This window comes from Equus asinus, chromosome 20 (genome assembly GCF_041296235.1).
Source record: "Equus asinus isolate D_3611 breed Donkey chromosome 20, EquAss-T2T_v2, whole genome shotgun sequence".
Taxonomy (NCBI): Eukaryota; Metazoa; Chordata; class Mammalia; order Perissodactyla; family Equidae; genus Equus; species Equus asinus.
In genome coordinates, this window is record NC_091809.1 from 98,947,078 (window position 1) to 99,019,166 (window position 72,089).

The window sequence follows — 72,089 nt, forward strand, 5'->3', positions numbered from 1 at the left end:
CTTGATGACACATCAGTAGTCATGTGGTTGCGAGAGGGTAAGTTCCAATACACAAGCACTTTTCGAGTTTGCACTTGTGTCACAATGGCCAAAGCAAATCATGCAACCAAATCCAGAGTAAGTACATGGGGAACTTACCAAGGGCATGGAGGCCAGGGGGTGGAGGGAGGGGAGGAAGAGGGGTGGGGGGACTATGAACCTATCAGGAGCCATCACTGCACCAATCTACCACAAGCACCAGAGAACCTGTTCTGGGCAAAGTCATTCTTAAATAGGCACCTTGTACACATGAGGCCAAAGCACCTTTCCTCTTAATGAACTCCGAGGGGAAATCATTTAGTCCAGCAGTCTGGACAAACAGAAGAGTGATGAAATTCTCCTCTTCCCAACCTGTTGAAAGGTTGGATCTTGCATGTAGATTTCCTTAATCTGTGAATGAGGGCCCTGGAATAGGAGGTTTTTAAGTCTCTGACATTCTATGAATCTATACTTTTCCGTTCCAGTTAGAGAATAGCTGAAGCTCAACCCAAGAAAGCTTTGTTTCCTCATCCAATGAGGCAGCCAGGAAATTTCAGCCCAACGCAAGAAGCAACCAGCCAACAACGAGGATTGTGTGACCGTGGATTAAAATGCCTCAAGAAGTAGTGAACTCTCTGTTATTGGAGGTGATCAAGCACAGACTGGACATTCTTTTTTTTTCTTAAATGATGTGGAGCTGTGGTTGTCGTTGTATGTGTGTAAGGGGACATAGAATTTTCATATTGCTCCCAGGAATTCTGATGCCCACCCCAGAGCAGGCCACAGAGAAAAGTCGAATTAGTCCTTGTAGCAGGTAAAAAAGTTAGATTAGATTTATTCCACAACAACACCACCAAATGAGCACTTACTATAAGCAAATCAAAATATTTCCACATCCCATGTCTTTCTTCACTCTTTAAGTACCAGTAACTGCTTTTTACAAAGGGAAGGACAAAGGCTCAGAGAGGTAAGAAAATTTGCTCAAAGTCATCCCCAGCCAGGCAGTGCCCGAGTGGCTGTTTCACTATGCTCTTGGTGACTGGCTTTCTTTGCTTCTTTCCTCCCATCATTCATCCATTTGTTCAGTCTGTTCCCTCACTTGATGTTCCTTCTTTGTGAAATTTCCATTAAGTGTTGGGAAGGCAGGCATTCCTCATCCTCAGAAGACACGTGCGCCTCAAGTTCCACACCTGAAGGTTTGGATGAGAACGAAATCAGATAACAGACGTCAAATCCGGTACCTAGAAAACACTCCAGGAAGGCTGGATAATAGAGCTTTGGAGAAAAATGACAGGAAGCTTTTGAAACTGAGCCTGAGCTCAGAGAATCTGAGATGCCCAGTCAGAAACGAACATGTGCAAAGCGTTAGAGGACAGTGACCAGAGCCCAGGAGCCTTGAGTCCAACGGCTGTTGCAGGGATGTGAGGAGAGTGAAGGACATCCTGAGCAGAGGACAGCTCAGGGGGAGCTGACGGAGCAGGAATACAGCCTGGCACAGCACCCCCAGCCAGGCCCACCTCCTCCCACCACTCAAGCCAGGACTGAGCAGTTCCTTGAAAGGGCTCCTCTTTGGAAGCGCTCCGCTGAGACCACAGTAGGGACCTCTGCTCCCTTGAGGTGGTACCCAAGGTAAGCATGAGTGGAGGAGTTAATCCTCTCTCCCTGCCATGTGCCCCCACGGCCCCTCCAGAGGGCCCACTTGGGCAAGACCTAAAACAACCCCACACAGGCTGTCTCTCACAGTGGCCAACATCTGGTCCCCAGAAAACACTCAAGTAAAAGCAATCCTTCCCTGGCAAACTCTGGGAGGGTGGGTCACACACAGCTGCTCGTCACCTACTCTTTCCCTCTGAGGACACAACAGCTAACCAGGCCTACTTTGGGCTCGTTACTGTTCTAAAGCACGTCCGACCCTGGCCGCCCCACAGCGGGGTCACAGAGCGGGCTCTCTGCATGGTCTCCTGGAAGCCGCTCTCTCTTGCCCTGGATGCAGAGCCTCACGGAATGTTGGGCTTTCTGAGCAGGAGTGAGGGGTCCAAGGGAGACAGAATGGTCTCTAAATGAAGACACTTTTCTGCAATTGTTTCAAAGTAATATGATGATAAGGCAATTCTTAATAATGTTGAAAAGAGATTAGAAGTAGCAGAATGAAATACGTAACGAAAGCATCACAGGAAAACAGGCAGACTGGTGAAACAGGTGGTCTACGTTTTAATGCACTTGCCGTCTCAGAAATTCCCAGCGTGGGCCCAGCCCTGGCCCACCTGCCCCAGATCCATGAGCACCTCCCAACGTTGAAGCCTGGCTCTTCCCAGCCCAGACCCACAGCTCCAGGCCCAGCCCCAGAGAGGAGCATCGGGTAGGGCTCCCTTTTCTCCAAAGCACTTTGCCACCTTGGAGCCATGGCTGTTACGGAAGCAGCTGCAAGGAGCCCAGATAAAACATTTGGCACAAAGGGAGAAAGCACCAGCATTCAGAGTCTGGCTTGTGCTTCCTGGGGTGACTGAGTGCTTTTCATACAGAATTCCATTTAAATAGAAAGGCAAAAAAAGATAATTCCATACCATTCTCGGTGCGCCTTGGTGTCTTAGTTTACCAGGTAATCTTTCTCTGTTCTCTCTCGGTGGTTCTCTCTACCCTGAATGCCCTTCTCCAGCATCTCTACAGCCACAAACCCCATCTGTCCTTACAGACCCCACTCAGATCCCGCCCTCGCTGTGAAGACGTCTCTGATCCCTCTGTGGCCACTGCCACCACCACCCAGTCAGAAAGCACTTCATCACACACTTATGCATTTTGTGCCGTAGTTTGCTCATCTGTACAACGGGCATAACAATAATACCTACCTGTAAAGTCGTGGGAATTAGTAAGAATACTTAGAATGAAGCTTAGCATTTAGACAAAGCTCAATAACGATAATAATAATAATTGTTGTTGTTAGCAATGGATAGCTTCTCTACTTTGCTACACTGTGAGATTTGGCAGGCAGAGCAGGGATGAGGTTTTATTCATCCCTGAGCCCTAGACGTTAGTAGATGGCCTTGATACCCACAGATACTCCGGCTCAGTAGGATGTTTGTGGGATGAGTGAGCGCGGAAGTGGCAGAGGCCAAGGACAAGAGCGATCCTTGAGCCAACAAACACACTGCTCGTTCCCTCTCCATCTGCCTGGCCACGTTTTTGGGCCACCTAATACTGTATCGCTATTGTTCAAAGCCAGCCAAACGGTCCTGATGCTGGCTGCCAGCATCCTCGCCTTCAAACAGCCGCCAGAGAGGTGCCGCTGCTGCCACGCAGGCTGACAGCATCGTGGAAGCTGCCTTTGGGGCTCTGCTTCTCGGGGGCTTGTACAGATGGAACCTGTGCTCCTGACAAGGTGGGGACATGGCGTCTGTGCAATCCCAGCCCTGTGTGGGCTGCCTTACGGCACGGAGCACGGTGCGTTTGACCTTGTACCTTGTCTCCTGTGCTTCTCGGCATGGACACCTCCTAATGGACGTCAGACTTTGAATTTCTTATCATGTTGTTGATATCTAATAAACGACTCGCCCTGTTTTTTTTAAAGTCAGCTTTTAAAAATACTGTGTTTGAACATCTGTCAAGGGCTGGGGATTAGCTGAATAGGCACTGGATGCCAGGATATTATATTCTCTCTTATCCTTTATACTGTAATTATCTTGATCCTCAAACAACTCAGCACCAGTTACAACCACTTTCTCAGACTTGTTGTTGCTGCAAATTCAAAAAATTATTTTATTTGAATCTAAATTAAACTGATATGTAACAAGGTTTTTTTTTTTCATGCTAAGTCTCAAAAAACAGTATCTGCAGATGATTAAAAAACAGTAAAACACGGACAATTTCAAAGTTTATTTCAAGAATAAACTCATGAAAATTCATCTAATTATGCAGCAGTGTACCAAAAATAATCTTTCCCAAACCTAAATTTGTTTAACAAAAAACACAGTCAGCTAAGCCAAATGAAAGCAAACGTGTGTTTATGCCACAGTCACCCCCTCCCCCTGGTGCTCGAGTGGGCACGAGGGCCTGGCAGGTTCCGAAGCCTGTTGGCGGCTTGTGTGTCCAGTGCTGCGCTTGTCGTCATTTCCAGTGAGGGACCATTGGCGTCCACTGGTCATGGAAATGGACCCTGGCGTGAGTGGTCTCTGTTCCTGGCCACGTGCAGAGCTGGGTGTGGAGAATTTAGAACATTTTGCTCTTGGGAACATAGGGGGCAGAAGACACTACCAGAATATCACACACATAAATAATGCACAGCCGGGCCGCGTCTGCCACGTGTTAATCATAAGGACCACATATTGAGCCCCCGTCTGGGTCAGGTATTTGTCTGGGGGCCTTATAGTCACTTCATCAACTGATCTATAGGACAAAACTGGGAGCTGGCTGTGTTGCCCTATTTCACAGATGCAGAAACTGAGGCACAAAGGGTAGACAGCCTTCCTAAGATCACCCGAGGAATTGCTGAGCTGAGATGGAATCTGTCTTCTAGAACCGTGTTCTTATCTGCTAGGTGGTTCAGCCCCGGGCCAGCCTCTTCGGGGAATCCGTGGGAATCCTGGCTCTCCCAGCCCAGACACGTTCCTCCTCACTCTCTGCATCTCAATGTTCTCAACTGAAATATGGAGAACACAAATGTTAGAACATAGTAAGAATTTAAAAAGTCGTAAAATATTCTTATTCCATTAGACTGTGCTCCCTCAGAGAGCAGGAATGGATCTATTTTATTCATAATTGTACCCCTGGTACCTCCCATAATAGTAACTCTTGCAGTGTTAGGAAAGTGAAAGAACAAGAGATGTGTTTTTCCTGTAAATTGTTTGCAGCTTATTTGGGAAGAGAAAACTAACCCGTGTGAGCACAGGGGAGAACAACTCCAGTGAGCGCGTCAGGAAAGGGATGTTGATTATCTGCCAGACTGGAGGCTCATCAATCACGTCATATCGGAATTGTACCTCGCCAAGCATTAGACATTGGGTTCTGGATCCAGTGCCCTAATTTCCTAGCTGTGTGGCACAGGCAAGTTTTTTAACCTCTCTGAGCTGCTGTTGGAGAGGAATCACAATGATCTTACTCTGCTTTTCTTCTTGTATGGCTGTGAGGATCCCCTGCAATACAGAAAGGACCGCCACGTGCTCTATGAAATGGCACGACCATCATCATTTTTGACAACAAGAGCAGGGAAACAAGGCTGAACTCACTGCAGGAAATGGCTAGAGGTTTCAACCATGAAGGCGTGGGCTGGATTGGGTTCCAGGAGGAGAATTAAAATCGAGGGTCTATATCAGGTTCAAATCCTATGTTTCCAGAAGCCTATAGCATCCTGGGAGGTCTCACTCATGCCATCATCTGCATCCCAGGGGCAATATTAGTCACTCACTAAATATTTTTTTTTTTAACATTTAGTTCATTTGTCTTAACTGGAATAAATGAATTAGATTGAACTGAATGGAATGAGCTCAAAACCCAATTGAAGCCCACCTCGCCTCACCCAAATCAAATAAAATCACCACATCAACTCTTTCCAAAGAGCTCCATGGTCTCTCCCGTTACGGGTCCTTTTCTCCAACTGAAGCAGAGTGTGTGTGGGGAAGAGCTGGCTGCTGGAAAGGGCAGGAGAGAAACACGTGCTCCGACACCCAGGAGGGAGGGACCTGGGACTTCCAGGGAAGCAGGACGTCCCCATATCCCTCAAATTCCCTGAATCCTGCTTTCCCAAGTTGCCTTGACAAGTGAAGGCCTTTTATCTCAGCACTCATCCATCCATTCACCGAGCACCTTTGGTCCCTGCTGGGTGCCAGGCAGCACCCTGCTCGTGTCTGGGTGCCCAGGCTTTTCTTATTTCCTATCTCTGTTACCTTGGGCAAGTCCCTGAAACTTTCTGATCCTTAGTTTATTTATCTGTAAAACTGACATCATTTTATATGCCTTCCAGTTAGGAGGATGGAATGAGGTGAAAATGCTTAGCACACCCCCCGCCGTATAGCGATTACTTTAAAAGAAATAGTAAAGACCTAAAGATAAAAAAGAAAGGAAGAAAGCTCTCTGGATCTACTTGCGGGATAAGTCACAGAAAGAAGTAATCATAGTTGGAAGTTGAGAGTAATTGTGCACGTGCAAAACAGACCCCGTGGCGCTACACCCTGCTCGGAAGCCTTCCACGCCCACCTTTCCCTTCCCAATGAGCCTTCCTGAGACCCTGGCCAGCCCGGGCCGTTCTCCAGACCCGCCTGTCACAGCCTAGACCCCTGTCCCCACTATGTGGCCTCTTCTGCCACACATCGGTTTGATTTGTTCGTTCTCCAAGAGACTGTGTTCTGACAGGCCTCCCGCCTTGGTACAGGCTGCTCCCTCTATTGGAAATGCCCCAGTAATCAGCAAGCCCCGCTGATGTCACCCTTCTGGGAGACCTGGCCTTGTCCTCTCGTCCTGGCTGAGTTTGTTCCCTCCTCTCACCCCTGCAGCACTGGGACAGACAGTTGAGGCAAGGTTCATTTTGTGACCGGTTTTCCAGCAGACCACGAGCTCCCTGAGGTAGGAGCCCACCCTTCACTGATCACGTGTCCGTGGGGTATAGCCCCACGCCTGACCCGGGGCCCTGGTGACCGAAGGGACAGAGGAGGGCGAGCAGATGGGTGGGAAGAGATGGAGAAATTCTGGACAGCGGTTCCCCAAGGTGGGGGTGGGCTCAGGGACAGCCTATAAGACTCACCTGGAGAGATTCTGAAAACAATACACAGGTTTCCACCCTCCTGAAACTCGGTCAGGTGCGGACCCAGGCCAAGACGGAGCCACCTTGAGGCTAAGGATGTTATCCTTCAGCACCCTTCATCTGCACGGCCCAGCCAGGGCCCTTGGAGGAGCTCCAAGAATTTCTTATTCATAATTTTATATTTTTTTTAAAAAGTGCTTTCATATAGAATGAGCTCAGGCCGCACAAAACCTAGACCAACCACTGGCCCCTGGATCTGGAGTTGTAAAGATAAGCTTGTCAAGTGATTCCCATCCACAGCCAGGGCTGGGATCACTTGGCACTCAGAGTGTGGTTCACAGACCAAAAGCATCAGCCCCACTGGCGAGCATATTAGAAAAGCAGATTCTCAGGTCCCTGGACCTACTGCATCGGAGTCCGCATTTTCACAAAATCTCTGGGCTGATTCACATGAAAAAAATCACATTCGAAATAAAGTTTGTAAAGTGTGGCACTAGTAGTTTCTCTGAGAGAAAAATTATTTCTAGCTGTGAGATCAAGGAAGCCTTCTTGGAGGAGGCTATCTCTGAACTGGGCCCGAAAGCAGAGGCAGTGTTTGGGTGTGTGAAGTACATTCCAGCAGAGGGAGCAGAATCAGTAGACTCATGGAGATGGGAAGTATGAGGATGTGAATGAGCAGTCCGGGGCCTCTGGGCTGGAATTAGAGGGGAGCAATGGCAGGTGAGCTGCCTGGAGCGGGAATGGTAGAGGCAGGCCGGCTGCGGAGGCGCTCACAAGCCGAGTTCAGGCCTCTGGCTTCTAATAGGTAGGAATATGGAGCCTTTGTGTTTTCATCCAAAAGATATGAGAGATCAAACTCCCCCTGGGGGAGGAAAGCGGTCACAGACATGCATTCATGCTCATGAATAGGTTAATCATGCCCAGGCCTTTCCTGAAAGAAGTAAAAGAAGGGAAGGGGGAGGAAGCCCGAAGAGGGGGCTGAGAGGAGCTCCTGGGAGGCACTCGTGTTTTCTCGCAACCTGGAGGGCTGGCGAGAGTCTCAATTCTGCTCCCACACTGGACTTCCAGGAATATGGTTGTGGCTTAAAGAGGGGAAGGAGCAGGTGTGGTCCAGGGGGAATCCTGAGTTCCCCCTCACCCCTGCTCCCGACAAAACCTCCCTGCAGAGGATAAGACAGCAAAGTACCCAGCAAAGTACCCGGAATATCCTAGAACCTGGAAAAGGGCGTGTGATCCTCTGAACCCCAGAGTCAGGGCTCACAGGGCATCCATTCTATACCCTGTACCTGGTTCAAGTTCTAATACACAGTGGAGCTTCCATGAATGCTTGATGGAAAAAAATAGTTAAAATGCCAGTTAATGGGAAACCTATTGTCATTTGGCCTTAGAGTGGGTTTTGTCAAGGGTCGTGATAGTATGCACACTTTAATAACACGCCAATAACAATTTGCTGAGCTCTTACTGTGTGTCAATCACTGTGCTAAACATTTTATACTATTTCGCTTAATCCCATCGCACAGATCAGGAAAGGGGAACTTACAGATGCTGTGCGCATTGCTCAAAGTCCTCTGCTATGCAGTGGCAGAGCTGGAGATAGAACTGAGTGCCAGGGTGAGATCAAAGGAGCACTCCACTGGAAAGCCTCTTATGGGGGTCACAGGCTAAACAGGTTCCACCAGAAATGAGCATTTGGCTTCTCCCCACCCCCACCTCACCTTCTTCTCCCCACCCGGACCCTACCTTCTTCAAATGCTAGGGAGAGTCAGCATCAGATTCTTTAGGCCGATAGAATTGTAGGACCACAGTCAGAGATGGAGAAAACATTAGGGATGATCTAGTTCAATGCTGCTGGTCTTAGAGATGCTAAATTGGAGGCCCAGAGAGGTTGCTTGACTTACTCAAGGTAGCACAGCATGAGCATGGAAGGATTGGGCTCCACGTTAGGTTTCTTGGCTCTTATAATACGGCTCTTACGTTAAGATAAAAACAAACATTACAAAGAAGCCAGGCTACCTTGCTTTGCTCTACCCCCACTTCACATCCGTCCCCTGCACCGCCTCTCCCCTCTTTTCTTTTTCTTTATTCATTTATTTATTGGTTCAGCAAATATTCCTTGAGGCACAATAGTGAAATAAGGTACATTCTGGGAAGAGACAGGAATTTAGGAATAAATAAGAGTTAGAGAGCAGGAAAGAAAAAAGAAAAAGAAAGAAACCAAAAAAGGGAAAAAAACAGAAGTAGAAAGGAAAAGAAAGGAGGAGGGGGAAGAAAGAAGGAGGAGGGAAGGGAGGAAAGAGAACAAAAAATTAACTGAGCACTTTCTATGTGATAGGCACTGTTGGAAGCCTTTTATACAGGTTGATTTATTTAAACCGCACAGAAGCCCCATGAGGTGGTCACTGCTATCATTCCCGTTTCACAGATGAGGGCCTTGTGACACAGAGCCCGTAAGTGAATGGCCTAAGGTCAGAGTGCTGGAAGGTGGCAAGCCCAGTGGACGAACCTAGCAGATGTGGCTCCAGGGACCTTGCTTGGGACCTATGGAGCTATTTGTGTTGAAATGTCCCCCGATTGCCCTGGTGGAAGTGAAGCAGATGCCAATAGCAGGGACAATCGTGTTCCTGAGAGTCTTGTGTCGTCTTTCTCCTTAGCCGTTCTCTGGAGAACTGTCCTCAGATGGTTTGTCATCAGCCCCAGGGCACGAAGGGTGGACTGCATTGCACACAGGACTGCGGAGCAGAGCAGCCTGGAAGAGGAAGCGTCATGGGATTTAGAGCCAGGAGAGCTGGGATTAGCTGTGCCCCTGCCACTCACCAGCCGTGACTTCGGAGGAGTCAATTCACCTCTTCAGCAGTATGGCTCCTCATCTGGAAAATGGGGGCAGGAGTCAGTTCTGCCCCATGTACCCCAGAGGGTCAAACCGAGGTCAAAGTCACTTATAACGTCAAAGGGCAAAACCAAGGAGAGATCAAAACAGCCATTAACCCTCCTCTGCTTATTTTGTGTAGATGTTTGCTAAAAAAGAAAGAAAGAGGGCAAGCCCTGGTGGCCTAGTGGTTAAGTTGCAGTCGCTCTGCTTTGGCAGCCCGGGTTTGGTTCCCAGGCGCAGACCTACACCACTGTCGGTGGCCATGCTGTGGTGGTGGCTCACATTCAAAAGTAGATAAATAAATAAATAAATAAAAGAGGAAGATTGGCAGCAGATGTTAGTTCAGGGTGAATCTTCCTCAGCAAAAAACAAAAAAAGAAAGAAAGAAAGAAGAAAGAAAGAGAGAGAGAAAGAAAGAAAGAAAGGAAGGAAGGAAAGAAAAAACTCTGTGGGGGGGCCTGAGTTTAGGCTGAGGATGTTGGAAAGAACCCACAGAGAAAGGAAGGTTGAGGAGATGAGCTCTCTGAGGGTGAGGGTGAGAGGGTGGATTATTTTGGAAGAACCGGAAAGGACCCTGGGCATAGTTAATTGTCACTGGAAAAATGGATGGTTATAGTCATTCATTCATTCATTCAGTAAATATTTACTGAGTGTCTCCCGCGTGCCAGTCACAGTGCTAGACACTGGGGTACTGTGGTTTACAGAACAGACATGGGGTCCTGATCCTCATGGAGCTTGTGGTCTGCAGAGAGTCAGACACGGAACAAATACATACAGAATTTAAATGCATTGTTATGAACCATGACATGTGCTATGAGGCAATGGAAAAGAATGTTCTACAAGAAAGAAAGCATTGGGTAGGTGGGGACAGGAGGACTCAATACCCCATGCTCCCCTTTCTCCCCTCCCCCACTCCACCTCCTGCCACCCGCCAACTCCTGTTCAAAAGAAGATCCTAGGCCTCTGCTCCGCGCGGGTTTGTATTATCTTGATTCGAGGAGCATCTTAGTTCGCTCAGGCTGCTATAACACAATACCATTAACCGGATGGCTTATAAACAACCAACACTTATTTCTCACGTTTCCGGAGGCTGGGAAGTCGAAGATCACGGCCTGACAGATTCCGCGTTGGTGAGGACCCGCGTCCGCTGTGATGGCCATCCGCTCCCTGTAACCTCGAAGGGAGAAGGGGCGAGGGAGCGCTCACCCCTCTTTCAGAAGGGCCGTCGTCCCGTCGATGAGGGCGCCCCTCTCCTGACCCAATCCCCTCTCACAGGCCCGCCTCTTAACACCGGCACTGCCGGGGTTAGGATTTCAACACGTGAGTCCCGAAAGACACACACGTCCCCACACAGCAATGAGAAATCTTTTGAAAGCCCGGGGAGAATAAGTGCACATCGCCTCCCACCCCCGTCCGTGTCAGGCTGCTGTCAGACTCAGTCTTGGCTGCAGCCCTCTTTGAGGGGCTTCCTGCATATATATCATGATTATTCCTACTGTTAACAGATTTTAAAAAAATATTCACAACGGTAGGATGACTTGTCTAAGATGACACAGCCAGGGAGGCCGACCCGGAGCTCAGGATGCATGCCCTAAGAGAGGGCGACATAAGGGATCCCGACAGGACAATGAAGGCCCAGGGCATGCCTGACTCAGAATGAGGTCAGACTTCCAGGACAGGCAAAGTTCTGACCCTTCGGAAGCCAGAAACAGGGACCACAGCCATTCTCCAGAAGACTCACATCTGGTCCAGTTTGAGGGGCCAGAAACAGCCCTTTCACCCAGAGGCAGGATTTCCAGACCTCTAAAGAGAGCCGTCGGCAGACAGGGGGCTGGGGGCTTGCCTAGTGCTCCTGGCTCCTGGGAAGTGGGGCCCCAGTCACCCCCTAACAGTGCAAGCCAGGGCACCAGGGCTCCAGGAGGCCTGGCTGAGCTGCTCCCGCACGACTGCGACCCGGCCCTCCGAGCAAGCCTGCCCGGGACCCGAGGCTCCAGCGAGGCTCCCTGAGCGCCGCGTGGGCGCGGGCAGAGCCGGGTCCCCGGCAGCTTCGGAGGCCGCCCCGCCGCGCCGGCCTGCAGTGCCAGCGGCCGTCGGTAGGTGGCAGTGGGCCGCGAGAAATCCCCATCCTCCGCGCCGGGCTCGGAGACCCAGCCGGGAGAAAAACGCGGCTGGGCTGCGGCCACCGGCGAGCCGCCCCGGACCCGCGGCTGCTGCCCGGCCGAGGTCAGCGGGGACCCGCGAGGCCGCGCCCGCGGGGGACAGGCCGGGCTGCCCGGGCTCCGGGACCCAGGCGGCAGTGCCGTCCTGGGGAGCCCTTGGGGCCCCTGGCATCCTGGAGGGGGCCCTGCCCACTGCCTGCTTAGCCACACTGTGTGCCGGCGTGGGAATTTACTTCCTGAGCAAATAACTCTTTTTTTTTTTATTAACTGAAGAAGAAGCTGCCGTTCAGAGAGGTTAAGGGACTTGGCTGTGGCCACAGAGCGCGTCAGGGGCTCTGCAGGATTAAAACCTGCATGGAGTCTGACCAGAGGCGTGCTTTCTTCCAGAGCGCCAGCACCCAGGGGGCTTCCCTTGCGACAAACGCCTGGTCCAGTGCGAGGTGGCCTCCTGCCTGCATTGACAGTGAGGAACTCCTGTCGCAGCCATGGTGTGGCCGCGGGCTGGTTTTGCCTCCGCTCTGAGGCAGTGTCCAGGGAGGGGAGGGGCTGCGATGGCCTCTGGGGTCTTCGGGCGCCCGCATTGCCTCCCCAAGCCCTGAGCACAGCCACCCTGCGCAGCGGCCCGGGGCGGGCGGTTCTAGGATGAGGCGGCCCCCGGTTGCTCTGCCCTCCGGACGCCCCGCCTCTGCCCACCTCCTCCAGGAAGGAACACCGGCTCTCAACCCCCTCTCACAACCTCTGACCTTTGAAAACACTTTCCCTCTCGGGAATTCGTTAGATCTTTACAAGCGCCCTGTGAGGCAGGCCGAGAAGGGGTGTTTACGTTGACAAAAGAGAAAAACAGGCTCCCGAGAGGTGATGAGCCCAAGGGTGCAACGCCAGCGCCTCGGGGCTGAGCCGGTCTTGAACCCCAGGTCTTCCCAGCGCCTCCCGCAACAAGGCAGGAGCAGGGGTGCTGGGCGAGCGCTGTGCTGCAGGGAAGGCCTCTGCGAGCCCCTCCGCTCCCCAAGGCAGGCGGGCGGGAGCAGCGGACAAATTAATTCAAGCTATCTTTACATTATGTATAATGCTGCATGATTTTATTTTGCTTCATTCCCGAAATCTTTTACAGTAATTAGTAGCCGAGTAAAATATAAAAATTAATGCAATATAACACTTTAATGGTAATAATACACCATCCTGTCTAATTAATAAAATCTGTTGTTTCCAAGCACGATTATTTATTTGACAAATTGATAGCACACATCCTGTTCATACCCTCTTTCCCGGCTCCCATCCTTTCAGTTTATTGAATAAAATTGCAGCAGGAAAATAAACAGATTGTCTTCTGACCTGACAAGCAAGTGAGAAATAAACCCCTCACTCAAACATCTCTAATTGTTCTCAACAATATTCTCGAACACATGTCCAGATTGGTTAGAAATGAATCTCGATTTCTCCCTCCTTTAAAAGAAAATAATGCTTGTTTCTCCTCGTTTTAGGGAAAAGAGACGCAGCTCCCCTTTCCCTCTGGGTAGCGTTTGTGTCGGGCCAGTTTGGGGAAATGAATTTAGTGACTGTTCAGAGACGCGGGCGGCTCACGGACGGAGTGATTGTTCCAGCTCTGCTGAGAGGGGAGGTCCGGCCGCTCTGCGTGGTGGCCACGGCCGAAAACACTGAACCCAACTCGGAGGCAGCAAGAGAGGATCAGAGAGGGAGCTGGGATAGGCGGGCGGAGCTGGGAAAACAACACCTTGGAAAGGGTTAGGGCAGCTGGGAGGCCTGGCAATATCTGTGGGGAGGGGGAGGGGCGAAGGCGGAACAGTGTCCAGTGTTAACATGTGCAAACTTGGGATGAAACACTGATCTAATTACAAACCGAGTGTCTGCTATTTTATGTAACCCGGGGACATTTTATATGCTAAGTGTGAAAATATGAAAGCGTTTTAAGCTATAAATAGGGACTCAGAAGCATAGAGAGACAGGGAGACAGATGGAGAGGACAGAGACAGACAGACACAGAGAGAAAGAGCGAGACAGAAAGAGAAAGAAAAAAAAGACGGAGACTCACCATCTGCAGGTTATTTTGCAGCATTTTTCTCTGAAAGAAAAATTGTGGTGTGATCTGCGTTTGGGGAAAAGCTATGCTATCCTCAGCTTTCAAGCTACATTTGCTGTAATAAGAAAGGAAGAATCTCCAAGTGCACACAGGTGAGGGAAGTCACCCGCTCATGGAAACTGGCCTCAATACACGCGCAGAGATGTGCACACCTAAACGCGCACACACACACGTACTTGCACAACCGTGATGGGTCTCCAGAATCCTTCCTGATAAAAAGGTCTATGATCCTATGTGCACAGGGCCCAAGACACACACACACACACTGCAGACACAATGACCCACCACAAATGATGCCCACCCTGCTGAGGCCCGGCCTTTTCACCAGGCACTCGTGCCCTGTGGCAGAGACTTCCTGGACCTCCACAGTAACATCTGCCTTCTCCCAAAGTCTCAATACTCGGATCTTATGGAACCTCCCCCGACCATTTCCTCTTGATCCACCTCCCCACCCCCACCACCATTTTGTGCTAATGCATTATTGTAATAATAATAGTAAAAAGAATGTAGATAAGATTTGCCTGAGACCACTTCCTGGCATCTCTGGAGCCCGTGAAGGAGAGAGATGCTCACTTCGAGTTTTTTGTCAACACACAGGTATACAGAAGGTGATTAATAAGCGCAGTTTGCATACTTTACCTTTTATAAAACTACTTCCATATGAATTGTTTCAGGAGGGGGGTTAGTACGCCCGTTTTATAGATGAGGAAACAGGCAGCCTCTTTCCAAGAGGAAACAGTCGGGGTAGTCATTGAAAAATAATACTTACTGAACACTTTCCAGGTGTCAGATACAATCTAGACACTTTATAGGCGTTATTTCCAGTCATGATCCTCACAATAACTCTATGAGTTGGGTCCAGTTGTTACTTCCAGCATGACAGAGGTGGGGACTGATAACTCAAATTATACAGCTAAGGTATGCTAGGGCTTGGGTTTGAAACCTCACCTGTCTGGATTTGCAGTTCCTCAAAGCCATGTTCTGGTCCCAGCTCTGACAGTCACTGCCTGTATGACTTTGAGCAAGCAACATTTCTGTTACTCAGTTTCCTCAACTATAAAACCATTAAAATTCCCCCGTTGTGGGGTTGATATGAAGGTGAAAGAAGACAATATATAGATGATGTGCCCAGCAGAGTGCCAGGCATGCATTAGGAGTTTAAGAAAGTCCACCTTTTCCTTCAAGTGTCCTTTTGTCCTTCTTACGGTAGCCGCTCCCCCCAGAAATTACCTGAAAGATAACTCTGTTGCCTGGGCTTGCCCCTAGTGGCAGCTCGGGGTTCCAAGCCTCGGTTTACCATTTGCAAAATAGGGAAATAGCAGCTTTTTTGTAAAGACAAAATGAATTAAAGCATGAGAGGTCAACACAGTGCCTGGTATACAGTTGGTGCCCAATAAATATGTGTGAAAGGAAAGAAGAGAGGGAGGAGAGAACTGGGGCGTGGTGCCCAGGTTCTCAGAAAGGATCTGTGCCCCAGGGCCTGGGGTCTGGTCCCACTCAGGCTCCACCAGGCAGGAATGTTCCAGTGGATAGTGAATGTCCTGCGGACCAGCTCAGTGCCATCGATCAATATGTTTTATGATGGATCTAATTAAGCTCTCTAACGAGGGATCACAAGATGACAATTTATCCCAGAGCCATCACTCATTAAAATGCTATTTCAGGAGATGACATCGTTCCAGCCTTAATTGGCGCAGTTCGCGTGACTGGAATCCCTTGGGAGCAGAGATGCCCCTTGTCATTTTCTCATCACCTCTGTGGGAAGGGGCTCGGAGAGGCACACGAGTTCGTCAGGGGTTGTAATAGCCCAGGCCTCACCTCCCTGCTTTGGTTGGCTACCTCCAGCAGGTGAGGCATGGACGGCTGACAGGAGGCAGGAGGCCTGGGGCTGTGCAGAGGCCCACATTCAGAACAGAAGCTGGGACCTGCAACAGCCCCACGAATGTTTAGCCACTGGGCTGGGGAAGTGACTGCCGAAGGCTCCGTTTCCTCATCTGTGAAGCAGCCGTGGTGATGCCTTCCCTGCCTGTCTCACCGAGTTATCTGGCAGACTGAAGGAGGTCACGGCAAGGCTTATAGAGTAGTGGGAACAGCACAGACTCCGAAGTGCAAGTCTGCAGGTTCAAGTCTCTGTTCTAGGACCCACTGGCTGTGTGACTCTGAACAAGATGCTTAGCATCTCTGAACCTTGGTTTCTTCTCATGCAAAATGAATCAATAATAGTGCCTACTTCAGTAGGGTTGTTGGGAGGATTTTGTGTTCAGCTTGGTTTCTGAGGATTCAGGGGACACAGAGATGAAGAGACAAGGCAGTTTTCTGAGGCATCCTGTCACACCTTAATATCCACAGAATATTATCTATGCCAAGGACAAATTGCAAACCCAAAGAGGATCTGAATGAGCCGTGCTGGCTGCATTCTAGAATACATAAGGAAAGAGGTGGCATTTGAGCTAGGCCTTCAGATAGGAGATCTTTTTCCATTGAAGAAAAGAGGAAAGGGCATTCCAGGATGAGGGAGCCATGCGTATAAGCAAAGGGCCTGGGGTTAAGAAAGTTGGGTGTGTTCAGAATATAGTGAGCAGAGAGGAGTGGTTTGTGGGTGAATGAAGGAAACGGCATAGTGAGAGAGGGAAACAAGTCCAGAGAGGCGAGCAGAAGGCAGGTTGTTCGAGTCCTTGAGTGCCATGCAAAGGCATTTGGATGTCGCAATGAAGGTCATGGAAACCTCACAAGGCGGAGTTTAATGAAATCTCACTACAGAGCTGGGGCCTCAGCGGAGGAAGGCAGCTCAGGTGCTTCTGCCAACAAAGGCGGCTTGGAGCCTGAAGAGCAAACCTCATCTGTCCACCAAGACCAGGAAGCCTGGAGCCCCCATGCACCAAGTGTCATAGCCTTCTGGGGAGCCCAGAGGAAACCAAAACAGCGATGCTGCCTTGAATTTGGGCTGCTTTTCTCCTAGAGAAGGAGACTGGGAGGAGGAAGCTAAAAATAGTCAAGCCGCCATCATGCATCAGAGAGTCTCATTCGATTCTCATAACACTCTCAGTTAGGTGTGACTGTCCCCACCTACGAAATGATGCAGTTGAGTCTCAGAAAGGGCTAGTGGCTCCCCAAGGTGAACAGCTAATGAGAGCAGAGCCAGGGTTTGCACCATAGTGAGCCAGTCCCAAAGCCGAGCTTCTCCCACTGCATGCTCTCTCACCAAACACTGTTACACCGAGGACCTCACGGGTTTGTGGCATGGGCCATTTATCTCCATGTTTCAGAGGAGGATAGTGAGACACGGAGAATCCTCCAAAAAGCATTTCGTCCACGGACACCTTACATCAGCTAACTTTCTGATGGAAAACAGAGATGCAGTTCGTTTGATCTGACAGCGTTGGTGCCGAGGAACGTGTTTTCCTGGAACTCTGGGATGGAATTGATGGCCTGATTCCAATCTGTCTTTCCAGAAGCCATTTGCCTTGCTCATTCCCGACTCCAAGGGTGGATATGGCCACTCTTGGCTCTTTGACTTTTGAGAGGGAAGAGATGAGGAGTGGGGCCATTTTCCTATTACATAATGAAAGCATTCCCTTAACAAAAAAGGGGGTTCACAGTTTCCAATTCAAGTGCTTGTTAGAAAAAATAGAGGAAAAAACATAGTTAAAAATACTTGAAGAAAGAACACACCCCTAAATGTGAAATTGTTCAGAAATAGGTATTTGTAATAGGATTCAGAGTGTTCGTGACAGCCACTACTTACACTGTTTAAAAAGTCGCAATTAGTACCAAAAGGCTCAGATGAAGAAAACATCATATCATAGGCGTATTTATAAAACAACTTTCATCAGCCAAAGGAAAAATGGACAGAACTCTATGACAAGCTTTTTATATTTGAAGAGCAATTTCTAATAATATAACTAGAAGCCATTTCTGAAATTGACTTAGTGTGCATGATCTGGGATTAATGTTTTCTGCAAAATCACATGCTCGTTTGAACGTAAACATTTTGCACTTCCGTTCCACCTCCTGGTTCAGAAGAATGCACCTTCAATGTGTAAAATGATCTATCAAAATTAATTGTGAATGCTCTAATCCAATCAAGTCCACCTCATTAGGCAAACATTTAAATTATTAAGTTAAATAGTGGGATATTTCAATATAATCTTGTTATGCTATTTTTATGGCGGTACAAATGCCGTCTACAGATGGGCTCAGCTCTCAGCCTTGTAGCTATCGTTGATGCAATTACCACCTCCGTCGCCCGGATTTCGCACCTGTATGACACTGGTCGAGTCACGCTCACTCACTCTCTCACTCTCGCCTGATTATTGATGGAGTACCTACTGTGTGCCAAAATTTCAAAGCTGGAGAAGACCTTCAGAATTATCTAGCCACCTCTTCCTGCAGATGCAGGAACTAAGATTCTGAGAGGCTGAATGATTTTTCATGGATCACACAGCCAATTTGTGGCAGAGTTGCGTGGAGAACCTGGCTTCGTGGCTCGCATCTATCCCTCTGCTCTCTTCTTTTTCACGCTGCTGAATTGGTTTCCCTGGCCATCTCCCTTCCATTTTAATTCAAATAGAAATATCATTTGGGACATAGTTTTTGAATAATTAGCATTTTGCAAAATGACTCTTTTAGCCCCCTATATGATACAAGATATATTCCTGACCTGGTTGCTCTTCACGAAGCTTTAAATAGCATGTCCTTTCCAGATTCCTCCAGCCAGCAAACAGCTATTCATCATTCGATATTTCCTTGAAGGCCAGCCCAACAGAGAAATGTTTGGAAGAAATAAGAGCTGGATGTCTCAGACTCCAGCCCCTAAATTAGTCTCTGGGTGTGTGTGTGATGCAGGGAAGAAGAACAAAGATGAAATGAGCAGGAACTGAGCAGGCCTGAGCCTGAGCTCTAGCCATCACCAGGGCTGGAGGCCCAAACTGGGATCCTCTTGGGAGGAGAGAACACAATCCTGTCCACACCAGAGCCCAGCCCCTACCCCTCAAGGGAGTTGTCTAAAGATTCAGGTTTCACCCCAACTCTGGAAGCAGCAATAAGGGACTTTCAGACCCTACTCTACTCTTGGCCATAAAGTGAGAGAAAGTTCCCCACATGCCCCTTCCAGTGTTTGGCTCAAATGTGGCCATGGTTCTCTTTTCCTTTTGCCTGGGGCATGACTGAGACAGGGATAGAACTATCAAGGCCATTCCCGAGAAGGACTCAAAACAGAGGGCCGTGAGTCTGGATAATTCACCTTTGTAGGGTGCAGCTGGTTCCCTGATCCAGGCCCCAGGGCCACATTACGACTTTTGTGAGCTCAGACACTTTCGCTTCATGGACTCCTTCTTCCATAAAAAAACCCTCTAAAATATAAAATTATATTTTATGACTGCATTGATATATAGAAGAATGTATTCACTTTATTAAATAAAACATTTTCTTTGAGCTAAAAGTTAATTTTTTTCTGATTTTAAAAGAAATTAAAATGTTTTCATGAAGCCCTCAATGTATCGTGGGCGCTGGGCACTGAGCCTACAGTGACTAACGGATAAATGGGCCCTGCCAGGCCCAGGGACATGAAGCCCAAGAAGAGGAGAGCTTCCCCCTCTGCCTCCATTTGGTGGGTGGGCTCTGATCATCAACGCGAGCAGCCTAGAAATATCTAGCTGCTTTGGATCCAGGCGAGGGGGAAGAGATTTATCTCCTGTCCTCTCACTAACAATTTCCTTTCTGGGGAGAAGTTGAAAATTGTTGGTGTGAGAAGACTTCACCTTCTTTAATTCTGGTCAAACTCCGATTTTCCGAGGTTATCATCGGAGGGGGATGACCTGTGTTCCTGTCTTCATGGTTCGATTCCTTCTGCCACCATCACACTGGTCACAAGTGGCGCCACATTCTTCACACACTAAAATGTGGCTCAGTCAGGGTAAGAGCTGTCAAAAAGACCTTCCCAAGGGGAAAGTAAACACAGACACTATGGTGAATTCATGACACAAAAGAGCCTGTAGGACAGAAGGTGTCTGTAGCTTAGACTCAGCAGAGGGCAGGGTAGCCTTAGTTTAAAAGGCTGTAGAATCTGGACTCTTACACACTACTGGTGGGAGTGTACGTTGGCACGATAATTTTAGAAAACTATCTGACAGTATCTACTAAAGTTGAACATACATGTCTTATGGCCCAACATTTCTCCTAAGTACTAGATCAAACCATATGAAATTGCCAGTATATGACTGGTTTTGATCTACAAAAAATGGCGTTTAAGTTGATTCAGCCTAATGTATAACCCACAGAAATGCATACATATACTCATCAAAAGTCATGAGTAAGAATGGTCTAGCAGCACTATTCATAATAATCCAACACTGGATGCTGCACAAAAGCCCATGAACTGTCGAATGGATAATTAAATTAAGGTTTGTTCATATAATAGAAGAGTGCACACAATGAGAATGAATACATTACAACTACATACAACAACTAGGATAGATCTCACAAACACAACGCTGATTGAAATAAGCCAAACACAAGAGAGTCTATATTGTGTGATTCCATTTCTATAAAACTCAAGTGCAAACACTCCTAATCCATAGTGTTAGAAGCCAGAATGCCGTTACCCTAGTCAAAGGGGAATAGCTATTGACCGAAAGGGCCCGTGAGGATGCTTTCTTGATCTGGGGACCAGTTTCATGTGTGTGTGCATTTCAAGAAAATTCATCAAGCTACAACTTATGAGCTGCACATTTTTCTATGTACACATTTTCCTTTCTTAAAAACTTTAGCTAAAAAAAAAAAAAAAGAAGGCTGAGAAGGACTCAGGCAGCTGTTGGGGCAGAGAAAACACCAGCTGGCTCCAGAAGGGCCAAGACTCTGCCCTCCAGTTCTTGTTTGTGCCTTGGTAGATTTTTTGACCATTACCTAATGCAGGCTCTGTGCCAACCACTTCACAGGCTTTATCTCCCTTAATCCCCAACTCAGCATTGAGGTGGATCCCACTATTAGCCCTATCAGATGGGTGGAGACACTGGAGATGATTAAAGAGTCTAAAGAACCCGCCCAAATGCACACAGCTACTGAGCAATGTCAACTTAAAAAGTAAATCGGCCAGTTGTTTCACCCACAAAAGGAGCTTACTTGGGAATAACCAGAGCAATTGCAATTCACAACACGCAAGCTATGGCCAAAGCAAGGGCAAACCCAGAGAAACAAAGCAAGGGGCTTGCTTTTATAGGGGAAAAGGGGGAGCAGGGAAGGGCTGTAATAAACAAAGAGTCCATTGGAAGAAATTGGGAATCCAAAGTATAAAGGTTTCTCATTGGTTGGGCTGCTGCAGTTTCTCATTGGCTGGGTTGTTGCCGGGTAAGGAGAGAAATCTTCCTCCCTTCTGCTGTGTAGTAAAGCAGTAAACACCTTCTCGTCAAAGAGGCAAGTGTGTGTCTCTTCCTGTTTGGAGTATAATTGACCATGTATGGATGTCTGATGGGGTGTGATAGCTCCCCCTACAGGCCTTCCTGAATCCAATTTAGTCCAGGTTTCTTTTATTAATTTCATAGTGACAGGCCAGTGTCTGACCCCAGGACCATGTTTCTTCCAAGCCCTCATTCTTCATGTCCATACTCCAGAATCAAATTAATTGGGATCAACCAGGACAACCAAATGTTACAACTCCCTCTGATTTGGGTCCAGATCTTGCTTCTCTGGACCCCCCGTTCTCGCTGGTCCCTGTTCTTGTCCCCACCCACCAGCATGGCTACTGAGGAGCTTGTGGGATCCCTCAGAAGGGTCCAGGGCCCTGCAACTGAAGGTCACTCACCCAACCCAGTAGAAGTGTGATTTTCTCCATGTTGCCTGATAGGCCCAAGCCCCGCTGGCCCACAAGGACCTCAGCATCTCTGTGGCTTATGCCAGGGACATCCCAGCTCCATCTTCTTGTGCTTACTGCTCTTTTTGACTTTGGTTCTGAGTGTCCCTTTAAAGAAATCTGTGTCAGTTTATGTGGAAATATAACTTATGGAAAATTATGTGGCCCTGGGCCACAACAAATACAAAACTCAGCTTCTGCCTTCTTCTCTGACCACAAACTCAGCCTTTCCCAGCGCCAGCCCTTCCCACAGCACTGTTCAGTGTGAGTGTGGGAAGAAGTGCCAAGAAGAAAGGCAGGAAGGGGCACTTCCTGAGTGGACTGTGTGAGTCTATTTACATGCTCTTTCCCTTTAATACACGCAACTTCCCTGGGAATTGAGTATCGCTCCCCCATCGTACTGCTAATGAATCTCAAGGTTCAGGGAGGTTAACTGTGAGGGCTGCCATTTCTCCCTGGCATGGGATGGTGAGGCAGGCAGGTGAGCACTCAGGGTCAGCCAAAACCCCTTCTCTCTCCGGGTTCACATTCAACACTCCTGGAGCCCTGCATTGGGTGTGGTCACACTCACAGAGCTTACTGTCCAGTGGTCTTGGTGCCATTAGCAAGGTACATGCTGCTCTACTGGAAGTGTAAAGAAGGGAGCCATCTCCTTCTGTGAGGGGCAAAGGATACGAGATGCTAGCAGGTGAGAATTCTGGTCCCAGCTCAGCCATTCACTCCATGTGGCCTTAGACAAACATCTTCCCCTCTCTGGCCCTTAACTTTCCCATCTGTGCAATGAGGGCATGTGATTTGTTGATGTCTGATGGGCTTGGCAGCTCTAGCCCTCTGGCATCTGTGGGGAAGTACTCTTGGATCTGGACCATGAGGAACTGGTATTACTTGGGAAATACTTTTCCCTAAAATGGGAAAGACAGGAAGGAACTTGTCCCGTTGGTCCCAGCTCAGGAGGGTGTCTAGGTGACAGAGAAATGCAGAAACCTGATCTAGTAGGAATGGGGAACATGCAAGTCCGTGGGGTAACTACAGGGTCCTCTAGGCCGGGCCCGCCAAAGGCATGGGGTACCAGACAGTTGGAGGACGAGAAAAGGGATCTGCAAGGGGAACTAGAACAGTGTCAGGTCCACGCCCAATCGTTGCTGCAGCCCCTGTTTTATGTGTTCATCTCCTGGTCCCCATTCACCCCAGTTGTTTCCTATAACTCAGGGGTTCTTAATCTGGAATTCGTGCCCTTTGAAGTTGCTCACAAAATGATACGTGTAGGTGAGCATGAGAATTTCTCTAGGGCAAGAAGCTTTCATTAGATTCTCAAAAGGCTTAGACACACACACACACACACATACACACAAGGTTAAGAACCACTCCTCCCAGTCAAACACATCCCTTCTCCAGCCACCAGCTGCACCCTGGTTCAGGCCCTCATCATGGATATCCTGGGTTATTGCAATCACCTCTTATGTGGTCTCTTTGTCTCCGGACTCATCTTCCTCCAATCCAACATCCACAGAGCCCTCAAGGTCACCTTCCTGAAACTCTGCTTTATCAGCCTTCCTTGGCTCTGCATTGTGTCCAGATAAAGTTCTAAGAGTCTAGCCCAGCTTGCAAGCTCCTTCCAAACGTGGCCCCTAATTTCTTCTCCAGTCTCACCTCCTGACAATCCCCATCCCTATGCTCCCTTAGCTGGAGCCACATCCCACGACGTCACAGCTCTACGGCTTGCATATTCTCTTCTCTCTGGTAGGAATGGCCTACCCTCCTTAATTTGATGAACTCTTAGGATGTAAGTGCCATGAGAAAAAGCTTAGTCTGTTTTGTTCTTTCCACTATCTGTCACATAGTGAGTGCTTGACACATGTAGGCATTCAGTACATATTTGCTGTGAATGAATAATTGAATGAATGAATCCTTCGGGACCTGGATCAAGAATCCTCATTTCGTAAAGCTTTCCCTGACCACCCCCGGTGGAGGTGATCATTCTGTTGGATCCATACCTCACTGTACTGCAACTCTTTTCATATTATATGTGACATTATTAGGTGACATTATATGTGTCATTATTATATGTCATTGGACCATAAACTCGAAGTTCACAGACCCAGTTTGATTTTTCTTTATATCTCCAGTACCTAGATGGGGCTTGACACCAGTTGCAACAAGTAAACGTATTTTAAATGGGTGAGAAGGTGAGTGAATGAATACCCACTCAAACCCAAACGCTAAGCAGATCTTCCTTCATGAATCCATTCCTTCCCCTGCCCCCAATTTGATGTGATTTCTAGCTTCTCCAAGTTCTCCTGGCGTTTTGTCAAACCCTCTCTCGTGGACTGATTTCAATCTCCTCCATGCTAAGAACTTATCAGAAAGCTCTCCCTACCATTCTGCACACTCCTTGAACCCTGGAGAGGCATTATTCTGCTCTGTATCCACCGCCGCCCTTGCTTGCTAAGCCAGCCCTAGAACGACTCTCAACACTGTGATATGTTACATGGGGTCGTTGTCAAATTGAACCACAATTTGTTCCAGTTTTTTACTGGATCTATAATTTAATCTCCTTAGACATGTGACAGCTTCAGTTTTTCACAAAATCTTGCTCTACAAAGAAGAAAAAGAAGACCCACTGGCCAGTATGGAAGCTGCTGTGGGAGCATTCAGCTCTTTGCATCTTTTCCGTGCACACACCTCCAACCAAAACTGCTCAGAGGAGGGCCAGCCAAAACCCCCCAGGAAACCTGACACAGCCAGGCATTCACACTTGAGAAAAAATAAAGATGCAGAAGGAGAAAAAAAATCATTATAGGCTCAGCCATCACACAGTGAGAAGCACTAATTATTCTGTGTAGCCTGAGTTTTTCTTAGTAGGCAAACTCCTTTGAATATTAACAAATATTTATTTAGGAATTAATAATTGACATCTATTAAAGCATAATTTATGGAGAGTGAATTCTCTTGGTTTGGGTTCCCACTACTTGGCTACATCTGGCTGCTCCCAGAGTGACTTCTTCTTTTGTTAAAAGCAAGATACAGGGGGAGAACTGAAGCAGGCGACAGAGCCGCGCCTCAGTGACTGCACAGAACAGAGCTCAGTGGGAGGGCCCTGGGGTGGGGCTCAGCCCCGGCTCTGCCACTCCTGTTCCTGTGGCCTTGGGAGAATTTCTTACCCTCCCGAACCTCCCTTCCAAGGCTAAGAAATAGATGTCTTTATGTCTACCTTTATTTAGGTGGACATGCTTGGTTGCTAGTCAAGGAAATTAGTTTGAGTTGGATTGAGCAATAAAGGGGAATTTGGATAAGGAGCTGGCTTATCTCCTGAAGCCCTGCTCAGGGATACGGCTGGGCCTCAGGACCCATGGCTGGTAGGCCCTCAGCTCTCTCTCTGCCTCTCATCTCTGCTCTTCTCCATGCACCTGCTGTTCTCGTTCCTTCTTTGGTCCCCATGACAAAAGCAGGGCCTCCTCGCAGCCCCTGAGCTTTCCCAACATGGGTGCAGGCACACAAGATAGTGTGAACATCCCTCTTTGCCCCCATTTCCACCTTGTCCCTGTGTGGTGCTGGCTGCTTAGTGGTGAGGTGCCTGTCATACAACCAACCAGGGACAGAGGCGCAGGGTCACATTTACTAAAACGCCCTCCAGGCACCACAGTTTATTCATTCATGCATGCATGCATTCATTCAGCGACGCTGACTGAGAGCCTACTGTGTGCCAGGCGCTTTCTGGGAATGGGGCAGAAAGGAGTGTGGGTCAGAGAGGCCACTCTCGTCCATTAGAGAAGCGGCATCCACAGAGAATGGGTAGGAAACCACGTGCTCTTTCACCTCTGCATGGCCCTGCGAAAGGCAGTGACAGCTCTCGGTTTCCACGAAATTGTCAGTGTTCTTATGATATTAGACATTTTTAGTGGAAACTAATAAGAAATCAGAAAAGAAGAAAAGGAGAAATGGAGAGACAGAAAAGAAGGAAAAAAGGGAAAGTCCATGGAAACAGAAATGAGAAGGAAGTTGATCTTGAACCAATATAAGAATTATTTTTACACTTGAAGGTTTTGAAAGATAAAATCAACAGTGGGGAGCTCTCCATCACTGGAAAGTATTCAAGCCAAAACTAGATGTCACCCAGTCAGGGCTGATATATGGGTCACTCAAACCAGAGAAGAGATCCACAAGGTGACTGAGCAGGTGCTGCCCCATTCCACAGTTTGGGTACCAATCTTCACAGTCAAATTCAAGGTCTTAGGAGATGCCACACCTCTGGACTTCAAGGAAGAGGCTGCCTGTCACCATCCCTGACCTCCCAAGACAAGAGCTTACACCTCATTTTAACATTTAAAATAAAAACAGCCTTTCATCTCCTCCGGAATGCAAAACTGGGAATTTGAGGGAAATATGCAGTTTTCATTATGTTAAAAGATCTACTCATTACAATCAGGATAAGAGGATGTGAATAAGACAAATTGATCACCACTTTAAATGTATTAATCAGCTTGCAACTCTTGTCACCAGTCAAAACAGAACAGCCAGACATTTATTCTGTCTCAGTTGTGTTTCAGAATCCATTCCAGGAGGTCACAGAATCGGGGAGCCTCCCGAGGCCGTTTATGGGCAAACAGCTCAACACACTGCAAAAGGTCTGCCTGCTTGGAATCGGACGAAGAAGATACAATTAAATGTGTTTACTCATTCCGCAAATATTTACTGAGCATATTCTCTGTGCCAGGCATGGTGTACGGCTGTGGCGATACAATGATAAGTCAGAGCTGGCCCTGGCCCTCCACATTCCCACAGCTTAGTCAGGAGGCAGATGTGCAAGCAAATAATTACAATAAAGAGCAATGGGATCAATCAGTGGTCAACATGGAGTGCTACAGGCCTAAGGACCGATCTGGAGATTGTGGCTGTCCTTGGATGGCCTGGTGTGAAGGATACTCTCTATAGATGCTGTCTAAGCTTCAGGTCTAGGAAAGAAACAAGGCTCTAGAGAGCAGAGAGGCCAGCCCATCTCCAGAGTTCAGGATACCAGGGGTGCAGTAAAGAAGACCCAAATACCAAGGTTAAGAAGAACGTGTCTTCTTCTGGTCTGGTAGGGGTAATGTGGGCTCATATCTCTGTTTGCTGAACTACCATACCTGGCCCAAAGGGAAGCCACCAACCTGGGCCAACCCCTGCCAGGCAGTGGCTTCCTTCTCTCACTGTCCCTGCCATCATAGGGCCTCAGAGCTCCGGAAGCTGAGGGGCAGTTGGGTCTAGAACGAGGATCAGCACAGAGAGGGAAGTTGATGGAAGGATTTATTCAAACAATAGGAAGAAGGTGGGTGTCCCAGCAAGTGAGCTTCTGCGGGATGTTCGACCAGGAAGAAGTCTCAGTGGCTGGGTTGAGTTAAGCCTAGGCGGGGTTCCCATACCTGGGACAGTCTCCATTCTCAGAGGGCACAGTGTCAATTCAAGGACTCAGATGCAGGGGAACCAGGGGCAGAGCCACTTGCCAAGCCTGGGGCACAAGGTGGCAGCTTGGCCAGAGTCAGAGCACGCCAAGAACCAGGCTCATTGTTCAACACCAGCACCTGTGCTCTTCCCTGCCTGAGAACAGGAAGGCAAGGCTGAGCTGAAAGGTGTGGGTATCTCACCCTCAGCTGGAGGTAGTGGGAGCTTCAGGAACAGAGCACTTGTAGTTTGGCTGCCAGCCTTCCCTACTTCTGGTCAAGGCCAATTCCCAGGAGAGTGTCTCAAATCCTGGAGGGAGATTCAGGGTAAGCCTGGTGTCTCCCCATATTGAAACCCTTTGCCTGTAGACTGTGGACTCAGGCATCAGTGGGGACAGGAGATGGAACCACTCAGAAAGGGAGAGTAGGCCATAGATTTCTTTGTGTGCCTTTGCTCCAAGCCTCATGGGAAACATGGAAGGCCATTTGGGATCGAGGAAAGCCAGGTGTCTTCCGACATGGTCGCTTTACTCCAGGCAATCCAGGAGGCCAGACATCAATCCAACGACTTGAACTTTACAAGTTACTGATTTTTTTTTAACTTCAATTATCTGCTGTTGACGATTCCATTATGGGGAGAGAGAGAGGTGTAAACTCGATCTAGGGGCCTCTGGAGTAGGGCATTTATCTGGCTTTATGAGGCTGTGAGAGACCATAATGCATGTTTTATGGGCCTATTCTCATTTTTAATCTTCTTTGATAAGATCACTGTGCTAGAAGGATACAGAAACTCACAAGCAGGCCCAGCTCAAGACAGACAATGATACTGGCTTGGGAAGTTTTGCTCACTCAAGTGGGGTCTATGGGGAGCTCCCTGCATGTGGACCCTTAGAATCCTACTTTAGCAGGGCACAGTCTAGTCCCACCCTCCCAGACATCCCCCCCATATGGATCCTGGGTGGTAGCAAGCATGAGAGGGCACAGACCTCAGCCTGTGACAAAGTAAAATCACCTTAACCTCTCCTTTAGGTCACAGCAGCAGCAGCATTTTCTAATGAGTAGCATATGCAAAGAACAGGAGAATATGGAATTCATACACGTAGAGACAGATGAGGTTCCAGGAACAGACTTTCGATCCTAGCTCTTAGAGTCAAAGGTTGATGGAACCCCATCATGCTCAGCCTCAAACATCTCCAATCATGTCCCATTTGGGTCTTTCAATCCTATTCCCTGCTTCAGTTCTCCCTTTGGAAGAAGGAGAGAGCATGAGCACTTGACGAGTAGGCAGGGACAATCCACCCTCACTAAATCTCGGCATGGTCCCTCCATTATCTCGTCTCCTCTGTGGCCAGGTTGGGGCCCTGTGCCAGGTCCACAGGCTGGGGGTGGAAGCCATTGTGTTGCTTCCAGTTCAAAGCTGTAAAGAACGGGTGTGAATTCTCCACCCTCTCTTGCCCTTCCGCAGTACAGGAAGGGAAGACCATCAACATATCAGAAGTAAATGGTGGAACAGCCCTGATCCACGTCATTGTCAGAAAAGTGCCTCCAAGAATGCTGCCTGACCCCTATGGCACTTGGTTAGGAACTGAGATTTGGCAGCTGTTTGTTTCTGCTGTCTGGTTTAGCCTGGCCTGACTCATACACTGAGCACCTTCTGTATGCTGGAACTGCTCTCGGTTCTTTCCTATAAATTATCCCCAACAATCTATGAGTGTCTACTCCAAGAGTTTGGGCCTGGTGCACTTGGAGTGTCATGGGATTCCTACATCCCCCAAGATTCTGCTTCTTCCTGTGTGCCTCCAGGTCTTACGCCAGACCCCCTAACGCTAGAGACTCTTGGATTCTGTCTGTTCTTAAGGATTCGCCTGAAAATCCAGGCAGCTCTCTTGACCTACGGTCACTATCTTTTGCCTTGGGCTTGACAGTCTCTCGATGCCGGAAGAGTCACCATTTTACTGAGTTCAGTCTACTGGAAGGTGATTGAAGAGTGTATAAAACATTAACTTTCAGTCAGACAAATCTGGGTTCAAATCTGAGCAGCATCACTTCATTCATTCACACATGCATTCATTGCACGTAAACAGCTGTTAGCGCCGAGGAGTACATCTCCAGCTTGGACTGCTCCTCTAAACTCCAGATGCAAGTATCCTGCTGCCTTCTCGGCATGTCAAACACAGCTAGAGCTCTGGATGCCCAGAGCTTCCTCCAGACTCCCCCCTCTCAGTAAGTGGTGCCTCCATCAGCCCAGATGCTCAGGTCAGAAGCATCCTTGAATCATCCCTGCCCCTTCTCACCCTATACTCGAACCACCACCAAGTTCTGTAGATTCTACTCCAAATATCCCTCAAGTTCTTGTCTCCATTTCAGACGCATCATTCTGGTCTAAGCTCCTATTCTCTCCCATCTGAAATGTGATGCCTCTTTATGAATTGCCTCTTCGCTGTACTTCTCATTGTCCCACTCCATCCATTCTCTGCCCACAGCCTAAGGATCTACTCAGAATCTATTAGAGGCTTTACATGGCCTTTAGCAGAAGAATTCCAAATCCACATACAGCCCTGAGCCATATGGGTGCCCGCTGCTGACCTCACGCCCTCCTCTCATTCTCTCTAAGAGGCCATGCCAGCCTCCTTCCAGTCTCTCATCAGGTCCTCTAACGCACCGCCTCCTGCCTCCGCCTGGAGTGCTGTCTTGCTCCTGGCCTGACCACCTTCTGTCATTCTTTTAAAACTCAACTTAAATGTCACTCTCCCAGGGATGCTTTCCCTTAACTCCCAATCTAGACGTGGTCCCCACTATAACTTCTGATCACGTCCTGTACTACTCCTTCATTTCACAGGCTATACGTGTGTATTCATTTGTTTAATGTCATCTCTTTGATTAGACCATAAGCTCCATGGAGGCAAGGATGACCCGCAGTGTCTGGTACAGAGTGTGGGCTCCATATACACTGTTGAACGGGGGCAGGGGTGCTTCTTCGCTGGAAAGCAGGTGTGCTGTTGCAGGGGTGAGCAGGGGTCCCAGCTTCAGGACCAGCTAATGTGTACATGTGCAAGGACTCTACTGTAAGAAAAGCTCTGAGAAGTCCATATTTATGAGATGTCAGAACGGGAGGGTGGTAGATATAAAAATAGATTCTAACCCAGGTTTCTTCCCAGGAATCACTTAATAGTTAACTTTCACACAGCGCTTACCACGTGTCGGGTATTATATATGCATGACCTATTAATCCTCATGAAGACCCTAGGAGATAGGTTTTGCTTTTGTGTACATTTTAAAAATGAGGAATCTGAGACACAGAGGAGTTTAGTGACTTACCCAAGGGCACACAGCTAATAAGTGGCAGAGCCAAGATTCTAGGCTGGGTTCTCTGTATCCAGAGAGTGCCCTTAGCCACTCTGTGCTATTCTAGGAAATGTTTCTTGGTGCTCTCTGTATTGGAAGAAGACTGACAGATAAATTTTAGTCCAACATCTCAGACAGACACTTAAAATAGGGACGTTTCATCGGGATTCTCAGAGTTAGGGAGGCACAGTATTTCCCGGCAATTGTCAGGAAGCTGGGTGGACGTGGCTTCTTGTCCTGACCATCACCATCTCACGGTGTGACGCTGGGCGCCTCACGTCCCTCTCAGAGCCTCTGCTGATGCTTCCTCGGGAAAAGTTAGAGGTGGGACTAGTTCATCTCTGAAGTTTCCTCAAATTGAAAACTCCAGACTCGTGTGCATTTCTGAGGAGCGATATTAAATAAAATCCTGACTCCCTTTTCATTCAGGTCCAAGAAATTAACCAGAAGCACCCACTTCTAGCCGATCACTTAGGTACAGAGGGAGAGTTGACAAATGAATCAGAGAGGAAGAGACCCGGGCAGAACGGAGGAAAGAGAAGGGTAAAAAGAAAAGTGAGGAAGCAAAAAAGAAGGATGGAGACAAAGAAGAGGAACAGAGTGAAAGTGAAGAAAGAGAAAAAGGCGAGCCAGGCTGCCCCGCTGTGGCTAGGAGCGCAGGAGTTTGCAGACCGGCTGAGTTGCTTCCGAGTGAGGACGGCAGTCAGAAGCTTTTGAGTTGCTTTGAGCCAAGAGAGAGAAATGAAAAGGATGATTTAAAAGCTGCAAACACGCCGAGCAGAGATGGCCGATACAGAACAATAAGTGTCCTGGTCAAATTGCCGTTTGGAGTATCTGTGTTAGGCCGTGTTTGTAGTCTCTGCGTGTCGGGCGATGGAGAACCCAGATTGTGGCCGGGGAAGTCACACAACAATGGGGCTCGATGTTTTGTTTCCACTTTTCAAAGGCGCTCCTTTTTTTCCCTGCTGGTGATAAGGCCCAGGAAATGGTTAGTGACATGCTCGTGGGAACCTCTGGAAAAGAATACACAGCGTATCAATGGCGCAGCCGCCGCCCGGGAGCCGAGCGGGTGGGTGGGGGAACCGCAGGCTGCCTGCGCGGGCTGCGGCGGTGCGATAGCATTGAGGAGGCCCCCGGAGCCGTGCGCCCCTAGTCTGGGGACCGGGCCCCTTTATCCAGCCAGAATGGGTGGAAGGCCAGACAATGTAGTGCTATATTTGGTTTGACAACAAAGGGGCCTAGAAAGATTTGATAGTGCAGGGATGGCCGGGAAGGCGGCGCAGGAGGCAACACAATGAGCCTTCGCAAAGGTATTTAGCCAGGCCCTTTATCCAGAAACACCCAGGGTATGCATGTCGTTGTGATGTCTAATGGCTTTTGTCTGCACCGGGGCTCTGTTTACTAGAGTGAGGTCCCTGAGCAGGGCTGGGAGAGGAGGCAGGGTGCTCCTGGTGCCATGACACTTAGGGGCCACCTGAAGCCACTCTCCAGGACCAAGTCGTCTCCTTCCCCTGAGCCCAGGCTCCAGCAGGCCCGGAAAGCCCCAGGCCATGGGGAGGTGGGAACAGGAAGAGCTGGACGGGATCTTTGCAGAGAGGAAGCAGTCAGATGAGACTTCCCAGGAGGAGGGGAGGGACGAAGGTGCAGCTTCCCTAGGGTAGGGCAGAGGGCCTTGAATGGCATAGTGTACAAAGTCCGGTCTCTCTGGGAGTTGCGGCCAGAGAGAAGGCAACAGGCACAAAGGCCAGGCCCTGAGTGATAAGGCTGGGAAGAATCAGAGGAAAGTGCTCCAACGTGTAGGGGCTGCAAGCAGGACTTCTGCTGCCCTGGATCCTGGGGCCATCTGGGAAGAGGGGGCGGCCTGGAGAGAGCAGCCTTAGAAATGCAAGGAGTGGGCAGTGGGGTCAGAGGGGAAGCCTGGCTGTACCAGAGAAGTGTTCCGGACCGGGGTGCGGGAATGGAGGCTACCACCCTGGCATATTTAGGGTTTTTATTTGAAAACTCTTGCCTGGATGCCCTCATACTGGTTCCAGGAAAGGCATGTGGCATTGAGGTGGGAGGGGGGATAAAGGCTGGGACTGGGACGGGACAAGAGAAGACACAGTCTCTTTGTTCTGCCAGATGACCTCAGGAGTCATGGGCCCATGAGACCAATCCCCCTGTTGCAGCTAGAGAAGCCAGGGACAACACAGTCTCCATCGGAGCGGAGATCCCGGGCCTGGGAGCTCTTTCTTCCTAATGTCCTCTTTGCAAGCAGGATTAGCTTTGTCTGTGGACAGAGCTGCTGCAGAAGTTCCCTACTGAGAGGCCTGCCCACCTTCCCTCTGCTCCCTTAGGCTCATTGCTAGGACCATGAGATCCTCCAGAAGTGTGTCCTTATAAATTCCTTCTCTTGTACAATTTTTATCAGTTCCATCCGTCCATCCATCCATATAACAAAAATTTACTTCACTCCTAGGTGCCAAGTGTTACACCAAATACTGGAAACAGAACACGAGCTCCTAAATCCTGGCTCCTGAGTCATCAGACCAGTAAGGAATAAAGTGGTCTAAACACAAAATGACCATGACAAAATGACCGTGACAAAATCAGAACAGCAGTTGTATAGTAGCTCAGAGGCGGGAGTATCAAATGCTATTGAAGAAAGCATGAGAAGTCTTCCTGGGAAAAGTAATATTTAATAAATAAGTGATCTGTATCTATGCTCTGCGCTAAGCCATGCACCCCCCCCCCCCACATTTATATGTTGAAGCCTTAACGCCCAGTATCTCAGAATATAACTGGACTTGGAAATAGGGTCTTTAAAGAGTTAATTAAAATGAGGTCGTCAGCGGGGGCCCTGATCCAATAGGACTGTTTTCTTCCTAAGACGAGGAACTTTAGACACAGACACACACGGAGCAAAGATGATGTGAGGACACAGGGAGAAGGTGGCCATCCACAAACCAAGGGACGAGGCCTAGAGGAGAGCTTTTCCTCCTGGTCTTCAGAAGGAATCAAGCCTGCTGACACCTTGATCTCAGACTCCCAGCCTCCAGAACTGTGGGAAAATCAGCTTCTGTTGTGTAATCCAGCCAGCCTGCGGTGCTTTGTTATGGCAGCCCCAGCAGCCTAACACACTTGTCACCCCAAAACATTGTGACATTCTTCTAGGGAAGGAATTCCTCTTGAGTGTCTGGCACAGTGTTTGACACATAGCAGATGCTTAATAAGTGCTAACCTGAATGGAACAGCAGTTTATTTTTACTCCAACTATATCAGCCTCAAATAGAATGTGCCAAGTTGGAGGACAGCCCTTCCCTAAACAGTGCCCGATCTTTTATCTCAGCTTACATTATCCATACACAGTCAGTAAGTCAGTTAGTAATTTAGTCAACATATATTGAGAACTAATTATGTGTTAGGCACTGGAAATTATAGTGGGAGGAAAGGGCCTCTTGGATGAAGAAATTCCCCCTCAGCTGCTCCCCAAAGCAGGGAATGCCTCTCACCAGGGCCACAGCTCCATCTGCCATGGGCCCACGCTGGAGGACAAGTTTGGCACACTCTGGGACGAAGTCCATGGCCCAGCCTGGCCTTCACACAGGCTCAGCAGAGGGCTGAGGCAGCAGGCACAGGAGCCTGAGGGCGAGCACGGGCACTAATAAGGGGCCTGACAGGAGAGCCATTTCAGATATGGGACTGACTTGACTTTGTGAATTCCCTCTTGCTGATTCTGGAGAGTATTTCTGCTCTGAGGGTGAACTCAGGGCTGACAGGGACAGACCTGTGGATCCCCAGGATACTGTCAGGAGTTTCAGCTTCTCATTGGCAGGCATCCAGCTGCTGGTGCAGCTTAGTGACAGGAAAGATGTGGAGTAATTGTGAGTGTTAATGAGGACTAGGGAGCAGCCAAGAAGCAACATGGTGGTATCTGCCACAAACCTCCTATACCTACAGCTTTGGAGACAAACACTTTGGGTCAACCCCACATACATTCACACAAATACACGCATACATGCCAACCCATGTGCCCTCATACACTCCTGGGAGCACGCACAGAGGTCAGTGTGTAAAACATGCACATTGACATGGCACCTGCACATATCACACTGGGCAGGAGTCATGGGCACAAGACACACAGACATGCTCACGGACACACACACACACACACACTTACATTTCAAAGCATACGCTGAGGCATTAAAAATTAAATCCAACTAATGTCTGAACTATAGTGTCTGAGTTCCAAAAGAGTTACTATAGCACGGAAAATTCATCTCTCGTCGAGGTCTCTATCCTCTTCGATGCTTCAGAAAGCCCTCGTGGACCAGAGAGTAACACAAGTTTTTTCACCACTGGGATTAGGGTTTCCTTGTCTTCTGTACGGGTCTTTAAGGAAAACATATGGGAATTGTCTCTAATTCCTTTAGAAGATGTAAAATGCCTACCAACATACAGGATTACCACCGTTATTGATGATTTGGGGAACAGAAAGACAATGCGATGCAAGTAAAAGAACTGTGCCCTAGGACTCGGAAGTTTCGGATTCCAGTCCCAGTTTTGCTTCCCTTTTGCTGGAGTATTGGTTTGGATCCAGGATGACAAGTTTCTCAGTCTCTGATGGCTCTGTTGAGTATTCTAAGGCTATGAACAGGTTTAAAAAGGAGAATGCTATGTTTGATTAGTAATGTCGAATTTAGGCTCAGGATAAGGATGCTTCTGACCCTTCCATTTCTATTTCTTCTATTTCTAATAGTCCCTAAGTGTATAAGATGGTTATCATTACCCAGAAACTAGAGGACTAATGTTCAGTCTACTTTGAGTCACTTGTCTATGGCACTGCCAACTCATTAGTCAAGACAGGGACCACACACAAACCTCTGTTGTCTCCTCATCCTATCCGTCTAGTTCTTCAGCCCGAGAATACCTCTGAATCATTAATAATGCTTTTTGGTTTTGTCACCTAAATGACTTCCACTGAGACTTTATCACAGTGGCTGAGTTCATCATCTCTGTATGTAAATGGAAAGATGCCCCCGAGGACTCCCCAAAGCTGTATGTTAAAGGCCCACCTTGTGGTTTCCAAGAGAGGTACAGGGCTGCCTGGTATGCAGTTTGCACAGCGGAGCTCCCACTGCCACTCTATGAAGTAGAGTTTGCCTCCTGGATCTGGTGACACTCCTGGTCCCTGAACAACATTTACAGTCTCTAGGCTCTGGGGGTATGATTCACACTGATGGGAGAAGGGGGAGCAGAAAGACTGGGACCCCATATGATTCTAACAATACCTGTAGCAAAAGGCAACACCAACAAAAAAATCCAGCTCAGGCAGACCTAGGCCTTTAATTCTACCCACCGACATACCAGCTCTTCTCCACTGAGTCAAATGGAGTCTCAAGAGTCACTGAGCTGTTCCAGTGTGCCAGGCACTACACCAGGCGTTAGGCACTTTGCATCACTTAGGACATTTAACATGTTCCACATGCCTATTGGGTAAGTAATACCTGCATTTCTCAAGTGAGGAAGCTGAGAAGGGAGGCTGAGAGACTGCTAAGACAAAGTGGACCTGGAATCAGTACTCATGTTGGCCTGACTCCACACTAATATCCTGCCACCTGGGCAGTACTGCTGTAGAGTTATGAAGGTTATCCTGATTCACCATTCTCCAGGGCAGGGCATACAGGCATCCTCCACAGTCACTTCCAACTGGGAGTGAGTCCTATCAACCAGAATTCTCCCTGAAGCAGTGGATCTGACACTAAACAGAATATAAAAGATGTCGAGAACTGAATTACAGGATGAACCACCACCCAGGCCCAGACAGGCCACTGAGCGGTGCACACATGGGACAGATCCATATAGCATTGCAAGATCTTTGAAAGAAGAGTTGATATAGTCACCAAAATTCACAAAAGACTTCTTGGAACTTGTGGCCCAAACTCAATCAGGCCAGTTGCCTGCTAAAACTAAAACAAACCCATTCTACGTAGTTTTAAACAAGACCCAGACTCACATAAAATGATATTCAAAATGCGCAGGATATAATCCATAACTGCTTAGTGTATGAATAACTAGGAAAATCTAAACTCTCAGGAGAATAGACCTTCAACAGACTAACAATATTTCACCAAGGTAACACAGATGTTGAAATTATCAAAGACTTTGAAGCTGCCATTACAAAAATATTCCAAGAAGTAAGTGAACACTCCTGAAACAAATGGAAAGATAAAAAGTCTTGGGGAAGAAAGAGAAGACATAAGTAAGAACCAAATGGAAATTTTAGAACTCAAATATACAATAACAAAAATAAAAAACTCACTGAATGGCCTAACAGCACCAAGGAAAAAGTCAGTGAACTTGAATACAGATCAATAAGAATTACCCAATCTGAAAAACAGAGACTAAAAAAGAATACACGAATAAAAATGAAGAGACCCTCAGGGATTTGTGAGATAATGCCAAAAGTTTCAACATTGGTGTCACTGGAGATGGAAGTGGAACAACAATTTTAAATTGCTGAAAAAAAGGAATTTTCAACTTAGAAATTAAAATATCCTTTAGGAATGAAGGTGGAATAAAGAAATTTGTTGCCCATAGACTTGCCTTAAAAGAATTGATATAGAAAGTTGTTTAGACAAAAGGGAAATGAGACTAGAGGGAAACTTGGAACATCACAAATAAGGGAAGAGCAATAGTAATGGTAAATATCTAGTTAACTATGATAAACTAATGTTCTCCTCTCAAATTATTTAAAATACGTATGATGGTTGAAAACAAAGACCATAACATTGTTTGATGGAGTTTTCAATGTATGTAGATATAACACTTATAACAACCGTGACATGAAGTGGGGAGGGTAAGGAACCTATATGGTGGTAAGGTTTCTACATTCCACTTGAAGTGGAGAATATTGATTCTAAGCCAACTCAGACGATAAGTATATATATTTTAATTCCTTAGTAACCACTAAATAAAAATAACAGCTTTCCCCTACTATCTGAAAATAGAGCATTCCTATGAAAGCTTTCCTAAGCTGAAAAAGCAAAGAAGCAATCACCATTCGTTTATATGGGAAACATTTTTGAGCATTCCCAGACCCCCAAAATAACCTATAAAATTGTACCAAATAATACATAAAACCTAGAATAACACTAACGTATAGTGAAAGCAAGAATAATATAAATACACAGTCTATATAATGTAGAAACAATGTATGTACAGTATAGTTTCGCTTACCAGAATCAGGAAGACAGTGAGCACACCAGAAGGCTGAGATGTGGTGGCGATTATGGGGTGTTAGGCTGACTTATCGGAGGCTGGGGTGCTGGGAGGTACAGCAGACTGTGGTGTAGGAGAGAGAAAGAGGGTCATCTATTAACGTCTCATCATGGACTGATTCCATTAGCATGGGCAAATCGCTAACATCCACACCTTCTTCTGTGCCAGACCACCTTGATGTCAAAGGTCAAAGTTCACTGTCTGCTGTGGCTGCCATGGCTGGTGTGCTTGAAATATGACAGTATGCTTGACTGCTTAGCCTCAATAATGCTGACTGCAAAAAAAATGCTGAATGCTATTTTTGCTTTTCATCTTTTTCGGTAAAAGTGAAAATCTTTTTTGTATTTCCTTCTTGGTGAAGACAGGTACAGTTGGTCCTCTGCATCTGTGGGTTCTGCATACACAGATTCAAGCAACCACGCATGGTGCAATGATTACAATTCACAGTTGGTTGGGAATCCTTGGATGCAGAACCCATGGATATGGAGGGCTGACTGAGGAACTTGAGCATCCCTGGATTTGAGAATCTGTGAAGGGGGAAGGGATCCTGGAACCAATCCCCTGTGGATACCAAGAAATGACTCTACTAATCTGGGGCTTTCATAAGAGTCAATTGCATACAGTGAACTTTTGAATAGTGAGGGAAACCTGTATACAAAAATATATTGTCAAAAACACAATAGATAAATAAAATTGGAATAATTAAAAAAATTTTCAAACAATCCGAAAGGAGAGAAGGAGAAACAAAGGAGAGAAATCAGAGGGAACAAATAGAAAACAAATAATAATATGGTAGGCCTAAATCTAAACATAGCAATAATTGCATTTAAATGTGAATGATCTAAACACACCAATTAAAAGCCAGAGGTTGTCAGAATAGATAATAAAAAAAAAGGTCCACTTTAAAGCTGTCTACAAGGAACTCATTTCATATACAGTAGTATAGGAAGGTTAAAAGTGAAGGGATGAGAAAAGATAGACCATGCAAATATTCATCAAAAGAAAGTTGGAATAGCTATAATAATATCAGACAAAGTAGACTTCAGAGCAAAGAAAATTATAAGAGTAGTAAAAAGATATTACAGTACGATAAGAGTCAATTCACGAAGATACCATCAGTCTTAAATGTGTATGCACCTACCAACAGACCTTCAAAATATGTAAGCAAAAATGAACTGAACCAAAAATATAGACAAATCTACAATTTTAGTTAGAGATTTTAACACTTCTCTCTCAGTAATTGATAGAACAAATAGAAGGAAAATCAGCAAGGGTATATAAGAACTGAACAACACTACTAACCAGCTAGATCTAACTGACATTTAGAGAACACCCCACCCAAGAGCAGAAGCCACATTCTTTTAAAGTTCACAAGGATCACTTTCCAAAATAGACCATATCCCGGGTCATAAAGCAAATCTCCACAAATTTAAAAGCATTGAAATCATATAAGGTGTATTCTCTGACCAAAAGGGAATTAAACTTGAAATCAATAACGAAAAGGTAACAGGAAAATCTCTAAATACCTGGAAATTAAACCACATACTTCTAAATCATCTATGGATCAAAAAGGAAGTCTTAAGAAAGATTAGAAAATATTTTTACCAGACTGAAAATGAAAATACATGTCAAAATTTGTGAGATGCAGGGGCTGGCCCTGTGGCCGAGTGGTTAAGTTCACACGCTCCGCTGCAGGCAGCCCAGTGTTTCATTGGTTCGGATCCTGGGCGCGGAGATGGCACTGCTCATCAAACCACGCTGAGGCTGCATCCCACATGCCACAACTAGAAGGACCCACAACGAAGAATATACAATTATGTACCGGGGGGCTTTGGGGAGAAAAAGGAAAAAATAAAATCTTAAAAAAAAAAAAAAATTTGTGAGATGCTGCTAAAGCATTACCTAGAGAAATAGTTATAGCAGTAGATACTTATATAAGCAGAGAAGAAATATCTCAAATCAATAAGCTAAGCTTCCACATTAAGTAGCCAGAAAAAAAGTGTAAAATAAAACAAAGCAAGCAAAAGAACAAAAATAAATATAAAAGCAGAAATCAATAAAATTGAAACCAGAAAAAAATAATTTCAGTGAAACTTTAAAAAGATCAATAAAATTAATACACCTTTAGCAATACTGACAAAGACAAGAAGATAAAAGACTACAAATTGCCAATATCAGGAGTAAAATAGAGGCTATCACAACAGACCCCACAGTCACGGGAAGGCTAGGAAGGGTATTCTACAAACAACTCTGCACGTATGAATTCGACAACTTAGATGAAGTGGACCACTTCCTTGAAAACTATTAACTTACCCAAGATGAAATAGATCATTTAAGTAGTCCTACAACTATCAAAAAGTTTGAGTTCATACTTTAAAAGTATACTTTTACCTTTGGAAAAAGAAATCTTCAGGCACACATGATTTCATTGGCAAATTCAGCAAATATTTAAAGGAGAAATAGCACCAATTCTACATGCTCTCTTACAGAAAAGAGAGGAAGGAAGACTTTCAATTCCTTTTATGAGGCCCACGTTACCCTGGCACCAAAACCAGACAAAGACATTATAAGAAAAGAAACTGAAAACCAATAGCCTTTATGAACATAGATGCAAAAATTCTCAGCATAAAATTAGCAAATTGAATCTAAGTTAAATATTAAAACCATGATAATGGAGCTTATCCTGGGAATGTAGGACTGGTTCAATAATCAAAAATCAGTCAACGTACTGCACCTTATTAATATTTTAAAGAAGAAAGACTATATGGTCTATCAGTTTGACAAATTCAATATCCAATTAGGATTTTTTTTTAAAAAGTCAGCAAACTAGGAATAGAAGGAAACTCCCTTAACTTGACAAAGGAAATTTACGAAAACCTACAGCTGCCATCATGCTTAATGGTGAAAGACTGAACGCTTTTCTCCTAAGATCAGGAGCAAAGGAAGCATGTCTACCCTCACCACTCCTGTCCAACATCATCTTAACCAGTGAAATAAGACAATAAAAATAAATAAAAGGCATAGAGTTTGGGGAAAAAAATAAAGCTGTCCTTATTCACAGGTGACGTTATCATCTATGTTAAAAATCCATAAGGATATACCACAAAAAGATCTCCTAGTACTCTAGAACGAATAAATTAGCTTGGCAAATCATAATATACCAAGTGAACAGACAAAAATCAATCAAATTTCTATATACCAGCAGTAAACAATTAGAAATCAAAATTAAAGGAATGATATCTTTTACAACGGATCAAAAAATAAAATAAAATACCTAGGCATAAATCTAACAATGTGTATAATATATATATATGCTTGAAACAGCAAAACTATGAACACAGACATCAAATAAAACGTAAATAAATGGAGACACATATCAAGTTCGTGGATTGGAACACTCAACATAGTGAAGACGTCAATTGTCTCTAAATTGATACATAGATTTAATGTGATTCCAATCAAAATCCCAACAAGATTTTTGTAAATATAAACAAGCTAAGTCTAAAATTTATGTGAAATTAAAAAAGAAGTAGAACTGTCAGAATAATTTTGAAAAGAAGAATAAAATTGGAGAAATCATACTACCTGCTTTTAAGACGTACTATAAAATGACTGTAACCCAGATAATACTATAGGTGAAGAAATAAATGCAACCGAATAGAATAGACTCTAGAGACAAACCCACACAAATATGGCTAATTTATTTTTGCCAAAAATGCAAAAACTACAATGGAAAAAAGATAGTCTTTTAAAAAAATTGCACTGGAACATTTTGAAGTGTATTTACATAAAAAAAAATCCACCTAAATCTCACACCTTACATAAAAATCAATTAAAATTGAATCATAGATCTAAATGTAAAAATATAAAACTATGGAATTTTAGGATAAGATATGGGGAAAAAACCTGTGTGACCTTTGTTATGGTGGTGAGTTTTTAGATATGAAACCAAACATTCATTTTATAAAATGAACACTGACAAATTGAATTTCATCAAAATTAAAAACTTTTTATCTAGGAAAGATACTGTTAAGAAAATGAAAAGACAAGCTATCGACTGGGAGAAAATATTGACAAATCACAAATCTGACAAAGGCATTGTATGCAGATTATATAAAGAATTCTCTGCACTCAACAGACAATGAAACAAAAGAAAACAAAAAAACACAGTTTGAAAATGGACAAAAGACATGAACGGAAACTTCACTAAAGAGGATATACAGATTGCAAATAGCCACATGAAAAGATATTCAACATCATTAACCATGAGAAAAATGCAAATTAAAATCATGATAAGATACCACTGCAAACCTATTAGAATAGCTAAAAAAAAAAAATCTTGTCAATGTCAAATGTTTATGAGAATTCAGAGCAACTGGAACTGTCATATATTTATGATGGGAATCCAAAATGGTACAGGACTCTGAAAAAGTTTAGCAGTTTCTTATAAACATGCTATTACCCAGGAGCCCCACTCCCAGCTATTTACCTTGTGTGAACTTATACTCTCACAAATACATATATGTGCATGTTTATAGTAGCTCTATTTACGATCATCAAAAGCTAGAAACAACTCAAATGAACCTTAACAGGTGAATGAATACGCAAACTGTGGTACTTCACTCAGCAACGTAAAGAAATAAACTATTGATATAAAAAAGACTCAGATAAATCTGAAAGTTATTCTGCTAAGTAAAAAGACGCCAGTCTCACTAGGCACATACCATATGATTTCATGTACACGATAGTCTCAAAAAGACAAATTGCAGGGATGGAGTACAGATGCATGGTGTCAGGAGTTGGGAATGGGAGGAGGGTGACTACAAGAAGGCAGCATGAGGGAATTTTGGGGGGTGATGAAAGCGTATTGCATCTTGATTGTGTAACAGTTATTCAAATATGTACATGTATTTAAACTCATAAAACTGTGTGCCAAAAGCGTCAATCTTACTATATGTTAGTTTTAAGAGAAAAAAATAAAGTCTATATTAAAAATGAAGAAAGATGTAAAAATAGTAATCTAAGCTTCATGTTGAGAATCTAGACAAAGCAGAACAAACTAGATCCAAAATAAACCGAAGAAATGAAATGATAAAAATATAAGAATAAATTGGGAAAATGTACAAACAGTAGAGAAAAATCAACAAAATCAAATTCCGGTGCTTTGAAAGTATTGAACAGTTGATAAGCCCTTAGCAAGACCAGTAAAGCAAAGAAGAAGAAAAAAACCCACAAACTACTAATTTTATGAATGAAAAGGGAGACATCACTATAGATCCTAGAGACGTTAAAGAGATAATAAAAGAAAGCTATGAACAACATTATGCCAATAAATTCACAACTTAGGTAAAATGAACAAATGCCTTGAAAAACTGACTTAAAGAGAAATGAAGACGAAAAGAAAAAGAAAATCTAAATTGCCCTATATCTGTTAAAGCAGTCACTTTCATAATCAAAAACCTTCCTACAAAGAAAACTACAAGTGCAGATGATTATACTAATGAATCTTATCAAATATTTAGGGAATAAATAAAAACAATTTTACATAAAATTTTTTAGAGACGATATTTGCAAACCATATATCAGATAAGGGGTTATTATCCAAAATAAACAAAGAACTCATACAGCTCAACAACAAAAAAACCAACAATACAATTAGAAAATGGGCAAAAGATCTGAACAGAGATTTCTCCAAAGAAGATATACGGATGGCCAACAGGCATATGAAAAGATGCTCAATATCATTAGCTATCAGGGACATGCAAATCAAAACTACAATGAGGTATCACCTCACTCCGGTCAGAATGACTATAATTAACAAGACAGGAAACAACAAATGTTGGAGAGGGTGTGGAGAGAAGGGAACCCTTGTTCACTGCTGGTGGCAGTGCAAACTGGTGCAGCCACTATGGAAAGCAGTTTGGAGTATCCTCAGAAAATTAAGGATAGATCTACCATATGATTCAGCTATTCCACTGCTGGGTATTTATCCAAAGAACTTGAAAACCCAAAGGCATAAAGATACTTGCACCCCCATGTTCATTGCAGCATTATACACAATAGCCAAGACTTGGAAGCAACCTAGGTGTCCATCAAGGGACGAATGGATAAAGAAGATGTGGTATTTGTACACGATGGACTACTACTCAGCCATAAGAAATGATGAAATCCAGCCACTTGTGACAACATGGATGGACCTTGAGGGTATTATGCTGAGCGAAATAAGTCAGAGGGAGAAAGTCAAATACCATGTGATCTCACTCATAAGTCGAAGATAAAAACGACAAAAAAAAAAACAACACATAGCATTGGAGATGGGACTGGTGGTTACCATTGGGGAAGGGGGGAGCGGGAGGGCAAAAGGGGTGACTAGGGTCACATGTGAGGGGATGCACTATAATTAGTGTTCGGGTGGTGAACACGATGTAATGTATACAGAATTTGAAATATGATGTACCTCCGAAAAAAATAAAAAATAAAATAAAATAATAAAACCCCTTCTAGGTCACAGGACATTTATTAATAGTGCCTTGGGGTCATTACAGGTAGAAGCGAGGAGAAGAAAGCAGCAGTGGGAAGACAGATAAATCAAGCTGTGATGCGGACCGTGATGAAGACAGTCATGGCCAATCCCGTGGGGATCTCTGCAGCTGGAACTGGCCTTCAGAGTTTTCCAGACTTGGGTTGAGTTGGTCAGGGCTCCGTGCTTCCACATCACTCAGTCATGGGAAGAGCTGAGGCGAGGGGGTTTTCCACGGCTGAGGCAGGCCCTGAAGGTGGCGCTGACAGCACTTCCAGCAGGTGGGGCGCCAAGTCCTCCATTGCAGGGCCGTGTGAGGCAGGGCATCGCAGTGTCCCAACTCTCTTGTATTCCCTTTCTCCACACTCTTGCTGCTATTCCCGGCGGCTCCCATGGAGGCCGTGCCAGCTTCCTTTCCTCCTGCTCCTCCTCCTCCTTTTTCTTCTTCTATCGCTTCAAGTATTCAAACTGTTCTAAAGCGAGAAATTGAAGAGTACGAACCAACCAAAACCAAGTCATTTGATTCTTCAAGCTCACCCTATTTAAAATGTCTCTCCTACCCCTTCCCCGGCCTGACTCTTGGGTTGGCCTGCAGGCTGGAAAGGGCTTCTCCAGTCCCTGCTTGCCCCTTGCTCCGTCTCCTCCCTGACACCCCCTGGCACTCCAGGTCCTCTCTCCTGGAGAGGGTCTTGTGGGATGTGAAGGCAGCGTAGCGTTTGAGGTAGCTGCTCTCAGGAAGGTGCTCCCAACAGTGCAGGGCATCTCTGAGGGAGCAAAGGGAAGATGCTGGTGGAAAAAAGAATAGCCCGGAGGTTCACTGGGTCTAGATCTGATCCTGACTCTGCCGCATATCCCTCACCATGTCCTACATTCCAGGAAAGTGTCAGGACTGGATAGAACCAGAGGTCGTCTGTCTCTACCCTCCTTGGACCTTAGCTGCCTCATCTCTAAATAGGGTGGTAATGTGGTGCGAATAAGCCATTTCCCGTTGGGTGTGTCCAACTCTATAATTCATTCGCTTGGTGAGAGCTAAGGCAGGAGCGAGGCTGCTGGTGCACTGGCTGGCACACGTGCTCGCCATGCACTGGCGCACACACTCTCTTCTCTCCTGCGTGTAACAGCATCCTTCTCACATCTCACCCTTGAGGGTTGTGCCCCGGCCATCCTCCCCACAGCCACGACCCCCCCGCCTTGGGGTGGGAGCTCTCTCTCAGCGCTGAGGGGAGTCAGAGCACTGCAGATATTGTTCTGAGTCAATAACAATGGTTACCACGATAAAGACACTATCACTACACTTAACCTGAGCCAGGGACCACGCTAAGCTCTTCAGCATTCTATTGACTCCTCACAAGAAGGCATAATAGTTACTACAAGTATCCTATTTTACAGATGAAAAAAATGAGGCCCAAAGAGGTTACTTACCATTTGATCCCAGGTCACCCAGCTGGAAAGTGGAGAAGGGCCGTTCAGAATCCAGGCAATGACTCTAGGGCCGGCGCTTGTCACTCCCTGTGAAGGTAGGCTGCCTCCCTGAAACTCACTTGCTCTTTCTGTCTAGACAAGCAGCTTGCCTTTTATTGTTCATTTCTTAGGCCAAGAAGGAGAAGAGTAAACAGTCCTTTAGTCCCTACTATGTGCCAAATACTGTGCAGAGTACTCCACATCCATCATCTCAATTAGGTATTCCCCCCACTTACTGATGAGCGAGCTGAAGTTCAAGGAAGCAGGAGAAACTTGAGTGAGGTTACACAGCTCATTACCGGCAGTGAGAACATTTCAACCTAGGCCTGACCCTGCTACTCAACCAGCCACTGCCCTAACACGTGTTGGTGCCAGTTGACTGCAGGGTAATTCAAAGCATATGTAGAATCCTTGCCTGCAGCCTGCAAAACACATTAGCTCTCTCACATGCTCCCCCATTGTCGCTAACTCATTGCCACCTCCTCAACTTTGCTCACACTGGCTACCTCTCTCCCACCATGTCCTCTGTGCTCCTTCTGCCTAGTCAATGACCGAGGCCATCCAGGAACTTCAAGGCACTGCCTCCTCCAGGAAGCTTCCCTTGATCTCTCTTGAGCAGTAACCTCTCTTTTGTTTGAACTCAGAGTGCCTCATTTTCTTAACTTGTGAAACATCCCTCTTGAATTGTTAATTAGCTTTGTCCTTTCAAGTTTTTTACGTAATGCCTTATTCCCAAAGGTGCTGAAAGTTCCTAAATGACAGAGATGGGGTATGCATAACACGCCATTGCATTTCTATGTGCAAGGTACGTGGTGACTTGGTATGCCACCTCCTCTGAGGGGGCTTTCCTAATAAACCTATCTAAAACAGCAGCCCCCATCACTCTTTGCCCTCTTGCCCTGCCTCATTTTCATAGCTGGCATTCTCTAATATAGCTCTTTGTATATTTCTTGACTGTCAGTTTTCCTCACTGGAATGTAAATTCCATGAGGGCAGGCACATGGCTCTGTTCACTACTGGATCCTGAGACTCTAAAACAGGGCCTGGCTCACAATAGGTGTTCACATTTGTTTTGAATGCTTGCCTCAATGGATTAGCAAGTGACAGACCCTAGAGTACAGTCAAAGGACCACAGCTGCTGTCATGGGGTAACTACAGGGGACCCTGGTGGCGGTGAGAGTTGATGGGAAGAGGTTCTTCAGAAGCATCAAGATCAGAAACTCAGAACAGCATGTGTGCTCGAAATGTTTTTGCTCTCTACCCTTCTTACCCTGCTCTGTACCCTGGGAAGACGAGCTTTACAGACTCAGTGCCTGGATTCCCTTGCCCTTTGGCTTCTGGCTGAGTTCAGTCAAGGGGAGGATTCATCAGTAGATCAGAAGGTGGAAGGAGACAGAAGTTGGGTCTTCTCTCCCCGTTCCCTCCTTGCCATGTTTCTCTACTGAAGGTCTCACTCCATCAGGGGGTCTCTCCCACAGCTACAACTCTCGCCCTGGGTCTGGTGACTGCTCCCTCCCCTTGTCTCTTTCCCTAGGGGTGGTAACAGCACCCCACAGCTGCTAGCCTCAGGGTGCTTCAGCATCCCTTGTTAGTTGCCTTGACCCTATCTAGTCCTTTGTAAATCATCCCTTCATTAAACTCTTTTAATCATCTTTCTCAGATGGGAGAGAACCTGCCTGTCACGGTTCAAAAAGCTCTTTGATGAGCAGCAAGAATGAGAGGTCAAGAAGGCAGACCAGAGAGAGGGGGAATCAGGGCAGAGCAGTGTTTCTGCCTGGAAATCCATCTGACAAGAGGTCAGGCCAGTCCCAGGTGAAGGGCTAACCCCTTAGACAGCCTCTGGAGCAGCAACACAGCCAAGTCTGGCTCCCAGACAAGCTTCTGTCTGTCATCTTTGGATTCTTTCCCACCTCCTGCAAGTTGGGGAGGACGCACGATCCCAGTGAGCGTGGGGATTGGGTGAAAGGATCAGTCCTGAGAGAATATTTCTCATGCCTTACTTTCTCCCTAGACCTTGAACCCAGCCAAGCCCACCCACACAAAGAAGCACAAAGGCCTCTGTTGTGGCTGGCATTCAGCAGTGGGCCAGCCCCTCTTTGCTACCAATCATATTCCCCTTCAGTGTGTCCTGTCCTTGACCCTTGGCTTTTAGTTTCTTTCTTGCCTTCTTGGCCATGATCCCACCTTTTGAACTCAGTGACTAAACACAGTTTCCCTGACTTGACCTTCGGTTCTCTAAGGACCCGGGTTCACACTCATCACTCTGTGTCCATTCCTGGACACACATGCAGGACACAGGGACCTGAGTGACCTGGCCCGCTTAACCAGCACCCCGGCTATGAGTGTGTGAGTTAAGCGTGTGCATGCACAGGTGTGAGTGCACATGTTGGAGGTGAGGGAAGGGGGATGCCAAATTGCCTGAGTCTGAATCTTCACTCTCCCCACTTATAAGATGCCTGCTGCAGAGCAAGCTATATATCCTTTCTGTTCCTTAGTTTCCTAATCTATAATCTGTACATCTATAAAGTGGGGAAACAATTAAAAGTACATACTTTATCAGGTTCTTGTGTGGTTACTAATTCTGTCCAGTAAATATTTCCAGTTGCTACCTCTACACACATACAGTAGGATTGTACCTACTGACCCTTTTGTGAGCAAGAAGGATCATAAAACTGGTTCTGGGCAATAAGTTGTGAGCAGAAATGATGTGTGTCACTTAACTGCTGTTGTGAGATCCTCCAGAACTTTCTTGTCCACTGCCACAAAGGCCATGTTCCAGATACTGGCGGCTTGGCTGCTGGGGTCCCTGAGTGAGGGCAATGTGGATGAGATCCCCACCAACCCACAGCGGATGAGTCGCGTGAGAGAGAAATGAGCCTTGTCACTGTACCCCACGGAGATTCGGGGGTTGTTGGTCACCACAGCACAACCCAACCTGTCCCGACCGAAGCCGTGGTCATAGGGCCTAAGGTCACTCATGTGAACGTCTCTCAGCATAGTGTCCAGCATGTAGAGTGTACTCACTAAACACCAGTTATTATTATCACTCCTGTAACCATGTGGACACGAGTGTACATATATACGTGTTTCCTTTGTTAAACCAAATGGTTTGAATAACCTCCATTCTCAGCACTTGAGAAGTGAAGTGGGGCCTGGTTTAAACTATGGGGACAGTTTAAAGGTAAAGTTTTCTAATCTGAGGAATCCTTGAAAGTGCGCTCTGACCTCAACGTCACATACAGAATTGGTAAACATGCCCCAAACATTTGCACGGGAGAGTCATATCGCCAACTTAACTTTCCTGACGAAGGCCGATGAGGGAACACACCCAGAGACGGCTCCTTTGGCTGTGGATGAGACAGAATCGAGGCTGTGTGGGATCATCCTTTCGTACAGGCTGAACGATTGTGGGTCTGCGGGGACCACAGAAGACCTCCAATTAATTATTACTGGAGAAGATGAAATCATAAACAAAATTCCTTGTAATAAATTTTTCAAATGAGAGTGCATGTTTTATTTACAGTACTGGCCCATTTTGGGCTTTAAATCTATGAACAAAAACAAACAGGCTTTTTTATCAAACAGATGGGGAAAAAAGTACTCAATAGCCTTTCTTTCTCTCCTTGCCAAGGAGGACACACACTCTGAGCTGCGGAGAGGAAGGTGGGCAGGAAGAATAAATTGACTCGTTTTGCTTTGCAGAGGAAGATTTACGCCATAATGATCCTTCACGTTGAGGGAGAAAGAGAAGGAAGGAAAAAGGGGAAACAAAGGACCCTGCTGAGGTTCGGATGTTTTTACTTCATTCAGCATGCCACCTGGGTAGAAAATAGAACATACTCGAAGTAGAAACTTCTATGACTAAAGCAGCTACCGTCAGGCGTGTTTTTATAGCTAAAAATCAGAAATCCACTTTTATCTGAGCATTCTGCAGAGACAATGAAAGAAGTGGGAGACAGACTCTGGATTAATGTCTCATTTGCCCCTTGTCTACCTGTACCTAGCACAGTTGTTCTGAACCCTGGGGAGGGGCTCCTTGTGTAGACTCACATGGGTTCTCATAGCCTCAGCTCTCGTGAGCTCAGAAACGCTAATGCCAAAATGTCTATAAAGATTGATTTTCTGGGGCTAGCCTGGTGGTGTAGTGGTTGAGTTCACGTGCACTGCTTCAGTGGCCTGGGGTTTATGGATTCAGATCCTGGGTGTGGACCTACACACTGCTCATCAAGCCATGCTGTGGCAGCATCCCACATACAAAATGGAGGAAGTTTGGCACAGATGTTAGCTCAGGGCCAATCTTCCTCATCAAAAGAAAAAAGATGATTTTCTGACAAATATTGGTGATGAATCAGACAATGCAAGTCTACTGGAGTAATAGAATAGTCTATTGAAGACTCAGCAAGGCACAAGATTGGAGTGAAGCCCTGAAAGGTTAGGTTGTTCTTTTCCAGTGTGTGGTGTAACCATAAACCAAAGAGCAACATTTGGGGCTGTGTCCCTGTATTCATTTCCTGGGGCTGCTGCACAAATTGCCAAAAACTTAAAATAATAGACATTTATTCTGTCACAATTCTAGAGGCCAAAGTCTGAAATCAGGACCAATGGGCCAAAATCAAAGCGTTGGCAGATTCCTGCTCCCTCCAGAAATCCTAGGGGTGAATTGTTTCTGGCCTCCCCTAGTTCCTGGTGGCCTCCAGCAATCCCTGGCTTGTGGCCTCATCTTCCTATCTCTATCTCCATCTTCTTATTGCCTTCTCTTCTGTCTGTATCTCTTTTCCCTCTGCCTCTCTTATAAGAACACTGTAATTGTACCAAGTGCCCACCTGGATAATCTGGGGTACTCTCCCCATCTCAAGGTCCTTAACTAAATCATATCTGCAAATACACTTTTTCCATGTAGAGTAATGTATGGGAAAAACCTCAGTCTTCAACCTGTGTAGGAAACAACCCAGTTCTTCCCATGAGTCTCCTTGACTACTCACACAGAACACTTCAGGTCACAAATGTGTAGGGATTTTCCCCACATCAAGCAATTCTCTGCAACACCAGCTGAGTGTCCTGCAGTTAAACTTAATTCCGACACTATCTGGAGATAGCATCAGATCCCACAAGTTAATTGCTCAGTCCCACAAGATTGCCCCCTGACACACACACACTTCAGACACCAATCACAAGCCCAGGTTGTCACCTGTGCTTCTGACCAACCAGCTATAGATTAGAGGTTCCAATGACCCCCACCTTAGGTTAGATTAATTTTCCAGAGCAGCTCACAGAACTCAGAGAAATACTTACTTAGGTTTACCAGTTTATTAAAGGATACGATAAAGGGCACAGATGAACGGTCAGATGAGATACGTAAGGCGAGGTCTGGGAGGGTCCCCAGTGCAGATCTCCCGTCCCCGTGGAGCTGGGGTGGGTAACCCTCTCAGTATGGTTGTGTTTGCCAAGCTGGAAGCTCTCCGAACCCCCTACTATTGCAACTTTATCGAACCTTCTCATGTAGGCATGATCAATTATTAACTCAATTTCCAGCTCCCCCCTCTTCTCTGGAGAAAGAGAGTGGGCGCTGAGAATTCCAAGCTTCTATTCATGCCTTGGTCTTTCTGGTGACCAGCCCTCATTCAGGAGCCATCCAGGAGGCCACCCAGAGTCGCCTCAATACAAGAAAAGGTGCTCAGTACTCATCACTTTGGAATTTACAAGGGTTTTAGGAGCCCTGTATCAGGGATGAGGTCAAAGAAAAATATTAGAACGTACCTACATGTATCATATCACTTAATTCTCACAAGTTATGAAATAAGTACTTATGTACTTATGATTACTTATGAAATAAGTGCATTATTATCTCCATGTTTCATATAAGGAAACTCAGCTACAAAGAGGAAAGAGAAGAAATGTAAACTTACTCAGTTGCAGCGAGTTGAAGAAATTGATGGAGCCATTTCACTGAGTCTGGTTGAAAGCACCATGAAGCTGCTGAGAACTTGGCTGGGGCAATATGGAGATCTCTGAGCTCTCGTCTCTGGAAGCATCTTCCATCAAGCATCACTCCCGCCAGCAGGAACAGTAAAGATATCCTTGATTACCAAATGCTTCTTATGAGCCAGACCCTCATTGCACGTTGTGTCATTTCACCCCTACAATGCCCTGTGAAGAAGGTATGGCTATGGCTATCCTCATTCTATAGATGGGGAAACTAAGCTTCAGAGAGAATTAGTAACTTAAGATCATACGATTGTCCTCAAAGGACTCACAGTCTAAAGAAGGGGATGCACACATTTAAAGAAATGAATGGGTACCATATCACATGGCCAGCTAATTACTAAGTGCTGTGAGAGCCCCCAGGAGGAAACAACTGACTCAGCACTGGGCGCAGCAGGAGATGGTGGGAGTATGTAGAAGAATGGTCTGGAAGGGTGTCACAAAGAGGCATTTGTGCAGTTTCAAGGAAGGGGAGGCATAAGCTAGGGAGTAAGTGGGAGAAAGGCATTCTAAGCAGTGCAGGGGACAACTGTCCAGTGGGAGAGTAGTGGGCATAGGTTGGCATATTCTGGAAGGATGAGTGGTCAGGCATGGCAAGAGCAGGGCATGCAATGGGGAGGGTGAGAGTGGACAGAGAGGCTGTGGTCAGATCCTGGAGGGCCCTGCGAGTGATGCCAAGGAGTTTCAATGTTATCCTGGAAATGAGGGGAAACATTTTAAGTTCTGGAAGAATGTGGTAAGATTTACATATGCATCATCCACAGAGAGGAAGTAAGGATGCAAAGGAAGAGGAGGGGATAAACGGAAGAAACATTTAAGGGGTCAAATCAGTAAGTCCTCAGGGTGGTTTGGGATGTGTATATAGTGACTATGAGTAAGGGCTTCAAAGATGACTCTCGAGTTTCCATATTGGATGATTGGGTGGATGGACGGTGGCATTCACTCAATTAAGGAGGAGCAGCTTGAGGGAGGGCAGCATAGACAATCATCAATCAGCTGAGCTTGAGGACCACAGCACTCCAGGAGGTGGGCGGACCTGAGAGGTGGAGAGAGAGATACTGAATGAATCTGTTGAGCAGATGTTCAGTGAGTGTCTACAAATGCAGGCACTGTGCTCAGAGCCCTGTGAAGGCACTCATGCTGGCCAGTGATCCAGACCCCTCTGGATCTCTGGATTAGCTCAGGGTCTCTCTCAAGGAGTGCAGAGTCTGTAAGGGGAGAGCACCAGTAAATGTCCTACCATGTCGTAAGTGCCTAGGCATGTCCTGGGTTTAGGGAGAAGCCTGAGAGAAGAAATGGCCAACCCTACTGTGTGGGGAATGATCGCAAAAAGCTTTGTATAGGAGGGATCTGAGATGTGAGTCTTGAAGGAACGGAAGGTGTTCACAGGCCAACAATGAAGGAAAGGGCATTCCAGGCAGAGAGGACAGCAATGACAAGCACATCAAAGTGCATACAAGCCCACATTCTTATGGCCTACAAATAGCCAATATGCCTGGAGGATAGGGACATGGGAGGTGGAGAGAAGAGAGGTTATGAGTTATGACACTGAGGAGGTAAGCAGCGAGCAGAGGGTAGGGAGCCTGGAATGTCAGGTTAAGTGGTTTGGACTATTCTCCGCATAAAGGAATCCACTAAAGGAATTCAAGCGAAGAAGTGACAGGATTGAATTTGCGATTTTGAAGTCAGGGACTGGCAGTTAAAACCGTAGGAGTGGATGTGATCTATCTCTCAGGGGAACAAAAAAAGAAGAAAAAATATTGAAGATTTATTCCAGAGGTAGGCAAAACACTTCATAGCACCCAGGCTGGCTCCTGTACGAAAGTAGTAAAAACTAATTTCTGTGGAGTACATACTCTGTGCCAGACACTATTCTAAGCACTTTGTATGTATTAGCTCACTTAATCCTCATGATGACCCCATGTGGTAAGTGAACTAGAATGTGATGGGGCCTAGAGCTGGCATCTGACCCTAAGTCATTGGACTTCAGAGCTGACGCATCTTCACCACAAGACCACGCAGCCACCCTGTAATGAGAGTAGCTAACAATTGTGAGGGCTCCGTGGGTGTCCCCGCCTTATTTGCACTATCTAGTTCGCTCCTATCACAACCCCATAAGAGATGAGAACATGGAGACACAGAGGGACACGTGCACATTCTTTGACTCACCCAGTTTGGAAAAACGAAGTGGCCAGGTTTAATCCAAGCTTTCTGACTCAACAGGATGTACATATAACAACTTTGTCCTGCCAACTCTGTACGTGCTCCATAAATCCTAGCTGAATCTATAAATGGGTGGTCGAAAGAACAATGTTTCTAAGAATTGCCTTCTGCATCCCCGAGACTCAAGCATGACCAGGCCAAGCACCCCGACAGTGACTGTCCCCAGAGGCCCAGGTACAGAGAGTAGCATGGCTGTCTCCTACTGCAACTACCCCAACTTGCCTGCTCCTGTAGGCTGACCCTTGTAGGGCGGGGTGGGCATCAGAGGCTGTGGGGACGGGCTGGGCCAGCCTGCAGCCCCCTCATTGGCCAGGCTCCATCAAAGGCCCCTGTGCCAGGCCCTGCTCCACTCCAAGGCTGGGCAGATCAAAGGGCCCTGCAGAAGTTCGGTTTCTGGGCAGCCCCAGTTCTGATCATCAATTGTCACTTTGGCGATGACAGCAGAAGGTCCAACATGACAGGACTGCCACAGTCAAGGCTCCTGGGGCAGACATCAGAGAGGCAGCTCCAAAGGCCAGGCAGCTGCCTGAGGCCCCTCTGGGCGGCCACCCCTGGTGGGAAGAGAGGGAAGAACTGGAGAGGCCCTAGGGGAAATGTTTGGAGCGGGATCCCTAGAAGGAAGTTGCTGCAGGCGAGAAAGCCGGCCTTGGCATCTACATTCCTGCCGTGGAACAGGAGGCCTGGCTACCTCACGCAGCTGGGAGGATGGTCTTCACGCCCACACAGGTTCACTCCCTGCCTATATATGCGCACATGCACACACACACAAAAGTAAATAGATACACACGCTTGAATCACCACCTGGACATATGTGTACTATAAACATACCCCATGCACGCAGATTCTCAAACTAAAACAAACAAAAATATCCATGCACATCTGCTCCCCAAACTCATCACACATGCCTACATACACACGTGTGTGCACACACACAGTCACATGCACACCTAAAGATGCGTGTGCGTAACCACACACCTGTACAGGCTTACTCCCACATGGGCATACACTCTTTGTAATATATTCTACCAGTTTCTAGGGCCTGAATCCTGTATTTCCCTCTCCAAAAGGTGAGAATAACCATCACAAATGGACTTTAAGTGTAGAAATAGCCTATTACACGGATCCTGATGCCAGCCATTCTCCACCTCCTCTGTAGAGGAGCTTGTTGCTATGTCTCCAGTACCAGGCACCCACTAGGCTCTCAATAAATATTTGTTGAGTAGATTACTTGGCTTATAATGATCTTTCCTGCGTCTATCTCCTCCATTAGACTGTGAGTAACCTGTGTTCAGTTCTGGATCTTGTGTATTTCAATATAGTGAGTCCTTAGGCCAGAGCCTGGCACATACGAGGCTAGGCACACAATAATATTTGAGATGAATGAATGAATAAATGACTGAGACTAATGGTGTGGCCTCCAGCAGGTGACATTTTTGCCTTTTTGGCCTCAGTGTTCTCCCATGTAAAATGAAGATAATACCACCCCTCCCCCAAGGCCTCAAGAGGTTGCTATTAAAAGTTAACAATAGGGGCTGGCGCCACAGCATAGTGGTTAAGTTTGGCACACTCTGCTTCGGTGGCCTGGGTGCACGGGTTCAGACCCCAGGCGCAGACCTATACCGCTCATCAGCCATGCTGTGGCAGTGACCCACATATAAAGTGGAGGAAAATCGGCACAGGTGTTAGCTCACAGCTCATCTTCCTCAGGTGAAAAACAAGAGGAAGATTGGCAACAGATGTTAGCTCAGGGCTAAACTTCCTCAGCAAAAAACCCCCAAAAAACAACAAAAAAAACAGTTAACAATATACTACACCAACCTCAAAGGCACTACTGAGCATCCAAGGGTGCCATATCCACGCAAAGAGCTCTGATTACTAACACTCGGCCTGCAGGAAGATAAACCAGTGAGTCAGACAAGATCCTCCAGTTCTGTGAGCCCTGGGCTTTAGCCCCCGTCTCCAGACTACTCAGAACCATAGACAGCAGGCCTCCAAGACATTCTCTTTATAAGCAAGGGCCTAGGTGCTTGCTGCCAATTAATTTCAGATCTCCACTTCAATCAGCCAGCAAACCTTCCCACTGTAAAAATGGTATACGAATAACAGCAAAGAAAATCGTGAAATGGGAAGAAAAAGCTCCCTATAACTTCTAGAACCAAGGAAAGCTTGAGAAACTAGCGTTTATGAGTCAAGTACTACAGACAAGTAACTGGCATAGAAACTCAGGCTTAGAACAGTCAAGAGCGCCCTGAAAGAAGGGGTGGTGGTGGTGACAGAAACCACTTTTTGTGCAAAACAGAGCCCGTCAGCCCTCTGCCCACGCAGGCCCGGCTTCCAAAGCCCTCCTCTGCTGTGGCCCATTGGCTTGTCCCTGAGAAGAGTGGCTGGGGGTTTCAAATATACGTGCACACACCCACCCAACCACACAAAGCCCTCTCCCAATTTCTGCTCTGATGTTGCTAGACCTGGGTGGTGGAACATAGGATTAGTCACAAAATCCAAGTCTTCTTGCCACCGTTGCAGCCTGGGGGCATCATCAGAGGTGTGAAGGCCAACATGGTCCTCATCTCACTGTCAGTGATTTAAGACACACATGGCCCGCCGGATGCACTGGAGTTGTTATCCTGCCTCCACGGTCTGACCGTGAGGGGCCTTGACACTTGCCTCCTTGGCCTACGCAGCAGGCCCCCCTGCACTTGCTCTTCTGGGACTTCAGTAGAGGTCCAGGATGGGGATCTAGATTCCTCAGAGCAGAGCCAACCGCTCTACCACCCCACCTTTTCAACACGGGAGTCTTTTCCACGGCAGCTCCCTTGCCACGCTTAGATCCACTTTTCCTCCCAGGCCCTCACCAGCCCCAAGTGAACAGCGGGCCTGGCTGCACAAGTGAGTATACAATGGCTTGGATGGGAGCCAATCAGTGACACCCCCCCACACCCCCACCATTACTAGGGTCCTCTAGGGTCCTGGACTTGAAACGGACTCTATGCTGAGCCACCTGGTTTCTCATGCGATTCCCCAGCAGGCTTTAATCTATTCATCTCAGAAAAAGTCAGGGGGCTAAATAAACAACAAAAGGAGTCCAGACATGGAGGCAGTCCTCATAATTTAGTACCCTTGATCAGACTGTATACGATGTAGCCCAACACAGCCTACTCTGGCACCTGGTGGCTGATTCCTGGCATTCTGAGAAAACTCGGGGTGTGGGGGTGAGACACGGAAACTCTCCCTGTCCCTCATCCTCCACATCTAAGGATGTCACCAGTCACCAATGCATTTGTATTCAGATTTTGAAGTCCTCTCTAATCCATGCCCTCATTGCTTTCCCCACTGCCACTGTCACAATTTAGAGAGCCAAATACCCTGTAAGCATTAACAGGGTAATACATTGAAATATTAACCCCAGTCTATTGTTCCCATTATTATTTCTATATACCCCATGGTCTTTCCCCCATCGAAACTAGAACATAAAGCCTGCGCCTCAGAGAAAGGTAGTTTTAGCAGAAATGTAAAGAGAAATAAGTGAGTTAATTATTGGTTTAACAGCCAAATCCCAGGCTGAACAATAGGTTAGAAGACACTTACTGCAAGCATGAAGTTGACTGAGCTGAGAGAACTGGCAGAGAGGCAGAGGGGAAATTAATAAAGTGGATGCCTGTGTGGGTCCCTGAGAGGGGTCCCATGTCCCGCCTGCCTCGGCTGAGCCCAGAGTTGGGGAGAGGGCTGATAGTTAGGCATCTGAGAGCAGGGAGGGCCTGTGCCCCACTTCCCAGCTTCAGCCTGAGAAGATGGCAATGTCAAGAGTCCTCCTGTGCTCCACCAGGGACTGGAAACAGAGGGCTGATGTGGGACATCTAGGCATAAGGCCTGACTCAGACCCACTGAATTTCCCACAGACTGTGGCCAAAGAACCTGCAAAAGAATAGTCTGAAGACCATGGGCCAAAGAAACTTTGCTGTCTAGAAGATGAAAAGGTCATACAATAACCCCTATGAATCAATGACCTAGGCCAGATAAGCACCTGGATGTCCCAGCAGATGCCTGCATGAATAGATGATAGCCACTGCCACTCTCCCCCCATCGCCATGCTGTCCTCGTCCCCTCGCTTAATGCTATGTAATCCCATCCCCACACAGAATTTAGATACAACCGTAGAGAGAAGGAAAATAAGGACAAATGCCTGAACCAAGATTAAACTTCTGCCAAGAGTGGAATTGGGTTCAAGTTTGTAGAAAATAAACTTCATTTTTTTGCACACCTCTGGCTTGGGAGATTCTACCAGTGCCTAACACCACTGCAGGAGGGTCCTAATGGTCTCTCTGCCTCTCCTTCCCGCCCCTCCAGTCTACACCAGGACCAGAACGATGTTTATTAGATACCAATATGACCAGGTCTCTACCGGTGAGAAGCCAAGTTTTCAAGTAGGCAGATCTGGGTTCAAATCCTGACTCTGCTGGAAGCCAACTGCCCTAAGGTAAGTTACTCAACTTCTGTGAGCCTCATTTTCCTCACTTAGGAAATGCAATAATCCCAGGCCTACCTCATTGGATGCCATTAGGGGTCTATGAGATGGCGTAGGTCCTGGCACAGAGTAGGTGTTCCGTTAATATAAGCTGGTCCCCAATGTACTACGGTGTCTATCACTTCCTTGGCTTTTTGCATGTGCTTCTCCTTTCCCACCTCCCAAAAGAAAAGCAGAACACGCCCCCAACTCTCCCCTTATTCCTTGAGACATCAGCTGGGCTATCTTCTCCTGTGCCTCCCAGGGTAGGTTTAGGGGGTTCTTGGGGCTATATCTTCAGTCCCCCAACCTCAGCCTAATCCCAGCATCACCACACTTTATCCGGCTACTTGTCCACACTCTTCAAAGGTCAGCAGTGATCCTCAGTCCCCACAGGGATAACCCTGGGCCCCCTGCAACCTTGAGCTCCCTTTACTCCAGAGAGGGCCCAAGAGGCAAGAGGAAGCGCCCCTGAAAGACAGTGGCAGAGCAAGGGTCAAGAGTCAAGCTGAGGAGAGATGGACTTGCAATATTTCCCATGGTTCCTGTGGGAGTCCTCCGTGACCCACGGGCCCTGGGCAGCCTAGCATCCTAGCAGGCTGGGACGCAGGGTGTCCAGGTCAACTTTCATCTTAGTAAATGGTGTTTGTCCTTTTGATCCTTGAGCAGCTCAAACAAAGCTCACAATCAATGGTTCCCCTCCTTGCCTTTCAGAGCAGATCATCAGACACAGCTGGATCTCTCCCTGCTTCCCCCCAACCCTCCTGTTTTCCAGTGAGAGGCCTGTGCTCTACAAGGCCCAGCCTGCAGCCCACCTGTCACCCCCTCCCAAGTGGTGCAGGTGTGATTGTCTGTTTAATTTCTCTAATTCAAATGAGTGCAGAGAAATGTCAATATTCCCTACCTGATACATCCTGGCACTTTCCTCTTGCCTGGGCTCCTGGGCAGGGCTGGAATGAAGACCACTCTAAGATTGCCAAGCTCTCTGTCTAGGAGGTACCTAGAAATGAAAGAACCAGAAGAAAGATAAACAGGGCTGGGGGGCAAAGATGAACCCTTCTGAGCCTGTCTCCCCATCTGAGTAACCGGATTATTTCCTGCCCCACCTGCCTCACGAGGCTGAAGTAAAGACTGAGCAAGTTAGTGGATGTCAAAGTTCATTAGGAAGTAGGGATTCTGGCTGCCTACTGGGTTAGTCTGGTCCTTCTAGTCCTCACATACTGGGAAAGACTCAGGTGAGGCTCCCGCACCAGCTAGAGCGATCAATCTTCCCAGTTTCCCCAGGACTGAGGGATTTCCTACGATGTAGGAATTTCAGTGCTAAGCCCAGGAAAATCCCAGGCAAATCTGGACAAGTTGGTCACCCTACAGAGAGGTAGCACTTGAGAAGGGCTGTTACGGGCCGAATTATGTCTCTCCAAAATTCATATATTGCAGCCCTAACCGCCAGTACCTCAGAATGTGACTGTGTTTGGAGACAGGGCCTTTAAAGAGGAGACAAAGTTAAAGTGAGGCCGTCAGGGTAGGCCGTGATCCATCTGACTGGTGTCCTTGCAAGAAGAGGAAATTTGGACACAAAAAGAGACACCAGGGCTGTGCATGCACACAGAGAAAAGACCATGTGAGGATACAGCGAGAAGGCGGCCAGCTGCAAGCCGAGGAGAGAGGCCTCAGAAGAAACCAAACCTGCCAACACCATCTTCGTGGACTTCCAGTCCCCAGAATTGGCAGGAAATAAACTTCTGCTGTTGAAGGCACCCGGTCTGTGGCATTTTGTTATGGCAGCCTGAGCAGACTAACGCAGTGTCGTTGAAGAAAGAGCAATAATAAGAGCAAACAGTTACAGGGGCCGGCCGGGTGGCATAGTCACTAAGTTTGTGCTCTCCGCTTCAGTAGCCCAGGCTTTTCAGGTTCAGATCCTGGGTGTGGACCTACACACCTCTCATCAAGCCATGCTGTGGCAGCATCCCACAGACAAAATGGAGGAAGATTGGCACAGATGTTAGCTCAGAGCCTATCTTAAAAAACAAAGAGCTAACAGTTACAGGGTAGTTATTGACATATATTAACTCACTCTTTTCTTCACAAGAACTCTCTGTGGGAGCTACTATTATTCATCCTCAGTGCACGCTGAGAACTTATCCCCAGTTTACACTGTCATTTCTTCCCAGTTTACTCTGAGAAAACCGAGGCGCAGAGTGGTCTAGCGGTCTGCCTCAAAGTGACAGCTAGCAAGCAGCAGAGGCAAGCCCCTCACTCCGAGTCCTCTAGAAAGCAAGGCCCAGGCCAAGGTTAGAGTGCTGACCTGTAGGAGGACCGGACCCAGGACCTGGAGGGTGAGCCCCAGGGGACAGAAGATGAATTTAAGAGGGAAGCGAGTGAGGAAAATGCAACGTGACACAAACCCCCGGCAGCACCGAACTGTGAACTTCCTGGAGTCACAGCGCTGATTGACAGGTGAGCTTCAGCACGGGCAATTTCTCTGGATCACTTAAGAAAAACCACAGCTGGGAGCAGTGCTCAGAGGGGAGAGGGGAGTTCGTGTGTTTGGCTCCCTCCCATTCCCTTTTTCCATTAGTGAAGGATCACCCCACAGGAAGCCGACGCCCCTGTACTCCTAGATTGCAGCGTCTCAGCCACCCCCCAACATCTGTGGGGTGTAGAGCAAGAGAACAGATGGAGGCTGCTAGGGACTGAAATGTGTCCCCCAAACCTCATAGGTTGAAGGCCTGACCCCCAATGTGATGGCACTTGGAGATGGGGCCTTTGGGAGGTCATTAGGTCATGAGGGTGGAGTCCTCATAATGAGATTAGTGCCCCTGTAAGAAGGGACAGAGAGCTCTCTCTGCCGTGGGAGGACACGGTGGGAAAGTGGCTTTGAAGCCCGGAAGAGAGCCCTTACCAAGAATTAAATCAGCTGGCAGCTTGATCTTGCACCTTGCAGCCTCCAGAACTGTGAGAAATAAATGTCTGTTGTTTAAGCTGCCCGGTCTGTGGTATTCTGTTATGACAGTCCGAGCTGACTAAGGCAGACACCCACATGCCGTATATCTAAATATTGGAAAGTCACACATCAAGAAAGTAAACTGATGAAAACAGTGCTTCTATCTTGTTCATACACCTTTGTGAAGACCTGAAAGGCCACATTAGAGTTTAGAATTCTCGGGATTCTGGGCCACACCTGGTTGGGAAGGAAAGAGCACGCCTCCGGTCCCCAGCCTCTTCTCCCACCTCGTGCCTCAGTCTTACACATGCGCGCCTCACGAGTCCCTGTGTGGGAAGCCAGCTCTGCTCACAACCCCCACAGCCACCCTTCAGGCCTGGGGTGTGCACACTGAAGACGGGGTCCTCCTCAGGGAGCAGAGGCCACTGTAGGCCCTAAAAGCAGATGCAGGGTGATTTAGGCTGGAAATCGTGGGTCTCAGCTGCCCGATGCATAATCGACAAGGGGAGGATGAGGGCTCTAGATGACACAGCCCCTCAGCCCCTCAAGTTCCTCGTATTAAGGGGAATGGCCTGGGTGGACCAGAGTGGAGCTCTCAGAAGTGTGGGGCTCAGGGCAGGTTTCCCCTGTTGCCCTGGTCTGAGGAGACCGGATCCCATGCCTGTGGTGTGGCATTCCACCAAAGTCCAGAAACGGGAGAGTGCTCACCCCAGGAGAGAAAGGAGGAGCCAGTCAAGGGGAGGTGATATTTGAACCCACACTGTCTGGCTCTGGAGTTCATGTTCTTACCTGCTTTGTACCACCGTGACCAAGAGCAGTGGTCAGAGGAGACGGCCAGAGTGGGAGCAGTCAGGACGCCTGACCTGTAGGAAGTACGTGGACGACAGAGGTGGTTCCCTGGAGACGGGCGCTCAGGGGTCCCCATGAGGGCTGCTTCTCAAGAACTTGAACTCAGGATTTTTCCTGCCTACCAGGTTTGTGCCCTCGTTCATCAGAGCACGGCCCTGTCTTCTGATGACGATAATAATAAAAGTAACCAGTAAACTTGCCACATAATTAAAGAAAGAAAAGTGAACACATGTGAAAGAAAGCGTTTTCACATAAGTCATACTCATGGAACAGTCATAGCTCCAAGCAAACTGAGGCTTGCAGAGGGGACATGGCTAGTCGGAGGTGACGGAGTTCAGAGTTTGACTCCAGAATCCAAGCGTATCTTAATTGCTGCGCATTGAGGCTCCCCACAGTGGCACTAAATTACGTCCATTCGTTTGCACAGGCATTTATTAAGAGCGTTTCTGTGCCAGGCATCGATTAACTGCCAGGATGGAGATGTGGACAAGATCTGTCTCTGCTCGAGCGGCTCACAGGTCACTGGGGAAATGGGCAGGTGAACTATGAAAGGAGGAGTTGAGAAATGTCGGAATAAGGAAAGGCAGTGAGGGCCCAGAGGACGGTCAGTGAAGGAGACCCTGGGAGACGATCCAGTTGGTCCTCCCGGCTCAGTTGGGAGTGCGGGGGACAGAGCAAAGACCTCGCCAAAGAGGGAAACAAGTGTGTGGGGGAGGAGACCTGAGAGGGAGTGGGATCCGCAGCTGCTTGGGATGCCCTGAGCTTGGAGCAGGGGTGGGGCCTCAGGGTGGGGGAGCAGGGATGGTGCCTGAGCGTGGGATTGCCAGGATTAGGAAAGCCTGGTGCCATATAGGGCCAACCCCGCTCAGAGTTCAGTCCAGGAAACGGCCAGATCAGAGACACTCTATGATCTGTATCAAGAGCCGAAATGGCCTCTGTCCTTGTCGCTGCTCCTCTACCCTGCCTTTGAGTTCCTCCAGGACTGAGTTTATTCACTTGACAGCCCCAGTGCTTGCACAGTGTCTGGCATTCATTTGCCGAAAGAATGAATGAATTTATGAATGAACGAACTCTGCTACCTGGTGGTATTCTCCAGTCTGGGCTTCTTTTATTTCCTGTGCTGTTTCTGATCTCAGTTAAGGATTGAATGTGGGCTCTGCACGCAGGCCCTGAGGCTCTGAGTCTGCGTGTGTATGCTTTACATCAGCCAAACCAAATAAACAAACACATGGCGGAACCCCAGGCGCACTGCTCCCACACTTGGCACAGCCAGCTGGCACGTGGCTGCCCCCCCCAGCCACCACACTCCTCCCTCTGGAGTCAAGATGCCACCTGCCTGGAGGCTTGGCTGTGGATTTGGGAAGCCCCGTCCCCTCCCCGGTGCACACTGATACACTCCTGTTAATTAGAGGGATCCGAAACTGCTTCCATCCTGAAATTCTGGAGGCTTGGTTGGCAGCCCCTAAGACAGTGAGGGCGCACTGACAGGCGGTGAGCACAGTACCAGGGCAAGGACGGAGATCTGACCCCCAGCCCCAAATGAGCTTCTCCCCCTCATTGTACACATTCCAACTGGACTAACTGCCCATCCCCTACTGACTGCTCCGACGGACCCGCAAAACTTCCTTCTGGGGAGATGCCCAGCTCTCCAAGGGTCCCAAATCAAAATCAGTGCTCTCAGAACAGTGCTCACCTCTCCCTCCACCCTGGATCAGTAAGTGACATTCCCCTGCATTCCCCGGATCAGTAAATGACAGCCCATTTCCAGGGGCCCCAGGTCAGAAACGCGGGGCTGAGTCTAGACTCCCTTTCCCTCACCCCACAGCTGTGGTCACCAGGCCTCATCTATTCCGCACCAAACCACTTCGCAAATCCATCGCCTTCTTTCCACCCCCTCTGCTCCCATCCTCGTTCACGTCCTCCTCCTCTCTGTTTGGACTTGTCCCACTGCTTCCTACTGGTCTCCTGGCCTCCAGTCTTCTTTCTCTAATCCCTTCACCTTTCCAGGCAACATATTACTCTTTCTAATTACTGATCTGAGTCCATCATTCCCTGACAAAAAATGAATAAATAAAATAAAGCAAGACAAATAGAAAAAACCTTAAATGGTTCCTATAACGGAAATTGTGTGCCGTTCTTCAATTTCCACTCAACCAATACAACCGCCACATTTTAGGTGGCTGCTCAGAATAAAGACTACATTTCCCAACCTCCTTTGCGGCAAGGTGTGGCCACATGACTCGGATCTGACCAATGAGATATACCTAGAAAAGGATTGTGCAACTTTTAGCAATATCCCTAAAGGGAAGTAACATGCTCCTCATCATTCTTTCTTGCTTCCTGCAGAATGGAATACAGATGTGATGGCTGGAGCTAGAGTAAGCATCCTGGACTATAAAGTGACTTGGCAATGGAGATCAGGCACAGTGAGATAGAAACCCAGACCATGAATTACCATACAAATCCTGCCATTTTCTTCCAATCTTTCACATGAGAAGGAAATAAACTTCTCTCCTGATTAAGCCACTGCTGTTCCAGGGCTTTCTGACGCTCCAGCTGATCCCAATTCTAATGAATTATCACCTACAGCAGGGGTCTGGAACACATACACCGCCAGGAGCCAGGTCCGCGACATAACTTAGTGACGCTTCCAGGGAGCGGGAGGCTAGGAGTGGATTTGTCTATTCAGTCCTTTTTATTCATTAAGTCATCCGTTTTTCATTTAACACGCATTTCTGAAGCCCCTCTGTGCCAGGCACCCTTAGACACTGGGAAGGCAAAGACAAATCAGACATGGTCCCTCCTTAGAGGAAATCCAGTCCGGCTGAGGAAGACATCTTAAACAGATAAGTAGACAAAAATGTTATGGAGATTGTAACAGCTGATGTACAAATAGTGGTCGAGCACAAAAGAGATTGGGGTCAACTCTAAATAAAGATCTGAAAACCAAAACTTCAAAAAGAAGGCAAGCTCTTTTCCAAAAGATGAGCGAAAAGAGGAATTCCAGACAAACAAAGGTTAGGAGATTAGATTTCCTGCTGCTGTGATCCCCTTGCTCTAGGGAACAGCAAGCAGTCCGGTGGCCCAGAGCCCCGGTGGGCTCCTTGAGGTCAGTGGGGAGGTGGCATTAATACAGCATAAGGAACTCGAGGACCAGGTTGGGGATAGTTCTGTAGCCCTTTTTCTCACTGAGGCTTCTACAGGATCTGATAATACTGGGGCCTCACAGTTCCCTCCTGACAGCATGCCCCCAGAGAGGACCTGGTGTTAGGGATGCAGGCACTCTAAGGAGCTGACACAGAGTAGGTGCTTAGTAAAATTTTGGTGGGGTAAACAACCCATTTGGCACTATCTCTGGGGCCCCAGGGTACCTCAACCCTGCCTGGAGAACTTCTTTAAAATAACGACACGAAGGTGACTTACCTGCACTTTTTGTGAGCATTAAAAGAGAACATTCAAAGCAGAAATTACAAAAGCACAGGGCGCTCGGGTGGCAGCCTCTCACTAATTTTCACTTTGCACTCATTGCTACTTAATCTTGGGCTGTATCGCCACTCTGCTTTCACCGTGGTCCCGTGGAGTCAGTTACCAGGGGCTGGGCTGGGTGCCTTGGAGCCCTCAGCACATCCAGCATCACTAGGCCTCCATGGCTTTCCCAAGGGGCTCAGAGCCCAGCTCCCTGCTCAGTCCTTTCCACTCTTCCCATGGAGCAGCGAATTCCCACTACAGACTGGGCTCGACTCTTCCTTGCCCTTCCTCTTTCCATCTTTCACAATTTCTTGTGCTGCAAACTGTCCTAGAGATAACCATGAGGAACACATACCTGACATATTTTCCCCTTTCCTGGTGGGAAAACTCTCTTCAAAGAAAGCCTTAAGAGAATAGAAAAGAACAAGGCTGAGCTGCATTCGTCAGCCCATCAGGACCTTGGAAATAACTCCTCCAGCTGCTCATTTCTAAAAGTGGAAAGCTGAGACCCAGAAAACTGGAGTGCGTTGCGTAAAAACACACAGAACACTTGAACAAAATTCTTCAGCAGTTTGAAGTGTGTATACTCTCCAGTCCTTTTCTCTGCCTACACCTTGTAAACACGTTTTGAACAGATGGACGAATTATCCACCGCAGTTAATCCTAAGCAGACACGTCATCCCCACAGTGAGGGGACAATTTAGGTGACAGAGCTGCCTGGGAGCTTCTTTGGTCCAAGTATGTCAGGAGACCTGAGTGGCTCTGGAGAGCTGCGTGGAAGGAGGGGCTGGGCGGTGGTCTGAGTAGCTGCAGGGAGCCCAGGTGATGGGGGCACTGGGCCCTTCCTCCCAGGTCTGCAAGCTTTGAACCTCTTGGGCCCAGCAGGTGGGCAGCAGGGTTGGGGCATTAGCATTTGTTTTTCCACTTTGATCTTTTGTCTTTTAAGTGTTGTGGAAGATGTTGTTGGCTGGAGCCTGACTAAGAAAAAGCACAAGAAAGTGGCTTCAATGTTATGAAATGCTGGCTTTTCCCAAAGCCCCTGGATGGTCTCATCACAGCCTCATAGTCATTTCCTTGCCCTTCCTACCTCTTAATTTGCCTCGTCAACAGAGTGGGAGGTGGGACTAGTTCACTGATTTTCAAAGTTCACCTTGGAACGGCAGAACCTCACCTTTTTTGCCCTCAATTTGTACACAGAAGCCCAAGCACAGCTGCTCTGACTGAAGCTGGAGATGTGGATCTCTACCTATTTAGCCAAACTGGAGGTTCCCTTCCTGAGGGCAATTGACTTCCAGGGCCCGGAGGAAAGCCTGGGAACACAGTTTGAAAACCCCTGGACTAGACGACCTCTAGGCCCCTTCCTGTTCCCCTTTGCAATCCTAAAGCTGAGCCATGTGAGTTAGGGAGGGCAGAACCTCTAGCCCAATTATATAAACTAGCTGAAAGTCAGAAATGGCACATGATTTGCTCAAGTTGTAAAGCAACTCTGCCTATCTTTCTTTCTTGTCCCCTGCCATGACTGCATGTAGTGACCATGCACGATGGCCAAATAGAAATAGAGTCCCCTAATATGACACCTTCTTTCATTCCTCCATGCCTCTAAAATACCCTTCCTTCTACCTGGAAAGCAATTCTTGCTCTTGTCAGGTTACTGAATGTGGACATTTGTTTTCAACCCGGACTCAACAGCACTTCTCTGAAGACTGTACCCAGTCTCTGTGTGCATGATAGTGCGATGATATGTCACAGAGTCATGGATGGTTTAACCCCTTGACTCCTCCACTAGAGGACCACATGTCTTATTTACATTTTCTGGATTTTTCAGGGCATCTTGCACATAGATATTCAAAAATAAGTATCAAATGAATGGATAAGGAATGAAGGGCAATGCTGGGACTGAGGGGCTAGCATTCCATTGCCACAGTTTCAATGAAACAGCAGTCACAGAGCGATTTCCATCTTGCCATCTTTGGTGTTTCCTGGTTTCCTCGCCCACCACATTTACTAACATTCAGCTCCCGGGGAGCAAAGGCATTTTAAATGTAAGGCTGTCCTCAGTTTGCTTAATGCAACCAGCCTTGTCCACCAAGGACAGATTAGCATGGTCAAAACTCAAAACCCACAAGGCAGCTTTCCCCCAAAGCAGTCCTTCAGCATAGGTTCGAAAGAAGAAAGAAACTTTCATCTCTTGGCTGCCTACTACATGACGGGTGCTTTATGCCCACAGAAGAACCAGGTACTCCACCCTCTTCCTGCCTTCCACCCTGCCTCTTGCTACCCTCTGCATCCCCATCCAGGAGGGAGCTGGTTTGAGCACTTTAACACATCAAGGTGTTGCTGACCATATGATCCCTACTTTAAAAGTCTGTCAGCGTCGTGTAAGCTTCTCTGAAAATTGTGAGATGGAAAAGGACAAAGGACTTGCCTTCAGAGATCACTACCAGCTGCCGCAGCGAGAGTCCAGGGGCTGTAGCCTGGTGAAAGTGTTCAGAAGTGCCCAAGGGCTGACACATGTCCTGAGACGGTGGCCCAGCAGTGGTGTTCCAGCCAGCCATTCCTGGGCACGGTCTTGGCTGTTCCTAACCTCTCTTGCTTCCTGCCTGAGCCTCCTTGCTCTCTAGCCTCCTCATTCAAACTGTGAGCTACCTGGTACAGTCTAAGAAGTTCCTTTGTGTTTAAGTTAAAAAATGAGTAGGACTTGCCAACTTTGACTCAACTCAGAACAGAACTTGCAGATTGGAGCACAGGGGATAGAGCCCAGACCCTTCAGAAACAGGAGTGAAAAAGGAGGAGGAAGGGAGACCAAGGGGGAGGCTGAGGTCTGAGGGGCTCCATTGAAGGTGAATTTGATAGAACTAGACAACATGAGAACAGTCGAAACAATTTTTTTGCACCATTTTCTGTATTCTCGCTGGCTGAGGGGCAATACCTACACTTTGTGGTGATGGACTGAGCGTTCTGCCATTCAGCCATCGCAGGACCAAGAACTAGCTTTCTGTTCCCTCAGGCCGTTCTCACAACAGCCAGCAGAGGCACGTCCCCACCGTCTAGCACTACTCAAAGCACAAGAGGCCTTTCCTCAATGGCCTCTTGCCATCTGGCTGTTTCCCGGAAGCTGAGACCTTGGGCCAGAAGTGAGGGGCAGGTACAGGGCTGGAGGAAAAGTTATGTTCTGATATTGAAAGAGAGAACAGAAGAGTAACTACCCCCAGCCTCCCTGGGATGACAGTGCTTCCGCCACTGAGAAGTCTCCCAGAGGGGAAAGGAAGAGGCGCTGTCTGCAGAAACTTGGTTGAGAGTCTCGTGAATTTTCCTAGCCTCTTCCCCCTGTGAGAGGCCAGAGTTCAGGTCCTGGAAGCGCACGAGTTTGCACTGTGTGCCGAGCACGGTGCTGTGCTCCGCGGCATCTGACGTGAACAACCACATCCCTGCGCTTGAGGGTCTGGAGACCAGATAGACCGCAGCAGGAGGTTCCTGGGGCCTAGGTCTCTCCTCGCCAGAACACTGATGGAATTCTGAACCAACCATGACTGAGAGGGAATCTTCTGGTCCCTTCATTCTTTTATCCTCATCCTCTGTTGTCCACCAACCCGGCCGTGTTTTTGTCTGAGAGCTGAAACAATTTGCAGTGGGTTCTCAGCCTCCCGTCTGCAATTGCTCAGCCCTTCTTTGTCTTCATCATTTTACTGACTTCATCAGCTGTGCTTACACTATGCAGTTGTATTTACATTGCTTTCGCCTCTTCTGTCCTCGTTTGCCACAGAACCTGCAAGTGAAAATGCAACTCCAGCGAGATGGAAACAGACTATTGTTCTCCTTGGTGAGGTCCCCCATTAATAACTGGTCCAGGGAGGATTCAGTTAAATGAAATAATATATAAAATGTGTGGAGATTTTGTCAGGCACGTAGGAGGCACTCAATATACGTTAGCCGTTATCATTAGGAATCTCTATCTTTCAAGTTGACAGTTACCTGGAAGAAGTCCATTATTCAGAAGTCCTTCTTGGCTCTCACTATCAAATGGCCCTTTGACTACAGCAGCTGGGGTTGGGCCACCTGCTTCCTGAGGCTGTTGGTTTCTCTGCTTAGCATTTTCTTCCCCACCTTGGAGCAGGTCACATCTGCCTTCATTCATCACCCCACCCTTACCTTGAACTGTCAATGGGGGCAGAGAAATGTGTGTTTCCTGTTAAATTTTATCCACACGTTGAGGACAGTGTGAGGCCATTTATCCATTTAACAAATGTTATGAGCACTGACTGTGTCCCGGGAGCTATGTTAGGTGCTGAGGCTGCAGAGAGATAACTGAATCATAGCCCCTCCCCTTCAGAAACTCCAATACATAAATAGAGTGGAGAGGTATGAACAGTGTCCCTTTGCATTATGGCAAGTGTTCCTGGACACTCCTATTAAAATGGAATTTTTCCACCTAAAAAGAGGAACCAACAACAGCTCCTAATTTTCTCCAGAATCAAAACAAAATTGCATGATATTTGTGACAGGTTAGAGAATTGTTAAACAACTATTAACTCACCCCCCACCCCCACCACCTCCTATTAGAAAGGAGTTCTTTGTCCCCATTCATGTCGGGCGTGGCCACATGACCTGCCTTGGTAGAAGAGACGGTGCGTAAGTTCCAAGCTGGTCTTTGAGAAGCACCGTGTGTTTCTGCTTGCTTCTCTGAGAGCTTCTGACCTCCTCCATGAGAACAACATGCTCCCAGTAGCTGCTGCCTTCCAGCCTGGGCCCACAGTGAGATGTGGGGGTCAGACCTGAGCTTGTCCCCAGGCCTGAAGCAGAGTCATCACAGTGACCTGAAGATACATGTGCAAGAAATGAATGCTTTTTTTTTTTTTAAAGGTTTTATTTTTTCTTTTTCTCCCCAAAACCCCTGGGTGCATAGTTGTATATTTTCAGTCATGGGTCCTTCTAGTTATGGCATGTGGGATGCCGCCTCAGCATAGCCCAATGAGCAGTGCCACGTCCGAGCCCAGGATTTGAACTGGCGAAACCCTGGGCTGCCAAAGCAGAGAGCGCAGACTTAACCTCTCGGCCACAGGGCCGGCCCTTGAATACTTATTTTTTTATGTGCTCAGATTCTGCGGTTGTGTGGTACACAGCAACAGCTGACTAATACTGTCTTCAGCACCCCTTGCTCAGTGACTTTATCTGTCCTCTCTAGCCTTGTGTCCCTCCAACCACACCAAACAACTCCCTTGTTCCCAAGCCCACCGTGTGAGGAGTTCCCTCTGTCTGCACTTGTTTTCACACGAAGCCAGGATCCAACTTCACCTCTTTTATGACACCTTTCTTAATCCATCCTTCCCCACACCAAAAAATAAAAAGAATTGAAGATGATAATAACAACACTAATGATAAGTTGTTAATTCATTCAGTGGGTATTGGTTGGGTGTCTACTCCACAGCAGATTTATGCTCCCCTCCCTCTGGGTGCCCCTCAAGCTCTTTGTCCAAGTGTGTCTAAGACCCTTGGCACATCACATTGCAGTGGGCTATATAGGAGTCTGCTCCCCCATGAGCTGTTGCCCCTGCCAGGACAGAGGCTGTCTCTGTCATCTCTATGCCTGGGTCTGAGGACAAGCACAAAGTAAATGTCAGTTGAATTCAATCTCCTTGTGAACAGCAGTTGACAGCACACGTGGCCAGTTCCCTGGCTGAGAGAGAAAGAGGCCAGCCAGCGGGACCCACAGCTGGTCCTGATGCTGCTCCCACCTGCGGACCTGGCTCTGCCCCAGCTCCAAACCCCATCTGACCAAGGCAGGAAGTCCTTAAGCATCTTCAAAATCTAGTCCAACGGGGCTTGTGTTGATTCGCCGTGTTTACTGGCCTCATCTGTGAGTCATTTCCCCAGCACGGAGTTCAGCATTCCACTGCTTTTCCTGAGTCACCTCTCTATTGACCCGACCTGGGAGGTGGTCTCTGTTACCTCCAGGCTTCCGGGCTGCCCGACCTCACACCTCCCACCAGCTGAGGCACCTTTATGAGCTCAGGTTTTGAGCTGGGCCTTCTTGCTAGGGGTTGCTGGTCTGTTAGGTCCCAACTTCTGGTGGCTTCTCCAGTCACTAGGTTGCTCTAAGGTGGCGGGGGGTGGGAGGGGGAGAGTCCAGCTTTGTTCTTGTCAGGCCCCTCTTTGAGCTCCCATGATGCCCTGGCTTGGGAGCACTGAGCACCCCCTGGTAGTCTTGCAATCCCTCAGTTTACTACATTCCTCTAAAGTGTCCAGAATTCCATTTCTCTTTAAATGTCCCTCTGGGGCTGAGAAGGATGTCTGATGAGAATACAACATTGTGAGTTAGTTCACTGAAACACCCTGATTTCTTCTAGGTGTTTGTCTATGCCCCTGCCCCAAAGAGAAGTGTCACCCCGGCCTCAGCTGGCA

General features: G+C 47.3%; 1 long non-coding RNA gene across 1 annotated transcript; it reads right to left on the reverse strand.

The window, feature by feature from the left end:
- Positions 1–3,827: 3,827 nt before the first annotated feature.
- LOC139041275 (uncharacterized) lies at positions 3,828–40,236 on the reverse strand. The gene is made up of 3 exons (XR_011496115.1): positions 40,134–40,236; positions 37,701–37,805; positions 3,828–4,651 (listed from the first exon to the last, which is right to left on the reverse strand). It is a non-coding gene; the product is annotated as an uncharacterized lncRNA (long non-coding RNA).
- Positions 40,237–72,089: the final 31,853 nt, after the last annotated feature.